Source organism: Gossypium arboreum, chromosome 1 (assembly GCF_025698485.1).
Source record: "Gossypium arboreum isolate Shixiya-1 chromosome 1, ASM2569848v2, whole genome shotgun sequence".
NCBI classification, from domain to species: Eukaryota; Viridiplantae; Streptophyta; class Magnoliopsida; order Malvales; family Malvaceae; genus Gossypium; species Gossypium arboreum.
This window is the reverse complement of record NC_069070.1, coordinates 94,174,239-94,246,327: the sequence shown is the minus strand read 5'-3', so window position 1 is coordinate 94,246,327 and position 72,089 is coordinate 94,174,239. Positions and strand designations below refer to the sequence as shown.

General features: G+C 34.2%; 2 protein-coding genes, 1 long non-coding RNA gene and 1 other non-coding gene across 5 annotated transcripts; 2 read left to right on the top strand and 2 right to left on the bottom strand.

Moving 5' to 3' along the window:
- Positions 1–39,903: 39,903 nt before the first annotated feature.
- On the bottom strand, positions 39,904–40,010 carry LOC128281730 (small nucleolar RNA R71). Its single transcript, XR_008271993.1, has one exon. It is a non-coding gene; the product is annotated as a small nucleolar RNA R71 (small nucleolar RNA).
- Positions 40,011–40,065: 55 nt separating this feature from the next.
- On the top strand, positions 40,066–41,917 carry LOC108481872 (uncharacterized). Its single transcript, XM_017784940.1, has 5 exons — positions 40,066–40,218; positions 40,569–40,634; positions 41,031–41,421; positions 41,488–41,543; positions 41,603–41,917. The coding sequence occupies exons 1-5, from the start codon at positions 40,066–40,068 to the stop codon at positions 41,915–41,917; spliced, it is 981 nt and encodes a 326-aa protein (XP_017640429.1).
- Positions 41,918–55,767: 13,850 nt separating this feature from the next.
- Positions 55,768–65,897, bottom strand: LOC108483257 (uncharacterized). The gene is made up of 7 exons (XR_001871030.2): positions 65,154–65,897; positions 64,906–65,068; positions 62,222–64,591; positions 62,027–62,125; positions 61,450–61,663; positions 56,234–56,663; positions 55,768–56,137 (listed from the first exon to the last, which is right to left on the bottom strand). It is a non-coding gene; the product is annotated as an uncharacterized LOC108483257 (long non-coding RNA).
- LOC108483256 (transcriptional activator DEMETER-like) lies at positions 60,266–71,325 on the top strand. Of its 2 annotated transcripts, none has more exons than XM_053029415.1 (20): positions 60,266–60,446; positions 60,877–61,649; positions 61,982–63,967; positions 64,086–64,436; positions 64,986–65,076; positions 65,161–66,544; positions 66,656–66,735; positions 66,900–66,984; positions 67,078–67,169; positions 67,252–67,320; positions 67,397–67,433; positions 67,543–67,625; positions 68,470–68,904; positions 69,275–69,311; positions 69,395–69,452; positions 69,709–69,848; positions 69,941–70,006; positions 70,223–70,337; positions 70,437–70,475; positions 70,870–71,325. In XM_053029415.1, the coding sequence occupies exons 2-20, from the start codon at positions 61,106–61,108 to the stop codon at positions 70,983–70,985; spliced, it is 5,808 nt and encodes a 1,935-aa protein (XP_052885375.1). In that variant the 5' UTR covers positions 60,266–60,446; positions 60,877–61,105; the 3' UTR covers positions 70,986–71,325. The 2 variants fall into 2 exon arrangements, with proteins under 2 accessions (XP_052885375.1, XP_017642034.1); XM_017786545.2 differs by lacking the exon at positions 60,266–60,446 and adding an exon at positions 60,461–60,633.
- The last annotated feature ends 764 nt before the right edge of the window (positions 71,326–72,089 follow it).

Sequence of the window (72,089 nt, the reverse complement as noted above, 5' to 3'; positions counted from 1 at the left end):
TTGGACTTTTAAATAAGCGTAGGTTTTCTTTAAATTTCCTTTAAATATTATTTATTTTGGGTTGTAATAAGGCCATTTTAACTTTCCTTTTATTTCTTTTCGGGATTACTTTAATTTTAATAACTTTAAACACTGGTTGATAATTATTCAAATGGGCTAGACTTAGGGCGTGTTTTCAAAATGATACTTGTTTTCAAAATATCTCAACACCACGATTAATCGATTTATCAAAAACGTCCACTTAAACAAATTTAAACTCGATATGACAAAGTGTGGCTATGGTTGTGGGCATGTCTAGGATTGGATCCAATTAAAAAGCTTGGTACTTAAGTAGCCTTCATGGCTCACCTCCTCTATCTCGGATATCTACCTGGTGCCCAGCTTCCATACACTTTGTTAACTCAACAAAATATATGGTTTTAAAACACTAAAAATGGAACGTGGGTTTTCAACTCCAATGTGGCACGTCAGATTCGGCCATAACGTCTGGGCCGGGTTTGGGGTGTTACATTTAGTGGTATCAGAGCTAAGTTGCAACAACTCGGTACTGTGGATCGGTCTGAAAATTTTTCAAAATTTAGGCCTAAGAAGGGTATTTTGGAAATGGTTTTGAAAAGTTCATTTTAAAGATGTTTTATGAGTATATATGTTAAAATGGTCCAAGTTTTTCTGTTTTAAATCAAGAGTTTCAAAATAAAGGGTGTTTTCAAATCAAATTTTTTTTATTGGTCAAAAACATGGTTTTCGAGTTTTAAATGGATTGAGAAAAAAGTGGCGACTTGAATCCCGGCACCAAGTCTGTAAGTATTTCATTCCTCATATTACACTATATTAAGATATTCATGTAGATAGAAATGAGACCATATCATGACATTATGACTAGGGCAACCCTAAAAACTCTAGAATCCGAGGGGTAGCTAGGCTATGATTACGTGAAAATAGAAACTTTAAAATACTATCTCGCATAAGACATATGAATAAATAGTAAAATTTTTGAGATCTTTGTAGTTAATTGATATGTGTACTGGTAATGTAGAGTATTGATATGGATTCTGAGGGTAAGCAAAGTCTACCAACTTCGGGTTGCGGTAACTCGGAACTTGGTGCTGAGGCACTAGTCGAGTTAGTAAGGAAAGTGGTAGAGGAAGTATTGGATACCAAAATTAAGGAAATTAGGGAAACGCTTCAAGTAGGGTGCTTGGAGTGTAAGAAAAGGAAGGATTCTAGTTCTTAGAAAACCAAGCCTCGTTCTGTGAAACATGTTAAGGCACGAACAAACTATCCAATCTGCAAAGACTACAACGGACGTCATCCGGGTGAATGCCATAGGAAGACAGGAGCATGTCTTAGATGTGGGTCCAAGGAGCATCGAGCTCGGGATCGCCAAGTTTATTTTATTTAAATATGTGTTATGAATTGTATGCGTGCTTGATAAATGTTTCTTTACTTTGGTAATTAGATGTTCTGGGTCGTACTAAGAATTATTTTTAATTAGAGTGCGTAGCGGAAGCATAGAGGTTTGACTTGAGTAATACGGTTAGTTGATAGTTGGAAATTTCGAGGACGAAATTTCTTTAAGGGGAGTAGAATTGTAACACCCCGAATTTGGGCCTTGAGTGGGGGTCCGTAAGGAGGTTGTATATAGGTAATTAATTGTGCAATGAAATGAAACAATTAAATGTTTGCTATTAGTGGTTAATGGCTTTGAGAAGTGTTGGAGAAATCTTGGGTTCAAACTTGGGCTTTAGCAAAAATTTTGGTATTAAGTGAAAAAAAAACGGATGCTTGGATGAGGGTTTTAAATTATTGTGTTAAATAAATGACACAAGGAAGCTTGTAGTCTAGTGGTTGTGGTGTCATTAAGGTTGTATGGGAGCTGGGTTCAAGCCTTGGCTCTTGCAATTTATTTTGGGTTTTTAAAGGGAACACGGACTTTGGCCTTTAGACCTTATAATTAATTGGGGATAAAATATGACACAAAAAGCCTTGTGGCTTAGTGGCAAGTAGCTTGTGGAGCATTTAAGGGAGGCATGTGTTGAATCCCATGGCAAGCAAGGAGTATTTATTTTGCTAACAGGTGGCAAGAGTTGGTGTTGAATTTAAACTCTAATGTTGGAGGATCCCACATCGGAAGCTAATATAAGAGTGGTTGTGAAGTCGGCTTTAAATAGAGGAACCATGAAGAGAGTAAATGTACCTTTCTTGGTGATCCCTTTCATTTGTATGGCGTGCTTTCGTTTGGGTTGGGCGTCGGCTAAGAGTGCTCGGGCGTGGATTAACTCAGGTCTCCTATCGGTGTGTATTTATCACTACTCTTGTTGTTGGATGGCTACTTGGTAGAAAGGGGCCATGTGGGCCCAATGGGACTACGGGCCCAATTGGATCGATTGTTTGATTGTGTAGTAAATATTGGACTAGGCTAGGTGAATCGCATATCTGTGGCTAGGTTTGGGCTAAAAGGGCCACACAGCGTGTGGGCCTATTTGGGCCGAGAATAGCTTTAGGCCCATTCGTATTGTTATCCATGTTTAGAATACTTTAGTTTACCAATTCTTGAAATGCCCTCGACTTGTAAAATTACCAAAGTACTCCCGATTTCTGTAATTACCGTTTTACCCTCGGGTTATAGAATTACCGTTTTACCTCGATTTGTAAAATTACCGCTTTACCCTCGATTTACTGTAATTACCGTTTTACCCTCGGTTCTAATTACTATTTTACCATCGATTTACGAGAATCACTTTGTTTTACCCCAATTTACATAATTACCGTTTTACCCCGATTTACATAATTATCGTTTTACCTCGATTTCTGAATTACTGTTTTACCTCAATTTCTGAATTGCCATTTTACCTCGATTTATAGAATTCTTGTTTCACCCTTGATTTCTGAAATTCTTGTTTTACCCTCGATTTACAAAATTCTTGAAATACCCTTGGTTTGTAGATTTACCAAAACACCCTTGTAGGATGAAATGACTAAAATACCCCTATTAGGTAAAAAGACCTAAAGCCCCTGTTGGGTAAAGTGACCGTAATACCCCTGTATGGTAAAATGACGAATATGCCTTATGTTCCGTATGGTGATGTGCTTAGGATTTACATATATTGATATTGGATTAGTTAAGTTTGAGTGACAAGTGGTGGTTATCGTAGGCGATTGATTTTGGAAACGTTTCAACTTCAACCCGTAACAGGTGTGTACTAACCCTCGTAATAGCTTAGATTAATATTTGATGAAAAGCCGAAAGCTTCATATTTTAGTGATTCGGGAATTAATATTTAGATCTATTTTTTACGCACGTTTAAGTTGGATTCTAGCGGATATGGGGTAAGAAGGTATTTGGAACGTTCTTCAACGAGTAGATCTCTTGGTAAGTATTGAACCTTCTTTCCATTTGTATCTTGTGGTTTAAGAAAAGTGAAAACCCTCGTCGACTAAGGCTAAAAGGGTTTTGGTGTTATTTGGTTTGTTGGTGCTAGTGAGGATTAAAGGCTACCGATCGAGAAGTGTGTGAAAAGCTTGGATCATCGGAGTGACTAAATCTAGTCATCAACTTGACAAAGGTATGAACCCAAGGGCCATTGTGGATGGTGGCGAATGTGTAAGTGATGATAATAGGTAGTTTTCGATTTGGTTTAATATTAACATGGTCTAATCTATAAGTGGTTGATTATAGGAGAAATCGCATAGGAGATCTCGTCAAGGAATATCGCAAATCGGTGTGTAACGAACCCTTTTCATAGCTTAAAGCGATAAAATGTCGAAAAGCGAAATGCCAAAATTCGGCATTTTGAGGACTTGTGAGCAGCGAACACTCACTAGTTAGTTAGAATCGATGAGGCGATGATCGAGAACGATGGAAGCGGTAAGAATGTGATTTTGGTGTTCTTGGTAAGTTGGACCTCGGTAGAAGTGGGGCCATTGGGCTTTCGGGCCCATTTGGGTAAAATTGGTAGAAAACGAAAATATGTTAAATTGCATGTTAAGACTGTTAATACTATTATGGATATAGGCTAAATGGGCCTAGATGACAAAATCGGTGAGTAGGGCCCATCAAGGGTTTTTGGCCCAATAACTCGTTTTAAGCTAAAAGTAGGCCGAATCACTTGTATGCACCCATGAATTGTTTGTAATCAGTTAATGAACATGGAAACCCTAATTTTGGTAAAATTACAAGATTACCCTTATAATATGAAAATGACCATTTTGCCCCTAGGTAAAAATAACCATTATACCCTAGGGTTTATATATGAACTTAATGCATGGGATTTTGATAAACATGATATGTATGATATGCACATGACATGTATGATATGCACATGATATGTATGATATGCACACGAGATGTTCATAAATGCATTGGGTTGGGTTTTTATATGAATGGAGGAAGTTATCAAAGGGCTTATACCCCGCTTATTAAAAGGGCTTATGCCCCGATTATCAAAAGGGCTTATGCCCCGATTATCAAAAGGGCTTACGCCTTGATTATCAAAGGGCTTATGCCCCGATTATAAAAAGGGCTTTTGCCTCGATTATTAAAGAGGCTAGGCCTCCGTTATATGATAAAGCAGCTAAATTTGCCGGTGGAGAGTTATGGCGGGGTGGGTCGAGTTAATCCCCACATGGTGTGTTGGTTGGTACGGTGGAGAGTAGCGGATGGTGGGTTGAGTAGTCTCCCAGATGGGTTTGCATTCTTTCATTGACATTATATGTGATATTGAAATGGGCCTATGGGCCATACTGTTTTACAGTAAAGGCTTCGGCCCAGTAATATGAAATTTGAAAAGGCTTCGGCCCAGTGTTATGAAATATGAAATATGAAAAGGGCTATGGCCCAGTACATGTTTGAGATTGGATTTGGGCTTAGACCCAACAGGCTGTTATTGTTTTGGGCTCTGAAAGGGGCTTGTTGCACACTGAGTTTCCAAACTCACCCCCTTTCCTTAACCTTGCAGGTGAGCCTTGATGTGGGGACTTGGTAGGAGGGATTCAGAGTGGCCACGGTGATTGTCTTTGGACTTTTAAATAAGCGTAGGTTTTCTTTAAATTTCCTTTAAATATTATTTATTTTTGGGTTGTAATAAGGCCATTTTAACTTTCCTTTTATTTCTTTTCGGGATTACTTTAATTTTAATAACTTTAAACCTGGTTGATAATTATTCAAATGGGCTAGACTTAGGACGTGTTTTCAAAATGATACTTGTTTTCAAAATATCTCAACACCACGATTAATCGATTTATCAAAAACGTCCACTTAAACAAATTTAAACTCGATATGACAAAGTGTGGCTATGGTTGTGGGCATGTCTAGGATTGGATCCAATTAAAGAGCTTGGTACTTAAGTAGCCTTCATGGCTCACCTCCTCTATCTCGGATATCTACCTGGTGCCCAGCTTCCATACACTTTGTTAACTCAACAAAATATATGGTTTTAAAACACTAAAAACGGAACGTGGGTTTTCAACTCCAATGTGGCACGTCAGATTCGGCCATAACGTCTGGGCCGGGTTTGGGGTGTTACAATATATCTGTTCTGGTGGCTATGCCACGATTATCTGATCTGGCGGTTCTACCACATATATCTGTTCTGGTGGCTCTGCCACAATATCTGTATCTGGTGACTTCGTCACAATATTTGGCAGCCTCACTGCGATTTCTGTGGTGTGTAGCGGTTAGGTGGGTCGAGTAGTCTCTCCACATGGTGTAAGGCTGGTACGGGGGTGTTATGGATGAATCTGGGTTGGGTTTCTGCATAAACATGTAATATCTGTTCTGTTCTGTTATGGGCTTATGGGCTTTATTCTAAATTCTGTTCTGGGCTAAGGCTAACTTATTCTATTTCTATGGTTTGGTGATATAGGCTATGGTTGGGTTAATTTACACATGAGTTTCCCAAACTCACCCTTTTATTTTCATCCACGCAGTAATCCCCAACCATAGTGGGCTTGGAGCTGTGAGGGAATTCGGAGTGGCCACCCGTTCTGAAAGTTTGATTTTCTTCTGGTGAACTGGACATCCTTTTATTTACGTTTGAAGTTTTGGGTTTTTAAATGTAATAAGGCCGCTTAATTATTTTTGATGGTTTTTATATGTTTTATTAAGATAGGTAATATTTATATTTAACTGTTGAAATTGGATAGCTTTAGGGCCCGTTTTCAAAAACAGTAATTGATTTCAAAATAACAAGAAAACAAGCAAAGCTTCCGCAATGAAGATATTTTCCAAAATTAATCACTTTTCCTAAAAAGGACTTAATCAAATCGGTTTCCTAGAAATATACATGACGTTAAGGCATGGCAATGGCGGTTTGCATGTCTAGGATTGGATCCGAAGGGAGTTTGGTACTTAAGCAGTCCGATGGAATCACCTCCTCTTTTCTAGTTTCCTACCTGGTGCACAACTTCCATTCACTTTAACCTATAATGAAATCATCTTTTAAAACACTCAGTAAGTTTTCTTTCTGGATCGGAAATGTTTTGAATGCTTCGATGTGGCATGTCGGATCCGGCCATAACGTCTGGGCCGGGTTTGTGGTGTTACAATCTCAAACTCATATTTATCAACTTTTGCAATTAAGCCTTAGTAGGCAAATTAAGCATGCTATCTATAAAATTTTCCATCAATACTCTAACACATGCATCTAATTACTCGATAAATTATAAAAATTAATCGGAATAAAATTTTCTATCTCATATTCGTGGTTTCGCAACCACTGTTCCGTTTAGGCCCTATAACATTGCCATTTTCATTTCCAGCTTCTAACCTTGATAGGTGGTCAACTACTTGATTTTCAGTCATTTTTCTATCTTGACAATCAAACTCCTTGTTTTTCCTTTGTCCCAACACCGTTCCCATGGCATAATCATTGGCGTCACACATGAGTTCAAAAGGCAGTGTCTATTCCAGAATGATTACAATTGGTGTTGTTACCAATCATCTTTTCAGCTCCTCGAAAGCAATCAAACAAGGTTCATCAAAATTGAAAGGTCTATTCTATTCCAACAAGGCACAAAAGGGTTTAGATATCTTCGAAAAATCCTTAATGAATCTTCTATAAAATCCAGCATGACCTAGAAAACTCCTAATACCCTTGACATTGGTCGGAGGTGGCAATTTGTCTATCACTTCAATTTTTGCTTTGTCAACATCAATCCCTTATTGCAATATCTTATAACTTAGCATGATACCTTCACGAACCATGAAGTGACATTTCTCCCAATTTAAAATAAGATTTGTTTCTTCACAATAGCACAGAACCAATTCCAGATTTTTCAAGCAATCCTTAAAATCATTGCCAAACATAGAGAAATCATCCACAAAGACGTCAATAAAATTTTCCACCATGTCCAGGAATATCACTATCATGCAACACTCAAATATTGATGGAGTATTACATAACCCGAATGGCATTTAACGAAATACAAAAGTACCATATGGATAAGTGAAAGTTATCTTTTCTTGGTCGGTAAGAGCTATAGCAATCTGATTATACTCTAAATAACCATCCAAGAAATTGTAAAAGGCTTTCCCAGCTAATCTATCCAACATTTGGTCAATATATGGTAAGCGGAAATGCTCCTTCTGAGTTGCCTTATTAAGCTTGCGATGATCCATGCATACACTCCATCCTATGACAGTACAACTTGGAATAAACTCATTATTATCATTGCTAACCACAGTGACACCTCTTTCTTAGGCACATATTGTACAGGACTCACCCATGAGTTGTCGGAGACTAGGTAGATAATATTAGCATCTAACCACTTGATAATCCCTTTTTTTAACAACTTCATTCATGATTGGATTCAACCTCCTCTACTGTTCAAGAGAATTGCTATGGTAATCCTCTAGTAAAATTTTATGCATACAAATAGCAGGGCTGATTCCCTTGATGTTGGCAATTTTCCATCCCAATGCCTTCTTAGGTTGTTGAAGTACTTCCAACAACCTCGCCTCTTAATCGAATGTCAACTAGGCAGAAATAACTACTGGCAAAGTGTTGTTTTCTATCAAATAAGCATATTTTAAATGTTGCGGTAAAAGCTTCAACTCCAGTGTGGGAGGTCCCTCTATAGAAGGTTTAGGAGGCTTGAAAGAGTGATATGATAAATCGAAGGACTCAAACTTCTTCCCTGGTCTATCCACAAGTTGCTTGGCTTCCACAAGTTCACCAAGGTCCTCAAAAATTATTGTGTCACTCCGCTCAAGTGATTCTTCATCACTATCAGAATTGTTGTGGAAAAATCTTGTGAACTCTTTCTCCATTGCCGCCTCTATCAAGTCAATGGCATGAAATTCTTCATTCTCATCAGTGCATTTCAGGGCATCAAATACATTGAATATAATCTACTATTCATTTACCTCATGGTCAGTTCACCTTTCTGCATATCAATTAAAGTACTACCTATAGCAAAAAAGGTCTTCTAAGAATAATTGACACATCATGGTCAGCTTCACATTCTAAAATAACAAAATTTGCTAGAAAAATAAACTTGTCTACTCTTGCCAGCATGTCTTCAATTTTACCTTCCGTATGTGCGTAGGATCGATCAGCCAGTTACAACGTAACCATAATAGGTCTTATTTTCCTAATTCCCAGCTTCCTGAAAATAAACATAGGCATTAGATTTATACTCACTCCTAAATCACATAATGTTTTTCTGACATAATGATTTCCAATTGAACAAGGGATAGTGAAACTCCCTAGGTCCTTCAACTTTGGAGGTAACTTCTTCGTCAACATCGCTGTGTACCTTCAGTGAGAGCAACAGTCTCAAATTCTACAAATTTTCACTTCTTTGACTGTATATCTAAATTTCACATAATTGGGCATCTTGTTTAAAATTGTGAAATTGTTGAGGAAATTGTAGAGGTGGTTGTCCTTCATGTTGCTGATGTTGTTTTACCATAAAATTTTCATAAGCAAGATGATCTGAATCTTCTGCAACATTTTTTTGTTTAGCCTGTCCAAACGCAGTGTGATTTTCAAACGTTTCTGAAATCTTTATATTGTTGTAATCTGATTTTCCCTCTTCTGTCATGGCATCTTTAACAATTTCATTCAGCTGAGTCCCACTTCTGAGTAATTTCCTTACAATGCTCTTTCCCTTGTGATCTCGAATTCTTAGTATCACTTGGTACAGCTCCTTATGGTCTCAAATTCAAAGCATTTGCTATCTACCCCACATGATTCTCAAGAGCTCAAAGTGATGCAGCTTGACTCTAAATTATAGCATCATTCTTGGCCATATATTCTTTCAACAACGCTTCAATAGATGATGATGATGATGATGAATTTGATTCTTGACCTTGCTAGAAATTTTACCTTGGCGTAGGTTGAGTATAACCAGGAGGTGCATTGATGGCGTTTTGTCTTGCCACATTGTTAAAATTCCCCGCACCTTGATTATTCCAACTAAAGTTTGAATGCTACTTCCACATTGGATTGTAGGTGTTGCAATAAAGGTTATTGTTCCAGTTGAAATTACCCATGTAACACAGGAATGCTAGATTTGATAGGCATTCATCAAACACATGATCTTCATCGCAATAAACACACAATAGTTCGACTGATTTTGTAACAGCCCATTTGTCTGTGATGTTGGAACAATGGTTTCGGGGCCACAAATTTGACTTGTGAGTTTGTAAATATTAAATAATAATATTTACGAGTATTATATGGTGTAAAGATAAAATTTGATTTAATGATTTTTGTTAAATGAATGAAAAATTAGGTTCAAGTGGTAAGACCCTAAAGTCAAGTGGTTTTAGAAAATGAGATATCAGGACTTTGTTTCTATAAGCTGAGCTACAAATAATTTATTAAATATTTTCGGAGTGTTATTAAGGTTGTATTAAATTTTCGTTGAGAAATTTCGATGTTTAAAAGGTTAATTAGGTGAAAAGGACTAAATTGTAAAATGTGTAAAAGTTATATGCTATTAGTTAAATGGATCTATTAGCTATGAAAAGGTAAATTCATGGACTTGGATGGTAATTATACCATATTTAATGTGAGTGGATATTCATGGATAGGTTGCATGGTAAATTTTATGAATTTTAAAGGTTATATTAGTAATTAAATATTATAAACTAAACAAACCTAACCTATTCTTCGCTCTTTAATTGTTTTCAACTAAATAGCTATGGTGAGGGGAGGAAAACCATTCGGCCAAATTGATTTTGAGTGCATGGTAAGTGTTTTGGTCCCATTCTTAATGAATTTTATGTTTTTAGGCTCAAATTAGCTTAATCTAGCTAACTCGATGATCAATTTGTTAAATTGTTAAATGTTTAGAATTTTACCATGGATGAAATTGTGATATTCTTGAAATTTTATGATAGATTATAAAGCTTGGTTGTTAAATATAAGTATTTTATAAAGTAATTTTGGTAATTTTAATTTATAAAGAAATTAGTAAAAGTACAAGGACTTGATGTAAAATAACAGAAAATATGAACTGTAATAGGGTTCCAAATATTTTGGCTAAACTTGAAATGGAATAAAAATGGTTAATTGCATGTTTTGGGCTTAAAGACTAAATTGTATAAAAGTAAAATGTTGGGACAATTTTGTGAAAATGTAAAAAAAGACTTAATTGCATAAAATGAATTTGTTTTTCTGTTAGAATTGTTGAATTGAATGAAATCATTATTTTAGATCAAGAATGAGTGGAAAATTAAGGAGAAGAGAAAATTACCAAATAGCCCATGTTCTTAGTCGTTACTGCAATTTAGTCTGGTAAGTTCGTATGAACTATAATCCTTATAATTTCATTTAAATTAAATGTTTACTATGTTGTTTTTAATGTAAATAAATCAATAAATATATGAATGTATCCATATTATGATTAAAATTGACGAATATCAAGTCCAGGTTGAACCCTAGGAATTCTTAGGATACAAATGACATGTCATGAGGGATTTCATGTTCTGGGTGCTAGTTTTGAATGTCCTACCGATGGTTGAAGTCCTGCATTTGTTACAAATACTCCACAGCTCGTGTGAGTAGCATCGTGTAGTTTACATTCCGACCCACAGCTCTTGTGAGTAGGCCCATTTCATAAATCGTGTAATGATGTAAAGGAAATGTTACGGTTATATGTAAAGACACACTTAGTGTGAGCTTTCCCATGTATCTGATGTAATTCTAGATGGTTCAACGGGTATGAAAAGGAAACGAAATGGTAAGTATCCAAATGGAATGAATCATGAACTTATGAAAAGGATTTATGATCTAAATGGTATGATTACATGTATAAATATACCTCTTTTATGGATGAATGCATTTGAATCATGTACAAGTGAACTAACTTATGAATTGATGATGTTTTTTAGGCTTATGCTAAGCATTTGGAATGGAATGGTTCATGATTTTATGAAAAGGTTGATGATTCTGGTATTGTTGATGAATTAAAGGTTATGTTTATATATGGTAAACTTCATATATTATAGATGATCTCATATGCAATATGATGTTATAAAAAGATTGATAAATTAAATTATGTGCTTATATATGGGAAATTTACTTCTACTATAGATGAATTCATTTATATCATGGATAAGTGAACTTATTAATTTGTGAGTTTAATGATGGTGTTATATAGGCTTTTATTAAGCTTATGGCATTGGTAAAGGTCTGAATTATTCTATAAATTTCATTATTGATATGCAAGTTATGTTTTAAGTTTATACGAGCTTACTAAGCATCCATTGCTTACGTAGCTACCTTCTTTGTTTTATAGGTCATCTAAAGCTCAATTTGGTTGGAAGCAAGTCGAAGACCTATCACACTATCCAGTGGACAGTTTGGTAGTTTTTAAGTAATTTGGCTAAGGTTTATAATGGCATGTATAGGGTGATTTGTAAACGTATTTTGGTGAATGTGTTAATGGTGTTTTGGCATGTATAAGCTTTGAAAACTATGTTGGTTTGGTGCACTTTGATGCCTTACCAAGTTATGTTGTTTTGGTTACCTTAATGTGCTTGTTTATAAGGTTCTCTTGGCATGTTGATGATGGCTTGAAAATGGTTACTTGTGACATGTTTTAGTTCATATTTGAACTAGGTTATTATGTTTGGAAATGATAATATTAACATGTTTAGGTATATGATGTATAGGATGTTTTATAATGGTGCTTTGATATGTTTATGACTTGAGGATCATGTTTTGTTGATGGACTTTAATGTTTACTAAATTTTATCTTCTTTTTTTTGGTTATTTTGCTAATGCTTGTATTTAAGGCTCTTTATGGTATGTTTAAAATGGTTTGATAATGATCAATTTTTGGCTTGTTTTGGTAGTAATTGAATTAGGTTATAATGCTTGAAATAAGATAACGTTGGATTACTTTAGCATGCTATGATTTGGTATATTTGTGTTGCCTTTGAATGGCATATTGGTTAGATAAATTACGATGCTTGAAATGGTATATTTCTTCAAGTTTGAATGGAGTTTAGGTCCCTTTGAATGTGTGTTTAAATGGTTTGAAAATTTATGCATGGAATGGTTTGGTTCTAGGTGAATTTTGGTTCCACACGGCCTGAGCCACGGGCGTGTGACTCAGCAATGTGAGGCACACGGCCTGGTGACACGGCCGTGTGTCATCTGAGAGTTCCTTTGTATGCAAGTGAGAGAGTTACAAGACCTGACACACGGGTTTGTGACATGGCCGTGTGACCCAACTCAGAGAGTTACATGAGTGAGGACACAGCCGTGTGTCCCTAGTTCGAAGGTTACACGGCCTGAGACTCGGGCGTGTGTGGCACATGGCCTGGCCACACAACTGTGTGACCCCTGTTTTTCAAACTTTTCATCTTTTTCCTAAACTTTTCAAATTGTTTCCAATTGGTCTCAATTTGCTTCTAAGATACTTTTATGGCCTCGAGGGCTCAATTTAGGGACAATATGAAAGTGTATGAATAGTTTATAATATGCTTAAATTATTGATGATATTATGTTTAAATGTTTTCGTTTGATGGATAATACTCTGTAACCCTAATCTAGCGACGGAGATGGATTGGGGGTGTTATAGATTTCATCTCCTAGACTGCAATGGGCCTCATCATTGTTTTGATCATATTAGTTAAATAAGATACATGGGTAGTCAATAAAGTGATTGCATCAAATTCCATGGTGTCAACAGTTCTTCTGCTAGTCCAACTCGGGTGGTAGGATATTGATAGCCATTATTGGCAATCCATTCTAAAATCTCATACGCTTCATTGTAAGATTTATCCAACAAGCTACCATTGGCAGAAGCATCAACTACCATTCTCTTATGTGTATTCAACCCATTATAAAATATCTTCATCTATGTCTAATGCTGAAATCCATGCATCGGATATTTCCAAAGTAGTTCTTTAAACCTTTCCCAAACTTCACACAACGTTTCATTTTCTAATTGCTGAATAGACATGATGTCATTTCTAAGTTTGACATTTATGTTTGGCAGATTATACCATAACAAAAACCTCTGACAAAGATCATTCCATGATGCCACTGTCCCTGACGGTAAAGCATTCAACCATGCTTTTGTTTGGTCTCTCAAGGAATATAAAAACAATTTAAGCCTTAGGGCATCTTCAGGAACACCCTACTATCTAAACAAGTCACAAACTTCTAGAAAAATTCTTAAGTATAGCCTTAGATCCTCATTTGGTGACCCATTAAATTGTCCAACAATTTGCAACATCTGAAACATTACTGGTTTCAATTCAAAATGCTGAGCTTGAATGTGTGGTCTAACTATCCCTAGATTTAGATCATCCAAAATTGGCACAACAAGTTCACAAATTGGCCTGTTTCAGTCATGTATCATGTGATGAATAGGAAGATCAATATCCTGATCATTTGGATTTAATGGATCATTTAGACCAAGATCATTCTCGTTCCTAGCCATGTTACACACTTCTTTGCTACTTCTTTGCAAAGTTCTCTCGATCTTAGGGTCAAAAACATACTCTTTGTTAACAAGAATGCATCTACTCATGCACTGATAACAAACCTATAGAAATTAAAAACAACTAAGTTAAATAAAAATAGTGGAATTAGATAAGAAAATAACAAAACCAAATTTCAACAAATTGCCGATCCCCGGCAATGGTGCCAAAAACTTCTCACATGTGAATATGCCAACCAAATTGTGCAAGTGTACACATCAAATCAAGTAATAAAGTGATAAGTGAGATCATCTCCATAGGGGTCGGTTAGGTATAAATTGGTCAAGTTATTATAAAGGAGTGTGTTTAATGCTATGACAAAAGCAATAATAAGAAGTCAGAGGTAATTAAGGAATACTAATATGTGTAAGATGTGAATTCTAACAAATTTGAAAATGCTATGGCAAGACAAGAGTAAGTATGCAATGGCAATTATGAGCATGATTACATGAATAATATGTAAACAAGTAACAACTAAGGATGTGAAAATAGAGATGCTACAGCAAAGGTTAAAGGATCTACGATGTTGAATCGTAAGGTTGGGATTACCAAGAATCTACCCTCATTAACCAATAATACCTCGACAAGTTTAGTCTTATTCTATTGTTCAGAATAGTTCTACTGTCGTCTGCTTCTTTCGAGAGCTAGGCCTTGAGTTAATCACCTAGGGCACTATATGTCTATAGGCTTTGAGTTTGGTTCCTACTACTATTCTTCTCATTTCCATACAAAACGTTGTTTTATGTCTAGATTCTACTACGAGTATTCTTTCGAGTACTCGCTCATATCATTCAATTTTGATCTAACTAACCTAACGTTGTCAGAATTAGATTAATTTTACAAACATGCCGCATATTCACCTATATCTAGAGATTACACGCATGCTATTCATAAATACCATTGAATGAAACAGTAAATTAAAACTAATCTAAGCCGTGAGCAAAAAGGGAAATAAAAGTTTCATCAAGTAATCCCAAACCTATAAGATTTAGCTCATGGGTTGATGAATAGAATCCAAATTCAAAATAGTAATTAACATCATTTCCTTAAATCAGTTTACAAAACGAAAAATAAAGAATTAAAGGTCGAACTCAGGAAGATAGCTTTTGCTTGTCTAGCGCACAACTCTGGCTACGAAATATCTTCCGATGACCAGGAGGAACTGCCTAAGTCTTCCCATTTACATCTCCATCCTTGCCGCAACCGCTACCCTCTATTTTCGTCTAAGGGATCTCTCCTTCCAAAAATTACTCTCTAACCGTCTACCCCACTTTTCAGTTTTTATTTTTGGGTTTTATATCTCCTCCTTTAGGGTAGACCTTGTAACGCCCCGTACCCGAGACCGTTGCCGGAGTCGAACACGAGGTGTTAACGGACTTAATTCATTACTTAAACAGCTCATACAATTTATTTTAAAATTTCCAGACAAGCTGTCTAACTGCATCACAGTCGCTTTAAAAATCATATCTCGAGTTCTGAAACTCAAAATCCAATTCCGTAAATTTTTCCTGAAACTATACTCATATATCCATCTAGTAATTTTTTTCTAGAATTTTTGGTCAGGCCAATTAGTACAGTTTATTAGTTAAAGTCTCCCCTGTTTCAGGGTTCGACTACTCTGACCTCTGTGTATTACGAATCAGATATCTCCCTGTACAGAGCTTCAATGACTATGACGTTTGTTTCTAATAAAACTATACTCAATAAGGAATCTGTTCATATAAAGCATGACTTATAATTACCTTTGTACAATTTATGGTGAATTTCCAAAGTCAGAACAGGGGATCCAGAAATCGCTCTGGCCCTGTTTCAAAAAAATTTAAACATCTCATAAAATATAACTCATATACCTATTTTGTTCCATTCATATGAAAATAGACTCATAATTATTTAATTCCATATTTTATTCATCATCTAATTATATCTCTACTATTTTTAATGATTTTTCAAACTTACGTCACTGCTGCTGTCTTAATCTATTTTATGGTAAATTTTACCTATTTCATGGTTTCCATGGATTAGCTAGTAATTTGACATACATAACACCAAATATGATCATGATTAGCCATTCCAATGGCTAATCATTACCAAGCATTTCCATACCACTCAATAACCATATCATAAGACCATATATACAAAATGATTATAATGCTATACATGTCATACTCAAAATATACAAGCCATTATGCCAAGATGGTATACGGATAGTGTGAGCGAGCCTCCGACCGTTCCCGATTTCCGAGCTGGCTTGTCAAAACTACAAGGAATGAAAAGGAGGGAGTAAGCATAAATGCTTAATAAGTTCACATGCAAATAGCAAGTAACATAACCATATAAGCAAACATAAAACATCATTTGCATAATCATCACCAAGACATTCATATCACATTTTCATTTATCATCTTACCATATTGTCGTTATATCGATTTTTTAACCCGAGGGTTAAGTACATACCTGTTCAAAGTACCCATTTCACAACACTTACCAATACGTCCCTTTCATCTTGAGTATTCCTCCATTTTAGTAGAACTTTACCCGTTGAACACATCGGAATATAATTCGGATGCATGGAAAGTTTGCACATAAGTGCCACATATGTAGCCAAGCTACCATGTAACCCGCCCATAAGCGAACTCGGACTCAACTCAACGAGCTCGGGCGTTCGCATCCATAAGTGAACTCGGACTCAACTCAACGAGCTCGGATGCCTAGTTACATCTCACGAACTCGGACTCAACTCAACGAGTTCGGACGCTCGCATCCATAAGTGAACTCGGACTCAACTCAACGAGTTCGGATGCCCAAATATCCCAGTGACATGTCACTTGTATCCTAATCTATTCCTAAGGTTCAAACGGGCTTTTTTCCTCGATCTCACATCTTTGCCGTCTTCCACGGAATATCGAAATCGATACTTCGGTGATAGTTCATACTCATCAAGTAATTCACATAATTACATATTATTCAACAATAACCACAAAGCATAATATTTCATGATAATAATCGGCATCATATCATATAAACAACATTAAATTGCTTAAAATGACAATTATGTTACTACATTTACACATGAACTTACCTCGTATGCGAAAATGGCTACTTTTACCATTTCATCCACAACTTGGTATTTTCCCCATTTTAGCCAATTTCGTTTTCCTTGCTAATCGAGCTTGGAAGCTTGAAAAACCCTAGCCATGGTTTCTCCTTGCTATATTCGGCCATGGGGTTGAAGATGAGCAAAATTGGCTTTTAATTTTGTATTTTAATTCATTTTACTCCTAAATGACCAAAATGCGCTTACTACTAAACTTTCCAAAAATTCCATCCATGTCCAATTTTTGTCCAAGACTTAGAGATTGGTAAAATTCTATTTAAGACCTCCTAATTAATATTTCAAAACAATTTCATACTAGAAACTTCTAGAATGCAAGTTTTGCAAATTATTCGATTTAGTCCCTAATTTCAATTTAAGCACTTTATGCATAAAATTTCTTCACAAAATTTTCACACAATCATGCAATCATATCATAGACCTTAAAATAATCATAAAATAATTATTTCTATCTTGGATTTTGTGGTCACGAAACCACTATTCCGACTAGGCCCAAAATCAGGATATTACAGACCTATCATCCCATGATCCCATTATCTCTTGGGTTTTCGTCTAAGGGATCACTTGTCTAAGGGATCTCTCCTTCCAAAAATGACACTTTAAGTGTTGACTGGGTCATTTCCTGGCATTGCCATTGTATTCATGTTGGCAAACTGTCCAACTTTTTCCCACGACAAACCTTCACTTCTTTACTTCTTTTACTCATTCTGCACCTGCCACTTAATAAACAAATCATTCTCGCAAACAATTAGAAGTAACATTTAATAACATTTAAGCATAGTCCAAGCCTTTTAATTCAATTTCCTAAAAACACTAATGGAAAATCTTAAAATGCAACTAAACTTACCAAAGTACTGGCAATTAACCAAGTCTAAAGACATAAAATATAACTCTTTTCAAGAGTTATAAATATACTATTAGGAGTATATATATATATATATATATATATATATATGTTTGTGCCTCCCCACATAAACTATGGTTTTGATAAGGGAATGAGGCGGATGAATGTGGAAGCGGATCGTAAAGTTTGTTATGTCATGGATTTGACTTAGGGCTCTAGACGTTCTAACAAAAACTTGGATTTTAAAACAACCTAAAACCCGAATGAATCCAAGTTAGATAAAAAAAATAAAGAGACTAATTATAAATAAATAATAAATATGAATAAAATAAAATAATGATATCAAATATTAGAATAAAAAAGAAGAAAATAAAGACGATAGATGAAAAAGATAAAACATGACATATAGAAGTCCTAAGAAGCCCTGGAAACAAGAAGAATCCATAATTGCCTTCAAGTGGCTCTAATTTCCCCTCTAAGAAGGAAAACTTGGAAAGAAAAAGTTTGAAGATGATCCCCACAATCTAAAAATATTGTTAAAACTCTTCTAAAAGAAAACTCGAGAGAAGTTCTTAAAAGGAAAACTCAAAAAGAATTAATTAACTCAAAGAGAAGTTGAATAATAGTCAATTTTCTGAATTTTGTACAATGCAATGGCCTATATATAGGCTAGTGAAATAAATTTAAATAATACTCTTAAGTATACTAGAACTCTAATTAATCTAAACAAGAAATAGTTTTAAACTAAACTTTCTTGTTGACATAGAACTCTAAATAACTTAAACTACTTAATAATTATAAAAATTTAAAAAATAAAATAATAAAAGCTGATAAATACAATATTGGGCTCATATATAATAAAAATTAAGCCCAAAACTCGAACCCAATATTATTTAAACTCGAATTAGAAGCTTGAAACTCGTAATTCCCATCATAATCACATCCAGAAATTTTACTTGTGTAATCTTTATTAAAACGGTCATAAATTGAGGTCCCGAACTCAAAATCAAGTTATTCAAAGTGCATTCCGAAGCTAAGAGATAAATCTTCGAACACTATGAAGATATATCAATCCAAAAATGCCTGGATCCCATCCAAAAAGTCGTCGCAAGTCTGTTGATTTCTCAAACTTGAAAATTGGCAGCTTCGATGAATGGAATTTAATAAATTTCACCCCAACCATGCATGTATCAGGTTTCATTAAAGCCTTATACTGGGAGTGGATCTCTCGTCAACCTTCCAAGGTCTTCCTTTGATGTATAGATTTTCTTTAACCGCTTCCTAGTGGTTCTTAACGACAGATCCTTACTCGCAATCCATAGAAAATCCCCTTTCGTTTGCCTCTACACAGGGTTAAATTGGCATGCCATTCCCTTAACTGGTTTTGGCTGGGTTACTACCCTATGCCTTACCATCTTCTTTTTTCACCATTTTGGTAAATTATTCCCATTTCTGTTACTATTGCCTTTTTCAATGGATTCCTCAAGCCTACTAACTAGCTTGTGCTTTCTAACTCCTGCATTTTCTTCAAATCTTTCTCCCTTGCTGCATGATTTTCCATGCTTGCCATCTTATGGCCACCCCGTGTTTAATGTCCCGGCAGACTACCCTATTTTTATTGTCCTAGCGAACTACCCCACTGTAAGAGCTCGATTTTGGGCCTAGTCAGAATATTGGTTTCGGAACCACTATTCTGAGGCTGGAGAAAATTATTTTGATGTTATTTTATGTGATATAGCATGTTTATAAAGGTGCATAAAAATTTTGGTATATTAATTTTAGAAATTTCTAGTCCAATTTCGAAAAAGGACTAAATCGCGTAAAAGGTAAAAGTTGTGTTTTGATGCCTAAAGGTGTTAAATTGCTTTGTATCTTAAATTGGGGGTCTTTAATGTGAAATTATACCATTGAAAGTGTGATGGCCGACCAAGGGAGACAAGATTGGTCAAAAAGCCTAAATTTACGGGATATTAGGTGACTTTTTGGTAATAAAATAAAATAAAGAAAAAGTAGTCTTTTTCTTTCATTTTTCTTCTTCTCTTTCACCGAAAATTGCAGAAACATGGGGGGTTTGAGAGCTGGAAAATTTCAGCAACATATTTCCCTAGTAAGTAAGTGTTTTTAATGCATTTTCTTAATAATTTTTACATTTTTGGAACCCCTAAAGCATGAGCTTTCAAAAGAGGAGACTATTTTGCAAAATGATTAAGAGTCTAGGGTTTTTCCATGAAAGCATATGTTTTTTTTTCTGAGTTTTTATGGAAGACTATGAGTCTTGGTAGTGTTATAAATAACTTTTGTGAAAGAAGTTTGCATGAAAGCACCTAAAAAGGGTTATTTTGCAAAGTTGTAAAATAAGTGTAAATGTGTGAAATAATTGAATTTGTGTGTTGTTATTGTTATGAAAATGATTTTCCTAGGCTTAATGAGTAAGAAAATGTCATAAAAATCATTTTACGAGCTTAGAGGCAATTTGGTAATTTTGGCAAAGTATAAAGGCAAAATTGTAAATTTTGCCAAAATGTGTCATTGGACTGATTTGATTAGTATATTGTTTTAATAAGTTAAATGTGATGTTATAGATGATGAAAAATGAGATTTGGGCTTAGAACGAGGAAAAACGAGAAATTGATGTTTAGGCCTCTCTTACCAATTTGGTGTGGAGGTAAGTTCGTATGGTAATAATAATGCAATATCATGCTTGAATTAAAATTCTCAATTGTTATGGCATTAAGTGTATGATTTAATAAATTGGAAGTTTGATGGAATATGATGTTTCAAAACGAGTAAGTTTGTACGAAAGTAATTTATCAATTTCATTATCATGTGCTTAATACTTGATATTGTACAAAATGTGGATATATGCCTGAATTTACTTGTGATGATTCAATGAAAATGTGATGATAGCTTTGTATCTCGAAAATCCTGGGTGACTCTGAGGAATGCTTAGGATTTCGGGTATCATGACACCATATTAAATGTATGCCAGTGTAAGACCATGTCTAGGACATGGCATCGGCGATGATATGTGTGCTATTATAAGACCATACCTGGGATATGGCAACGATATGTGGATCAATGTAAGACCATGTATGTCACATGGCTTTGGTATTCTATTTAGTGTATGATAATTTCGAACATCTTTTAGCATCCCGAGTGTTCAACGGGTAATGAAATGGATGATGTGATAAAAGCCCTAAGGAGGGCATGTTAAAGAAGGTATGATTATATACTTTATTACGAGGTGGTACAGGTATGTACACTAAACTCACGAGTAATACCCTGATATATAATGGTTCCAATGAGGTAAGTCATTGGTGAGTATGTACTTGAGTTATGTTACAAGTTGTACAAGTATGTACACTAAGCTTATGAGTAATGCCTTAATATGTGAAAATCTATGATGTATATAGTATTTGGTGAGTACTATGAAAATGGCATGATTTGGACTAAGTCTTTGATACTTGATGACATTGAGATTATGGGTCCATGCTTATGATGCATAGCTATGTGTTCTTACCATGATGGATGAAATGATGTTGTATTAATTTGGTGAACAACAATTGTGAATGAGTAAATTAGCCTTGACAGTTTTGGGCTACTGCACTGCTGTAACTTTGAAAATACACTAAAAATAGTGGAAAATGAGTTAAAGGCTGACTAAAATATGGAATTAAAACTTATTGAGCCTAATTTCTTATAAAAGAAATCGTGTAAGCAAAAGAGTTTCCTATAATGAGATAATTGAACTTGTGTGAGACAGAGTTAGAATGACTTTGAAATCCCCTATTATAATTTGATAAAATCATTATAAATTGTACAAAAATAGTTATGAATTATGATTTATATGATTAGAATCCATAATGAGTATATTTTTAAGAGAAATAGACAGGAACATTATTTTAGTCCTGTGCTATGTGATAATTAAACTTTAATGCAAAAGGGTCGAAACTGTCAGACCATGAACCAAGATTAAATTTTAGGAATAAACTGTACTAACTGGCTAAACCAAAAAGTCTAGAAATTGTATGCTAGAAAAGTAAATGAGTCTAGTTTTAAGGATAATTAACGGAACTTAATTTGGATTTTCTTAGCTCCAGATATAAATATTTTATTGACTATTGTACAAGAAGACAACTTATTATGAACTTGAGAATAGGTTGGGAACATTGGTAAAAGCATGTTAATGAGTTGCTTATTGTTTTCATATGAACTTACTAAGCGTAAAGCCTACCCCCCTTCCTTTTCCATGTTCTCTAGTGTTTCCAAGTTAGCTCGGGTTGGAGTTCGTCGGAGATATTATCACACTATCAAGCTATCGCCATTGGTGTAAGTAATTTCAAGTACTTTGAGTCTATGGCATGTATATAAGTTTAAATATTTGAGTGTGTGACATTTGTTTTAGCCAGATGTATTACCTTACATTAGCTATTGTGGTTTTAAACCTATTTATATATGCATGCATGTGCTATGGTCTTACATGATGAGTCTAAAATGATTATGGCATGAATGTGGTAAGGATGTTAGTAAAATCTATGATATCTATTGCATGAGAAATTGACATGATCATAACATGTTTATGGACGTTTAGGTGCCCATGTATGCCTTATTGTATGCTATTGTATAAATATGCATGCATGTGTTGTGAGGGTGATAAAATGGCTTGGAAAATAGCCTTGTATTTGTCCACACGGGTAGACACACGGGAGTGTGTCTAGGCCGTGTGTGACACACAGTCTGCCCCCATCGGCGTGTTGTCAAGCCGTGTGTCCCCTGCACCTAAGTTTTTTCAAGTCAGTGTGCATGGTAGTATGCACACGGGCAAGAGACACGACTATGTGTCTCATCCGTGTGAAGGACACGGTCATAGGACACGGGCGTGTGCCTTAGCCGTGTGGCCTCAATTTGTTCATGACAAAATTGGCAGAATGTTCAGGTCTCTAGACACGGGTTTGGGACACAAGTGTGTCCCTAGCACACGGGTGTGTGCTCTATACTCACACGGGCGTGTGGAGACTTAAAGCATGAAATTTTCCAAGTTTTTTTTTAGTTCTCGGTTTAGTCCCGAACCGTCTCTAATGCATGTTTTGGGCCTCGTAAGCTCGTTTAAGGGACAAAATGCATGTGAACGAGAACTTTTAAGTTAAAAGAAATTTTATGGCTCAATTTTATATGCGTATGCTTGAGTTAAGTCCGGTAGCACCTCGAACCCTGTCCCGGAGCCGAATGCTTGTGAGGGGTTTTACACTCGCTTTTAATATCTCAACGGATTCTCAATGTTGCCATGGTCGAACTATGGTTTTACAAATGATTGTCCCATGTTTAATGTCCTGGTGACCTCTCTATGTTGCCATAGTCGAGCTATGGTCTTACACGATGTACCCATTGTTTAACGTCCTAGTAGACTTCCCCATGTTTACCGTCCCGACAGACTCCATTGTAATAGCCCGATTTTGGGTCTAGTCAGAACAGTGGTTTTGGGACCACAAATCCGACATAGAAAAATGTGTTTTTATTATATTTTTATGGTCTACATTTTTACGGAATTATTTTTTAAAATTTCGTTCGAAAATTTTGACATTTGGGCACTCAATTTAGTCAAAAGGACTAAATTGTAAAAAGTGCAAAAGTTGAGTTCTATATGCTAGAGGTGCCCAATTGTTATGAATTTTTAAATTGAAGGTCCTTAAATGGTAATTAAACCATTGGATAATTTTTTGGACAAAAATGGACATGAAATAGGTGAAGTAAAACATTTTTAAGTTAGGGGCATTTTGGTCATTTAGTAATTAAAATGAACTAAAAACAAAATTAAAAGCCAATTTTTGTCCATCTTCAACCCCATGGCCAAATTTCACAAGGGGAAACCATGGCTAGGGCTTTTCAAGCTTCCAAGCTCGATTGTAAGTCAGTTCTAGCCCCATTTTTAGTGATTTTTCATGTTTTTGAAATCCTTGTAACAAGATCTATCTATTTCTACCACTAATTTGAGATATGGTTAAAGTCTAGGGTTTTGACCCATGATGAATATGTGTTTATTTTTGTGTTTAATGGTAGAAAATACATGTTTATGGTTAGAGAAACGACTTTTACTAAGTGATTTTCGGTAAAAATGCCTAAAAGGACTTGTGACAGCCCTAATTTGACCCTCGTCGGAAAGTGGTTTTGGGACCACAAAACCGAGTCATAAAATATAATTAACCGTTATATTCTATGCTTATTATATGTGTAAATGCATGTGTGAAAATTTCATGCTTTGATTTTGTCATTTGCATGTGAAATTTATTAAATAAGACTTATGTGAGACATTTTTGAAATGTGATAGGTTAATTTTAAAAATGGTCTATTAATGCATGATATAAAAAGAATGGACTTGCATGTCAAATTATCCATTTTTAATGTAGTGGCCGTGTAACGCCCCGTACCCGAGACCGTTGCCGGAGTCGAACACGAGGTGTTAACGGACTTAATTCATTTACTTACACAGTTCATTTCGAAATTTCCAGGCAAGTTGGCTAACTGCATCATAGCCACTTTAAAAATCATATCTCGAGTTCCAAAACCCGGAAACTGATTCTGTAAATTTTTCCTGAATCTAGACTCATATATCCATCTACAAATTTTTTTCTAGAATTTTTGGTTGGGCCAATTAGTACAGTTTATTAGTTAAAGTCTCCCCTGTTTTAGGGTTCGACTACTCTGACCTTCATGCATTACAACTTAGATATCTCCTTGTACAGAGCTTCAATACTTATGTCGTTTGTTTCTAATGAAACTAGACTCAAAAAGGAATCTGTACATATAAAGCATTACTTCTAATTATCTCTGGTTAATTTATGGTGAATTTCCAAAATCATAACAGGGGATCCAGAAAATGCTCTGGCCCTGTTTCACGAAAACTTAAACATCTCATAAAATACGGCTCATATGGTCGTTTCATTTCTTTCATATGAAAATAGGCTCATCAAGATTTGATTACATAATTTATTCACTATTTAATTCCATTCTAGTGATTTTCAAATTCACATCTTCTTCTTTGTCAAGATCTATTCTAAGGTAAATTTTACCTATTTCATAATTTTCATGAATCAATTAGTAAATTAACATACATCATTTTCAAGTATAATCACGATTAGCCATGACGACGTAGCACCAATAGTACCATGATTGGCCATTCCAATGGCTAATCATTACCAACATTTCCACACCACTTAATAACCATATCATAAGACCATATATACAAAATGACCATAATGTTATACTCAAAATATACAAGCCATTTTCGCATGGCTATACGAATATACATTACCAAAAGATACTTAATTAACAACAAGGGTTAGCTCTATACATGCCATTATCAAAATTCAACTAAAAGAGTACCAAAGGGGCTTAGATAGTGTGGACGACTTCGACTTTGACACTCCTGAGTCCGATAGCTGACGAACAAAATCTATAAAACAGAGAATTGAAGCAACAGAATAAGCATTTTGATGCTTAGTAAGTTTTAAGTAATGAAATTATTTACAACTAAGGTATAGCGTTCATATGACTAAATGAACAATTGCATATACGCATATTCCCAAAATCATGTTTACTTCACGCTTCAACCATTATATTCATACACTCAGGATCAAACCTGACTAAAGGCCGGAAGCTTGTTAATCAAACCATTATAGTCATGACTTAATCAAATCATAAACTAAGTTCCATTACTCAAAGCCTTACCTCGGATGTTGTCAAACGACTTCAACGGCTATTCGATTACTTTTTCCTTTCCCTTATCAGATCTAGATCCTCTTTGCTCTTGAGCTTAATTTAAAACAATTGAATTCATTTAATTTCAAATCAAATAGGCGATTTAATATAATACATGTATATTATAAGGTTGAGGTACATATGACTTAATGGTTCACTATCAAACACTATACGCATATATATGTATATATATATATTCGCTAGTCATGCACAACCCAACATCTTACTTAGGCATTAACAACTTTATAGATATATGCATATCTATGTTAAGGCCGAATATATATAATTTAACACATTCTACAAATATGGTTATTTATAATGACTAAATACCATTTTATCTCAAGTTATACTTATAAGCACATCCATCCAAATACATTCGTACTTAAACATCATTCCGACCTAACACTCATATTACATCTATAAAACTACAAGCCGAATATACCTATACTTACATCACTTAAACATCAACCCTCAATTTCTTTGACAAAGCACATTTTTGAAAATGATAAGGCAATATAACAGCCTTTAATCCAACTTATAATTCACACATATCACATTCCAAGCATTCACTCTATTCTATCACTTAAAGTACAAACATTACTCAATAACTTCCTAGTTCAAATTAAGCAATTACACCAATTCACTAGATGATTTATTATTATTATTGTTCATTTATTCAAACTACTTAAAATTACCTTAAACTATCACAATTAACAACCATTTGTAACTTATTCATTAAACATGAAAACAACCATATATCTCTTCCATTTTCTACCATGGCGAATGCTCAAGACACCACACCATTCCAAATTGGTCATGGGTTGAGCAAAGAACTTAATGACTAACTCAAAATGTTAAAAATCCAAGAATCATCATTGAACTTACCTTAATTTAGCTAACCACCATAGCTGAATTTCTCAAAGCTTTTCTCTTCTAGTTACGGCAATGAGGAGCAAAGATGGAGAAACTTTGGTTTCTCCTCCCACAAATCAACATTTTTTATTATCCATATTTTTATTTTTAACATAAAATATTAACATAAAATAATTATAATATGTTTTAGTCCATAACATGGCCGCCACCATCTAGAATTTGGCTAATTTGACATGCAAGTACAAGCATTTTCTAACATGCATTAATAGGCCACTTTAACATTTGCCTAGCACATTTCTAAATTTTCTCACACAAGTCCTATTTAATAAATTTCGCACCATATACACATAATTTAAGCATTAATTTTTCACACATGCATATTCATATATAATGAGCATCAAACATGACTGTAAATTATTTTTATGACTTGGTTTCGTGGTCCCGAAACCACTTTCCGACTAGGGTCAATTTAGGGCTGTCACAGGCCGGCCATGTTGATGTTTAATATAAAATATATGTATTATTTATTAGTTTAATGGAAACTAAATGGCTTTGTATTTTATAATATTGATGAATATAATAAAAAAAAGGGTGAAGAAAACAAAGTTTCATCTTTGTTCTTCTTAGCCGAATTTGAAAGAAAAAAATGGGCAAGACATTCAGTCATTTTAAGCTTGAGGAAGGTTAGTAAATTATGTTAGATTTTTGAAATTTTAGCTTGTTTTAAGTTAATTATCAAGTTTCTTACTTAGCCCATGTCAAAACTTTGAATTTTGGATGATGAATTGAGCATTCGGTTATGGTAGATAAGGAAGGGATTGGATTATTGCCTTTATGTTTTGATGAAGAATTGTTGATGAAAGAAGTTTGAGCTAGTTAAAATTTTAAATTGCTAGTACTTATATGTGTAATAGTCGAACTTGGACTTGCTTAATGACTTGAACAAGTGTTTTGTATTTAAATGCTAAAATATGAGCAAATACCATTTGGGTGATTTGAAATGAATAAATTAGATGGTTGAATATCTAAGGGTTCGGCATTGTACCTGATTTTTAAGGGTATGATTTTGAATAATGTAAGTAATGGAATGTGAGTAATGTTATGCATAGGTGAAATTATTATGTTCGGCTTTGATAGTATATATATATAAGTATAATTAATCCATTTTGATAATATTATATAAGGTGATAAATAATAAGATTATGGTGACTTGAGTTTAGTAACATTCAGCCAAGGACTATATGTGCTAGCTAATTCGGTATAAGTGTATAGGTGCTAATTACCATGTATTTGAGGTTTTGAAGAATAGGTAGTGATTAATTAAAATGATGAAGGTTAAATTTTGAGTTTGGTTAAGTTTGGGCATTCGGCATTATTTATAACATTGGATATCAATGTATGAAAGGTTAGAATTTCTTTTAAGTGAATTATGACCTTGATTTGAGTAAGATAGAATTGGCCATAAGCATGATTAGATGGTTCAGTCATTGTTTGGCATAGGTGAAACCAATATGAATTTTGCTACATTCGGTCATAAAATGGAATTGAATATGAAAGTTAAGTTGAGTAGTTAGGGTTGAATGGGTTATATATTAATCATAAATGGATTTTATGCATATAAGTATGTATGTACTTGTGTGTGCGGCATTGATGATAAATGGCAATTGGTAATGTGGTAAATGTGTAATAAGTTGACATTCGGAGTTAGTTATATGTCTTGGAGCTATGATGTAAATTTGAAAAATAAATAAAAGTATATGATTTTAAAGCATGCATTATATATATGCATGTGTATACGCGGTTGTGCATAAATATGAGTAAATGATTAAATTGTGATAGTCATATATAGGTATATATATATATATGCCTTATGTATGTACCTTGTGCTTATAGAGACATTCGGGAATATGGTTAAATTCATGTATAAGGAAGCATGATAAGTTATGTGAATCTTTGCTTGTATGTGCGAACTAGATATAGATTAAATAAGCATGAAATCGAGTCATGGCATATTTTATAAAATATAATACATATTGAAGTTATACATGATTGTCAAATGTGACTATTAAGAAATAAAGTTGAGTAAGTAATTAAACAAATTTATTTTTTTTATTAAGCTCAAGAGCAAAGAGGGTCAAAGTTGGATAGGGGAAAGGAGAAAGTAATTGAGTAGCCTTTCCGCAACCGTTCAAGTATATCCGAGGTAAGTTTTAAGTAGTCACCTTTAGTATATAATTGATGATGCCTTGATATGTATACATTAGATGAATTGTGACCTTTTGGTTCTACTTGAATTAAGTTGTGTGATAAATAATTTATGTATATGACATATAGTTGAATGGTCACTATGGGTTAAGCTTGAATGGTGAAATGGATATGTGATATTTATGTATGACTTTTGAACCGAAATGTAAATGATGATGTTCATATGGAGCTTGTATCCGAATGTAGCAAATGACTACTAATGTGATATGTTGAATGAGATGTGTTAATATATGATTAAATATGCATGATATTTGATGTATATCCGAGTTAAATCCCGCAGGCTTCGTACTGGTATTATATCCGGGTTAAATCCCGCAGGCTTAGTGCCGGTATTATATCAGGGTTAAATCCCGCAGGCTTAGTGCTGGTATTATATTCGAGCTTAAAGTCCCGCAAGTTTTGTGCTGGTGACCAAATTCGGGTTTTAAACCTAGCAGGCTTAACGCCGGTGATTCAAGTAAGATTATGAATTCGAAAGTTCGAGGTAAACTACTATTGATTATGTATGATACATTATGATAGTCAGGTACGTATTATGTACTCACATGTGAATTGATTTTTAAGGTGAATTATTAGTATCAAAGAACGATATATGTGTGTGAATGATTACTATATCTACGAATAAGAGCATGACCTATTCGGTCGATGTCTGTCATTATATGAAAGTATGTGACTTAAATTAATTGTATGAGCTATAAAGTAAAGGAAAGTATGTGCTGAAATTTCTTTGCGTATTCATATATTTATATACATATATATTCGGCCAATAGGTTTTTTTTTAATTGGTGTACTTGTGTATATTCGGGTTAGGGGTGTTACAGGACTAATTTGTAAAAGTTACAAAATATGTCATAAAAGTGTTATTTAATGAAAATGTGGGCTGCTATAAGTATAAAATAGGTTCGGCTATGCATGGGTAGTAAAGAAATTGAACACATTTCATTTTACGAGCCTAGGGGCAAAAGTGTAAATATGACTTAAGGGTAAAAATGTAATTTTCTATAATATGATTTTTGGGTCACAATGAATAATGTGACTAATAAGTGAGCTAAATGTGTTGTTATAGATCAAGAAAAGCAAGATTCGGGCCTAGAACGAGGGAAAAACGGATTTTGGACGGTTAGGTCTTTTTTACCATTTTTGGTATTTAGGTAAGTTCGTGTGTAAATAATTCAACATTATATTGTTATGTATCTAATGCTTTAATATTGTATGAAATGTATATTTGTTTCTATGGATTTGATTAATGATGACTCGATAACGAATCGACGAAGAATTGATACTTCGAAATCCTAGTTGAATCTTAGGAATAGCTAGGATACAAATGTGACACCCCTAAATTGACCCTAGTCGGAAAGCGGTTTCGGGACCGCTAAATCGAGTCACCGAAGTATTTGAATATGATATTTATTGTCTAAAGTATGTGAATAAGAATGTGTGAAAGTTTTAGGCGTCGATTTAGTCAATTGCATGTGAATTTAGTTAATAGGACTTATGTGTGACACTTTTGAAAGGTGACAGGTTAATCTATAAGGACCTATTAAAGCATGTAGTGAAAACAATGGTTTTGCATGTCAAATACTCCTTTTTATACATGGTGGCCGGCCATGATGGAGCATATACTAGAATATGTGGTAAATCTCCATGAAATGGCCATTATTTTATGCAAAAGAAAGGAAATAAAATAAAAGAAATACTAAGTATAATAAAAGAAAAAGAAGAATGAAAAAAAAAAGGGGAAATCGGTTCTCCTTGGCCGAATTGAAAAGAGAAGAAGGAGGATGGTGTTCATCTTCTTCTCATGCCACTCTCTAACCGAAACAAAGATGAAAAGGAAGGGAAAACTTACCTAGAGCAATTCGGCCTTCATCTTTAGCTATTAGGAGGTAAGCTTTGAATTTGTTGTTTTGGCTTTATAATATGCTAAGTTAAATTGTGGATGCACTCTTGGTAATGTCAAGAAAGTTGAGATTTCTTATGGTGATTTGAGCATAATGCCAATGTTTGTGTTTATTGTTTGTGTTTTCAACTATTTTGGAGATATGTTTTATGGTAAATATGCTTGTGGTGTTTGGTTTTGTGATTTGCTAATGAGAAATGCTAGGTATAATATACAATCGGTATTGTGGTTAGTTCATTTTGGAGAAAAAAAATTAGATAATGGGATGGATTAAGAGTGAGTGATTCTATTATTCGGCTTGACTAAATTGGTGAGGTAATGAGTTTGACATATTGATATGTTTTGTATTTGTGATAGTTATTAGTCGCTTTGGTAAAGGAGTAATGTTCATTAAATGTATATTTGGCTATGATGGTGAGTTGTTTTAAAAATGTTTTATGGCATGATTTATGTGATGGAAATAATAGATAATATGTACGTGAGCATTCGGCTATTGTTTTAGGTTCAAGTTGACGAGTATGAAAAATTAGTCTTATATGCATAAGTAGTTAGCAAAGTGGTTAAGCTACCGAATTTAATTATTAAATGAGTTCTAAGCTTGCTGAATTTTGAGATGTGATTGGGAGTAAATTTGACATGAGCATATTTTGTTAATGATATATTGATAAATGTTGAGTTATGATACCATGAAATGAACTTAATTATCAAATTCTTGAATGCGTTTATAATTAAGTAAGGTTAATAATAGAGCAATGAGTGGCTAGTAGAATCTAGTAGTCTTCTTGTTATATTCGCCATGAGTTTGTATAATTGGTTGGTAATAGATTAAATTTGTTTATGCAAGCTCAAGAGCTTAGGAGTCTAATTAGGAAAAGAGAACAAGCTACCTAACCGAATAGTCGATCTGTAACCGTTCGGCAATTTCCGAGGTAAGTTATTAAGTATATGAGTTTGATTCCTTTGTAAGTTTTAAGCGATTAAAACGTTGAGTAAATTCAACCATAATAGGGCATAATGGGTCGATTTAATAGGATATGATGTGGCCATGATATGTCTTAAACTCAAATGGTAAGTTCATAAGTGTTTGGACTTGGAAATTTAAGAGCAAATTGTGATAATTTGCTTGGACAGCAGCAGTAATGTGAATTTAGAAAATCACTATAAATTGTTGGTATGGAATTATAGGCTGAATAAAATATGAAATCAAAGCTTAGTTGGTCTAGTTTCTTATAAAAGAGACCGCGGAAGTAAAGAAATTTCCCATAAAGAGATATTTAAAGTTGTGCGGGACAGTGTCGGAATGACTCCGAAATCCCCTGTTCTGTTTTTGGAAATTCATTATAATTTGTACAAAAATGGTTATAAGATAATAGTTATATGCTTAGACTCCTTAATGAGTCTAGTTTCAATTGGAATCAAATAGAACACATTATGAATTCTGTACAATGAAAAATTTGATTCGTAGTGAAGAGTGGTCAGATTAGTCAAACAGTGAAACAGGGGAAACTTTAAGAAAAATATGGTATTGATTGGCCAAACCTAAAATTCTGAAAATTTTATGGATGGAAGATATATGAGTCTATATTTAGAGAAAATTAACGGCAAGTGATTTGGAGTCTGGTAGCTCCGGTTATAAATAATTTAGTGACCATTGCTCAGGAAAACAGCTCGTAGCGAATATGTGATTTTGTTGTAAACATGGATAAAAACTTGTTTTGGTTGCTCATAAGCTATTGATGGAACCCATACTTGAATTCTAAATCGTGATATTGTAAAATGATATATGAGGGCTAGATGGATCTTTGATATTAAAATTTGTGAAAATGTATATATATGTGATAAGGCCTAATGGCCGATGTGATGAATGTGAAGGTGTATGTATATGTGATAAGGCCTAATGGCCGATGTGATGAATGTGATGGTGTACGTATATGTGATAAGGCCTAATGGCCGATGTGATGAATGCGAAAGTGTATATATATGTGATAAGGCCTAATGGCCGATGTGGTGAATGTGAAAGTGTATGTATATGTGGTAAAGCCGAATGGCAAATGTGAATGTTGTAACATGTGATTAAATGTACATGAAACTTGGAAATATGTTCCGGGTGAGATCTGATGACTACGTGCGGAGATTTTGACCGGGTAAGACCCGATGACTACGTGTGGAGATTATGACCGGGTAAGACCCGATGACTACGTGTGGAGATTATGTCCGGGTAAGACTTCGTAATAAGAATTGCTTATAAATATAAGCAATGCGAAAGGTTAAACAGGTATGTACTCTAAGTTTATATATGATGCATACGAGAGTAATCTATGGGACTATTCCTATGTTTATGTGACATCAGATTAGTGTGAGAGGTTATGTGAAATCATACGATATATCTATGTCACATGAGCTCACTTTTATGTGAGAGTTTATTTGCCTATTGTAAATGATAAGATGTGCATATTCGGTAAAGGGATGGTATGCCTGAAGGAAGAGTGAAATAAAAATATGAACAACTATGTTATAATTTGGTTGTTATCTGTTGACACTGCTTAAAACTTACTAAGCATTGTAATGCTTACTCCGTTTACTCTGTTTCCTCGCCTATAGGTCTCATTCTTGAAGCTACTGAGCTCGGGGATCGTCGACAACTAGTCACACTATCACTATCCATTGTTTGGTACTGCTATGTTTTGGAATATCTTATGGCATGTATAGAATAGACTAGTAGTGAGAGGATATTTTGATTAATGTATAGGACTACTCTCTCGTTTGTTGGTCATAGACCCTTTGATTTTGTATAAATTTTGGATAGCCATGCGAAAATGGCTTGTATACACTTTGGCATGGTATCATAATCATTTTGTATGTTGTTCATTAAGAGATGTGGAAATGTTTGGAATCGATTAGCCCTTGGAAGGGTTAATCGTGATCATCTTTTGTACCATGTATGCTAAAAGGGCTAGTTGAATCAAGGAAATTATGAAGTAGGTAAAATCTACCTTAAGGACAGAGGTAGATAGCTGCAGTGATGTGGATGTGAAAAATCACTAAAAATAGTAGGAATGGAATTAAATAGTGAATAAATTATGTAAATAAACCTTGATGAATCTACTTTCATATGGAAGAAACGGAACGGTCATATGAGTTGTATGTTAAGAGATATTTAGGTTTTCGTGAAACAGGGCCAGAACGGTTTCTGGATTCCGTGTTCTGACTTTGGAAATTCATTGTAAATTAACCAGAGATAATTAGGAGTCATGCCATATATGTATAGATTCCTCTTTGAGTCTAGTTTCTATAGAAATAAACTACATCAGTATTGAAGCCCTGTACAGGGAGATAGCCAGGTCGTAACACATGAAGGTCAGTGTAGTCTCACCCTGTAACAGGGGAGACTTTAACTAATAAACTGTACTAATTGGCCCGACCAAAAATTCTAGAAAAAAATTTGTAGATGCATATATGAGTCTAGTTTCATGGAAAAGTTACGAAACTAGTTTTTGAGTTTTGGAACTCAAGATATGATTTTTAAAGTGATAGTGACGCAGTTAGCTAACTGCCTAGAAATTTTTAAAATGGACTGTGAAAGTGAATGGTTTAAGCCGTTAACCCCTCGTGTCCGATTCCGGCAGCGGACTCGGGTACGGGGTGTTACAAAAAATGTCATGACATTAGGGTTATATGATATCCCATGTAAGACCATGTCTGGGACATGGCATTGGCATCGATATGAGATCCCATGTAAGACCATATCTAGGATATGGCATTGGCATCGATATGTGATTTCGTGTAAGACCATGTCTGGGACATGGCATTGATATGAGACATCGTGTAAGACCATAGTTGGGCTATCGGCATCAATATGTGTGATCCCATGTAAGACCATATCTGGGATATGGCATTGGCATCTTACTATGTGTACAAGTTTCCCCGAGTATCCTTTAGTATTCCAAGTGGTTCACCGGATAATTCAAGGATTATGTCAAAGATGTGAAAAGGTATAATCATGTTGAAAGGGTACAAGTATGTACGAAAAATTCATGAGTAATGAACTCAATGTATATTGGACATTTGGTAAGAATGTAAATGAGTAATTCATACATATGAGAATGATTTTGTGATGACCATGTGATTATAGGTCTATACTTTTAATGTATAAATATGTGGCAAATTTGACTGATGATCATGTGTGAGGCTTTTAGGCCAAATTAAATTGAGACATGTTATGTTTATCCCTTTACCTTATGGCATAATGAATATGAAAGGAGAAATGGATTGGCATAAATTCCTATTTAAAAATGATTATGAAAGAGTAAATTTAGCATTAAAATAGTTTTGGACTGCAGCAGTAGTATCACTTTGAAAAATCACCAAAAATTATATAAAAATACTTTGGGGTTTAAATTTATATGTTTAAATTATAAATTAGTTTATTTTCAAGAGAAACAAAAGGGAACATCATCTGAATCTCGTACTAAGAGATAATTAATTTTTATTGAAGAAAGTTTGAAACTATCGAATAGCAGAACAGGGATGAATTTGAAGAATTAACTGTACTTATTAACTAAACCATAAATTCTAAAAATTTTATGGAAGGAATATATTTGAGTCTAGTTTTGGAAAAATCAAGCGGATCTTAATTTATAATTCTGTAGCTCAAGATATAAATAATTTAGTGACTATGACTCAAGTGGACAGTTTTGTTATTAACAGTAAATAATTGATTTGATATGTTTAAGCCTTGATTATGGTTGTGTTGGTAACTTAATTGTGCCATGTTAAGTGCCATTGAAAGTGTGTATGTGAGTGTGCAAATGAGGGTGGCCAATGGCTTGGTAAATAGCCATTTTCTTGGCTATATGGGCAGAGACACGGCCGTGTGTCTCAGTCGTGTGAAGGACACGAAACCGAGACACGGGCGTGTGACTTGGCCGTGTGATCCCAAATTGTGCATTACGTCATAAACAGAGAGTTACACGGGCTGAGGAAATGGGCGTGTGTGACCACACGGCCTACCCACACGGGCGTGTGACCTCTGTTTTGATGAAAAATTTTCTAAGTTTTCCAAAATTTCTGGTTTACTCCAGAACCACTTCCAATGCATGTTTTGGGCCCTGTGGACCCGTATAAGGGACAATATGCATGTGTATGAATGGTTTTAACATAATGAAATTTTATGGCCCGTTTTTGTATGATTGGTTATGTTTAAGTTCGATAATGTCTCGTACTCTGTCCCGAAGTCAGACACGGGTAAGGGATGTTACATCTATTGGTCGCCATAGTCAAGCTATGTTCTTACACCCTAAACTTCTTCGAGGTGTCTCCCTAAAAGACCTTACCATCGTTGTGATGTTGCTCTATGGAACCTATAAACCTTTGTCACGATGTCGTGTGAGACAGTTGATATTCTTTAGGTTCACATTTAACCTTCAGGCTCGAACATCGAAGAGTCCCCTCTACAAGGCTCGAAGCTTCGTACATCATGGTTTGCACCCAGAAATATCGAATTGTGAAATCTAACTGAAATTTAATTTCCTTATCTATCCACCTATTCCTCCATTTCGTCATTTCTAACATTGATGCTAGAACACCATAGTGTCCCTTTGTAAGGTTAGGAGCTTCACACATCAAAGTTTGCACCCAGCCACTTTAGATGGCGGTACACGGAATCTCTTTTTCCCCAAACCATTCATCCCTTCAATAATTTCCCTCCATACTCCACAATTCATAAACACACAGGCACATGCATTTTATCACATGAAATGGTAACATGGTGTATGCAAATTTTATATATTGTACCACAATTAATTCATGCATATCGACATACTTGTGAATACTCATATACCTACTCATCCTTATGAAGACATATCATTCAAAGCACATCTATATATGGAGAATAAAAGCTCACCTAATTTTTCTTTGCCTCATCAGTTTATCCTTTCTAAAGCCGGAGCCTCCATTCTCTCAGCAGCTAAGCATGACAACCAAAGTCATAAATTAAACTTAGCAATTTCAGCTTAAAAACTCATTTTCCAGAAACATGCATAACCTCTTAAAAGTTCTACAAATTCTTAGCTTCATTTCTTAAATTTACAAACATCGAAGGACTTAGAACCTTATCAGCTTATTGGATTCTCTACATTTCAGACTCAAACCCCACGATCACTGATCCATGTAGAGCTTCTCGTATTTATCTCTTCTTCAGATCAACCAAGAAGAAAATGGAGAAAAATAAAATAAAATTAAGAAGAACCCTCCCCCCGAGCATTCCCTTCTCAGCTATTTATAGCCCTTCACATAAGGTTTTCAATCTTATAAAAATCATTCATTAATAATCATTTTGTCTCCCACTAAGGAGCCAGTTGGTTCTAGTCCAACCGAACCAAAATTGAAACTCAACTATGTCTAAATTAGACTCTAAATTTTACTGATTTTTTAGTATAAGCTGTCAACTTACGATTTCCTTCAATTTCATCCCTAATTATTACAAATTTTTAGACATAAAGAAAATCGAGTGTGACAGTAGAGTGAGTTTTTTCTTTATTACCTCAAAAGCATCAATACACTCTATGTTAAACATGAAGGGTACATCTTTCTACAATAGTTAATTTAGTGGTTTTGTAATTTGTACAAAATCTTTTATGAATCTTCTATAAAAACCAGCATGTCCTAAAAAATTTCTTACCCTAAGAATTGTAGAGGAATTGGTAGATTTTTTATGACTTCGATCTTAGTTTTGTGCACCTTTAAGCCTCTCTTAAAGATTTGATGCCCTAAAACCATTCCTTCCTTAACCATGAAGTGACACTTTTCTCAATTAAGGATCAAGTTGGTTTCTTCATATCTCCTTAATACCTTTTCCAAATTATCTAAACATTCCCTGAACGAGTCTTCATATACCAAGAAATCATCCATGAACACATCGAGGTCATCTTCTAGCATGTCTGCAAAGATAGCAGTCATGCATCTCATAAAAGTTTTCGGAGCGTTGCATAACCTGAATGACATGTGTTTGAAGCCATATGTACCAAAGGGACATATAAATGTAGTTTTCTCCTAATCATTAAGGTGTATGGAGATCTAGTGGTATCCGGAATATCCACTAAGAAAAGAATATTATTCTCTTGGCTAACTGATAACTTTTGAAAAGAGTTATATTTCATGCATTTAGATCTAGCTAATTATCTGTACTTAGGTACATTTAGTTGCATTTTAGGACATTCCATTAGTATTTTTTTTTTTTAGCATTACATCAGGAGCTTGGATTGTACTTAAATGTTAGTTATTTTTAATTACTTGTGAAAGGTTGTATGCCATGGTAGATTGGTAGGTGCAGGATGAGGAATAAGAAGCAAAGGAGTAAAGGTTTGTCGAGGAAAAATGTTGGACAGTTTGTCAACACAAATGTCGTGGAAATGCCGAGAAGATGTCCAATCAGCACTCCAGTTGAATTTGTACCAAATATATCTACCTGAAAAAGAGGGAAGAAAATCATGGGCTATTGGATTTACCCTAGGGAAAACGATTATAAAAGCCAAAAGAGGAAACCCTAAAAGGGGTGAAAAAACAAACGAGAAAAAATAGAGGGTAGTGGCTGAGTAGAAACAAGAAAAGGAAGACGAATACAGTCTCTCTCAACCACTACAAGATATTGCATCGCTGGAATGTGGGCTGGATAAGCAGAAGCTATCTTCCTAAAGTTATTTCGTTATTTCTTGATTACTTTTATAAATTGATTTGATGGAAACGATGTTGAATTACTTTGGATTTGAATGTTACTTGCCAACCCATGAGCTAAATCTCATAGGGTTGGGATTACTTGATGAAACTCTTATTTTCTTTAATGACCGAAGTGTAGATAAGCTTTAATACAATTTTTTCATTTAATTGTTTTTTTTTACAAAATTGCATGTTTAATGAAATTGAAATTGAATTATATGAGCAAGTGTTCAACCAAATACTTGTAGCAGCCTCTAGACATAGAGCAGTGTTCATACAAAAATAAAATAAAATAATACAGCGTACCGTGCTAAAGGCCTATAGACATATATCGCTTAAGGCAAGGTAACTTAAGGTCTTGTTCTCGAAAGAAACAGGCCATTTTAAGACTCTTCTAAGCATTAGGCTAAGTATGGTTTTGCTGAGACATTACTGTTAGTAAAGGCAGATTTAGTAATCCCGACCTTCCAAATCAATATCGTAAACCTTCTATCATTTGCTGTAGTATCTTCACCATAGCATTTTTTATTGTTCACTTGTTCGTTTGCATATTATTCACGTAATTATTCTCAAATTTTCCATTGCATTCTTACTCTTATCTTGTCACAGCATTTTCCATTATTTATCAGTTACACATATTACACACATCATTATTCCTTCAAATTACCACTACATTCTTAGCATTATTTTTTTCATAACATTAATCATACTTCATTATAATAACTTGACCAATTTATACCGCTCTAATCCCTATGAAGACAATCTCATTTATCATTTTATTATTTGATTTGACATGTATACTTGCACAATTCGCTTATCATTTCACACACGACAAGTTTTTGGCACCGTTGTCGGGGATTGGAAATTGGTGAAATTTGGTTTCATTATTTTCTTTTGTTTTCTTAGTTTTAGCTAACTTGATTATATATAATTACTGTAGGGTTGCCATCAATGCATGAGTAGAAGCATCCTTGTTAACGAAGAGTATTCTTTGAGGAGGAGAAGGGAATTACGTAATATGGCTAGGAAAGGGAATGATCCTGATTTAAATGATCCTGATCTGAATGATCCACTGAATCCAAATGGTCAGGATTTTCATCTTCCTAATCATCGTGTGATAGATGATTAAGATAGACCAATTCGGGAACAGTCTGTTCCAATTTTGGATGATTTGAATCTGGGGATAGTTAGCCATACATATAAGCTCAGCAATTTGAGCTGAAACCGATAGTGTTTCAGATGTTGCAAATAGTAGGAAAGTTTGTTGGATTACCCACTGAAGATCCAAGACTACATTTAAGACTTTTCTAGAAGTCTGTGACTCATTGAGACAACAGAGTGTTCCTAAATACAATTTGCGGCTTAAACTATTTCCATATTCTTTAAGAGATTATACAAGAGCGTGGCTTAATGCTTTATCGTTGGGAATAGTGGCATCATGGAATGAACTTTGCTAGAGATTTTAGTTACGGTATAATCCACCAAATATGAATGCCAAACTTAGAAATGACATCATATTTTTTCTGTAATCGAAGGATAAAACGCTATATGAAGCTTAGGAACAATTTAAAGAATTACTTCAAAAATGTTCGATGCATGGATTCCAACACTGGACGCAGATAGAGATATTTTATATTGGGTTGAATACACATATGAAGATGGTAGTTAATGCTACTGCAAATGGTACCTTGTTGGATAAATCTTGTAATGAAGCATATGATATTTTGGAAAAAATTGCCAACAATTATTATCAATATCCTACCACAGGAGCTGGGATAGGTAAGAAAGCTGTTGGTACCATAGAGCTTGATGTAATCACTTCACAGATAGCCTAAGTATATTCTTTAGCTAATATGATCAAAAAATGAAGAGGCCCGCTACAGTCTAGGAGATGAAATTAGATGAACTATCGTATGTTTATTGCGGTGAAGACCATGTATTTGATAAATGCCCATCAAACCCATCATCTGTATATTACACGGGTAATTTTAACCAGAATAATAACCCTTATTCCAAAACCTATAATCTAAGGTAGAAACAGCATCCGAACTTTAGTTATAATAATCAAGGTGTGGGGAATTTAAACAATGTTGCGAGACAGAATGCTACTGGTGCACCACCTAGTTATAATCATCTTATGCCAATGCAAAATGTTTAATAGGGTCAAACATCATCTTCTACCTCTATTGAAGCCTTGTTGAAGGAATACACAGCTAAGAATGATGTTGTAATTTAGGGCTAGGCTGAGTCCCTTAGAGCTTTTGAGAATCAAGTGGGACAGATAGCAAATGTTTTAAATTCAATGCCACAAAAAGCATTGCCAAGCAAACTGAGAATTTGAGAACACAAGGGAAGGAATGTTACAATGCCATCACTCTCAAATGTGGGATACAGTTGGATAATGTTGTTCAAGATACCATTGTAGAAGAGGACAACTTCAGACTCAATCATGGAAAGAATCAGAACAATCTAAATGCATAATGCACCTGAAAAAGGTAAACAGAAGAACGTTGCAACAGAATAAGATCATGTTGCCAACAAAAATGCCACAACAAAACAATATCAGCAACCTGAAGGATGACCACCTCTACCTTTTCCTCAGTGATTCCATAATTCTAAACAGGATGTTCAGTTCAAAAGATTTTTGGATGTTTTGAAGCAACTCCATATCAACACACCGCTAGTAAATGCTTTGGAGAAAATGCCTAGTTATGTGAAATTCATGAAAGATATATTGTCAAAGAAGTGCAGATTGGGAGAATTTGAGATTGTTGCTCTCATTAAAAGGTGCACAACAATGTTGATAAATAAATTACCTCTAAAGTTGAAGGACCGGAAGAGTTTCACTATCCCATGTTCAATTGGAAATCATTATGTTGGTAAAGCATTATGTGACTTAGGAGCGAGCATTAATCTAATGTTTATGTCTATTTTGAGGAAGCTAGGAATTGGGAAAGCAAGACCTACTACAATTATGTTGCAACCAGCTGATCGATCCTACTCACATCTAAAAGGTAAAATTGAAGACGTGCTAGTAAGAGTAGATAAATTTATTTTTCATGCAAATTTCCTTATTTTAGAATGTGAAGCTGACCAAGATGTGCCAATTATTCTTGGAAGACTTTTCTTGCTACTGGTAGGTCCTTAATTGATGTGCAGAAAGGCGAACTGACCATGAGGGTAAATGATCAATAGATTACTTCCAATATATTTAATGCCTTAAAATATGCTACCGAGAATGAAGAATGCCACGCCATTAGGTTTACAGAAACAACATTAGAGGAACAGTTTGCAAAATTTTTCCACAACAATTCTGATAGTGATGAAGACTTATTTCAATGGAGTGACACAGCAATTTTTGAGGACATTGGTGAACTTATGAAAGCCAACCAGTTTGTGGATAGACCAGAGAAGAAGTTTGAATCCTTAAATTTATCAGATTGCTCTTTTAATCCTCCTAAACCTTCTATAGAGGAACCTCTCACACTGGAGTTAAAGCCTTTATCGTAGCATTTAAAATTTGCATATTTGAGAGATAACAACACTTTACCAGTAGTAATTTCTATCGAAGTTGACACCCGAACAAGAGGTCAAGTTGTTAGAAGTCCTTCAGCAATCTAAGAAGGCATAAGGATGGACACTTGCTAATGTAAAGGGAATTAACCCTGCTCTCTACATGCATAAAATTTTGTTGGAGGATTGCAATAGTAATCCTATTGAACAGGAAAGAATATTGAATCCGATCATGAAAGAAGTTGTCAAGAAAAATTACATCAAGTGACTTGATGCTGGCATTATTTAACCGATTTCAGACAACTCATTGGTGAGTCTTGTATAATGTGTACCCAATAAACTAGGTGTCTCAGTAGTGAGTAATGATAACAATGAGCTCATTCTTACTCGTACTGTCACAGGATGGAGAGTACGTATGGAGTATCGCAAGCTTAACAAGGCAACTAGAAAGAATCATTTTCCCTACTATTTATTGATCAGATGCTAGACAGATTAGCTGGGAAAGCATTCTACTATTTTTGGGATGGTTATTCAGGGTATAATAAGATTTCCATAGCTCATAATGACCAAGAAAGTACCACCTTCACGTGCCCACATAGAACTTTTGCCTTTAGACGGATGCCATTCAGATTATGTAATTCCCTGGCAACTTTTCAGCGTTGTATGATGGCCATATTCTCAGACATGGTGGAGAACTTCCTTGAAGTCTTCATGGATGATTTCTCTGTATTTGGAAATGATTTTAAAGATTGTTTAAAAAAATCTGGAATTGGTTATGTGCTATTGTGAAGAAACAAATTTTGTTTTGTTCTGGGGCATAGGATATCACAACGAGGGATTGAAGTGGACAGAGTAAAAATTAAAATAATATAAAATTTGTCACCTCCCACTAGTGTTAAGGGTATTAGAACGTTTTTAGGTCATACGAGATTTTATAGAAGACTCATTAAGGATTTCTCAAAGATATCTAAACCCTTGTACACCTTGCTGTAGCAGAATAGACCTTTCAATTTTGATGAACATTGCTTGGTAGCTTTCGAGGAATTGAAGAAATAGCTGGTAGCAGCACCAATTGTAATAGCTCCGAAATGGACACTTCCTTTTGAACTCATGTATGACACCAGTGATTATGTTGTGGGAGCAGTGTTGGGGCAAAGGAAAGACAAAGTACTATGTGCACTATATTATGCGAGTAGAACCCTGACGAATGTGCAGCTTAACTATACCACCACGGAAATAAAGTTATTGGTTGTGGTGTTTGCATTCAATAAATTCCACTTTTATCTAGTTGGTTCCAAGGTTACAGTCTACTTGGATCACTCTACTATTAAGTATTTTGTGTAACACCCCAAACCCGTGACCGTCACCGGATTTGAAAACGTGGTGTTATCGGGCTTGCTTCCCTTATTTCTCTCTTTGTAATATCTGATTGCTGTTCCAGGTAGGCTAGCTAACTGCATCACTGTCGTCTTAAAAATCATATCTCGAGTTTCAAAACTCAGAAACTGATTCCGTAAATTTTTCCTGAATTTAGACTCATATATCTATCCATGGATTTATTTCTAGAATTTTTGGTCAGGCCAATTGGTACAGTTTATTAGTTAAAGTCACCCATGTTACAGGAGTTGACTACATTGACCTTCGCGCGTTACAACTTGAATATCTCTCTGTACAGGGCTTTAATACTGGTGCCGTTTGTTTCTAATGAAACTATACTCAAAATGAAATCTGCACATATAAAGCATGACTTCTAATTCTTTCTGGATAATTTATAGTAAATTTTCAAAGTCGCGACAGGGGACCCAGAAACCGTTCTGGCCCTGTCTCACGAGAACTTTAATATCTCTCAGTATACTGCTCATATGGTCGTTTCATTTCGTCCATATAAAATTAGATTCATCAAGGTTCAACTTCATAATTTATTCACTATTTAATTCTACTTCTACTATTTTTAGTGATTTTTCAATCTCATCTCACTGCTGCTGTCCGCAACAGTTACTGCAGTAGGCTATGCCAATTTCATGAATCTTTCCTTGGCCTTACTAATCATCCATCATACATGACACAAATTATGGCCACCTTATCAAAATAAAAGTTTCTAAGACTCGTGGCTATAGGTTCTAGCATCCCACTCGACGACCACATAGGCCATTTTCACATGGCTTAAAGTTTACAACCCACAATTCAACAAAACATAATAGCCTATACATGCCAAATGTTCTCCTAGTTCAACTACGAAGACAATACCAAAAGGTTTCCAGCGGTGTGATGACTTCAACGACGGTTCCGAGCACGCAACAATACGAGTCCAAGAGACCTAAAATGGGTGACAAAAAAAAACACCGAGTGAGTTTATAACTCAGTAAGTCATAAGCATTCATCAACCATCCATTAGTAAAATTTTCACAACATGAAACGAGAACGAGGCTAGGTACTTCATCCATATTGGAACTATACCATAATTCCTCGGACCTTTCGGTTCAATCTCATTCCAAGTCATACATCCACATTTCATATTCTATACAATAAGATAATTGAGGCATTTTTACACACCAACTCATTCACACCACAATCATACAATTGCAATCATCACATAGATTTAAAGCTTACCACGCTCAACCCCGAGCAAGAACGTATTGCCTATTCGTCATGAGCTCAAGGTACTTACCCGATCCACTGTCCATACTCAACTCGATGGAGACACACCTCCATATAATTGTTCGATCGGAGATATATATATATATATAAATGCGCACACAGTGCTTAATACTCGATTTCGCACACTTAGTGCCATGCGATTTAAGCCCGCACACACAGTGCCATACCCTTCGAGCTCGCACACTTAGTGCCATATATTTCCAGCATGCACACTCAGTGCCATATTTTTCCAGCATGCACACTTAGTGCCATATATTTCCAGCATGCACACTTAGTGCCAATCTAAATCACCGTACACTCGTATTGTTCGCACACTTAGTGCCGAAAGCAACTTTCTACACATTTCACTATTTCTTTTACATTCAACAAATGTCATCATTCCATACACATACATTTTCATTTGTAAATATATATAGCATCCCATTAAACACAATTGCATAAATTTTACAATCATTTAAGCAATATCAAATACGTGCTTAATGACTTACCTTGTTTGGGGTAGAACGGTTCCAAATCGGCTACTCGTTTGCTTTCTCCTTTCCTTTGTCCAATTTAGTTCCCCTTTGCTCTTGAGCTAAATCAAACAATTTACCTCTCCATCAAACACAAACATACGGCATTCACATGCATTATTATGGTTATTGCCGAATACTTAACACAACTAAGCTGAAAATTTACTCAATCTCATCTTAATTTATTGCTACTTATTTATCAAAATTTCCAATACAAGGTATTTAACACCTATGCCCATTTATACCCCATATGGCCGAATGCTTCATTCATTACCCAATTAACCATCCAACAATTTTCAACCTCATTACCACCCTTTTTATGTCTAATTGTTTAAATACCCTCAAGCTCATTCACAAGTACTATTATACATCTCATTAAGCATTAGTCATTTTGCAACATAAATTCTATAGCATGGCCGAATACTCATGCACACACACACATAACAACAAGAACTCAATGGCACAAAATTTCCTTTTTGTTAAACATTCGAACTCACTCATCTCCATGCTTTCGTCACAACAACATCAAAACACTCACCAAGGAAGACAACATTCATGGCCGAAATTTAACTCACCTAATAACCTAGTTTCGATTCAAGATTCAAGGAAAATTTTGAACCAATCCTCCAAATCATGCATGCATTTTCAAGAGTGGCATAAAACATACCTTCTTGTATCAAAACACCTTAGTCTAGTAAGCTCCAATGGCTGATTTTCTCAAGCTTTTTCCCCCCTTTCTTCTTAGTATATTCGGCCAAGCAAGAAAAAGATGAGAGGATGGACACTTTTGTTTTTCTCTTTTGTTTTCATCATATCCCTTTTTTTTTTCAATTTCATTTCTTTATTCTTTCAAGCATAATCCATTAACTAAACATGTTTGAAACATGTTTTCCCTTGCCCATCACTCTTGACATGGCCGGCCACTAACCTTAGGAATGGGCTATTTGACATGCAAGTCTATTTATTTTACTTCATCCTTTTATTAATCTCTTAAAATTAGCCACATATATTTAAATCATTTCACATGAGTCCTTTTTCTTTCAATTCACAATCAAATTAACTAAATCAAAGAATTCAAAATTCACACATGCATTTTCACATATTCTAGACAATAAATATTACGTTCGAACATGTCGGTGACTCGGTTTAGCGGTCCCGAAACCACTTCCCGACTATGGTCAATTTTTGGATGTCACATTTTGTGAGCAGGAAATATGCCAAGCCAAGATTGTTTAGGTGGATACTCTTGTTGCAGGAGTTTGACTTGGGAATTAGAGATTAAAAGGGGACTGAAAATCAATTGGTTTATCACTTGTCAATGTTAGAATCTAGAAATGAAGATGGCAATAGAATCTAGAAATGAAGATGGCAATGACAAAATTATTAAAGAAGACTTTCCAGATGAGCAACTGTTAGTTGCCATGGCATTACCTTGGTATGCCAATATAATGAACTTTTTAGTAAGTAGGTTAATGCCACTATATCTCAATAGCCAAAGATGACAGAAATTCCTTCATGATGCCAAAAAGTATTATTGGGATGAACCCTTCTTATTTAAGCATTATGCTGATCAGATAATTAGGAAGTGTGTCCCTAATGACGAAAAACATAGCATTCGACAGTATTGTCATTTAGCTCCTTACGGATAACATTTTAGAGGAATGAGAACTACTGCCAAAGTACTTCAGCTAGGATTTTATTGGCGGAGTCTATTTCTATTCAAGGATGATCATGAATTTTATCAGTCGTGTGACTGTTGTTAGAGGAAAGGAAACCTATCTAGGAGACACGAAATGCTGATGCAAAATGTTTTGGAGATTGAGTTATTTGATGTATGGGGAATAGACTTTATGGGTTTATTTCCACCGTCAATAGGCAACCTGTACATACTATTGGAAGTGGACTATGTCTTTAAGTGCGTCAAAGCTGTTGCACTTCCTACTAATGATGCAAATTTAGTAATGAAGTTGTCGCACAAGAACATTTTCAAAAGATTCGGTATGCCTAGAGCCATTATTAGTGATAAAGGATCTCATTTTGATTGCAAGCTAGTGGATAGTGCCCAGTATCAATATAGGGTGAAACATAAGATTGCCACAGCAAATTATCCCAAAACAAATAGACAAACTGATATTGCTAACAAAGAACTTAAAAAGATTCTAGAAAAAGTGGTGAACCAACTTGTAATAATTGGTCCTCCAGACTAGATGAAGCTTTGTGGGCCTATCATACTACATTTAAAACACCGTTGGGGATGTCACATTTTAAGCTTGTTTATGGAAAGCCATTTCACCTACCTGTTGAACTCGAGCACAAAGCATTTTGGGCTATTAAAAAGTTAAACATGGATTGGGTCACTGTTGAGCATAAAAGGTTGTTAGAACTGAATGAAATGGAAGAATTCAGGGCACAAGCATATAAAAATTCTAAACTATACAAGGAGAAGACCAAACGTTGGCATGATAACAGAATTATGCCATGGCAATTTGAACCAAGGCAACAAGTATTGTTATTCAACTCTAGGCTCAAATTGTTCCTTGGTAAATTAAAATCTCGCTAGTTAAGCCCCTTTGAAGTAGCTCAAGTTTACCCGCATGGAGTTGTTAGTATCAAAAACCTAAAAACGGGAGTCACTTTAAAAGTTAATGGACAATGCTTGAAGCACTTCTAGGGTGCTCATGTAGATCGTGATAAGTAATCCATTGACCTCCAAGTTAGCAGTTTTATTTTTATTTTTCCTTTCTTTAATTGTTTTACTTTCATTTCGTTTTTATTATTTGTTATCATTAATTATTTAATGTTGTTTGATTTCTATTTTTATCTTTGATTAATGAGCAATTTTCTAGATTTTGGAGACAGAATAAAAGTATGGGATTATCAACTGTGATAATAAGAGGAGTTTGTCGCGACATCTCAGAAGGAAATTATACTACGATAAACTGTGTGAATGAATGTCGAGGTATAAGGTAACATGGGTTGACCAAACAGAAAAGTTTAAGGGAGAGATTTTTGGATAGCTGGGTCTATTCTGTTACTAGGGTAGCTTAAGGAGGAGAAGCCAAAACTTTTATTTTAGGGTTAGGTCACCCCATGTTTTCCCCCTAAAATCCCCTTATTTTTCCCTCCTCCACCCCACTAGCTTCCACGACTACACAAGACTGTGACATCTATCATCTTATTGATGAGCTTATGAAAAATGATAAGAAGGAGGACAAAATGAACCCCATGAAGAGGAAGTTGTGCTATAAAGTCAGTGCCCATAAATCCACTCGTAGGGCCGAATGAAGTAACAACACTCCAGTCCAAGCCAGGAAAGTTTATTTTCTCTACGTCATGCATTTTATTTCTTTTGCCATGACATTCTATACATATCTATATTTTTATTTTTCTGTTAAATATCTGTACGTGCATTGAGGATAATACATCCCTTAGGTTTGGGGGTGTATTGTGCATTTAGGCTACATAATATATCTAGTATGCATGTTCATTCTAGTCTCATTAAATTTGTTTTTTCCACTGCCACGTAACTATTAAGTACTATTTTGTCTATGCAGAGTACAATCTTTACTTATAATGTTCGATGATGAGCTTAAATTCTTCAATACACTTAGAAAATGTGACGGGGAATTAGGTAAATTTAACTTAGCTTAGGTTGCTTGAAGATTACCTCCTAAAAATGAGATGTCTTAATGTAACACCCCTAACCCGTATTCAACGTCAGAATAGGGTTACGGAGCATTACCAAACTTATTACACAATTACACATACCATTCTCATACACTTTTCCATTTCAAATATAAACATCATTCATAAACAATCACATTGTCCCTAATACGAGCCTACGAGGCCCAAAACATGCATTAGGAATGGTTCGGGACTAAACCAATAACTCAGAAAAATATTTTTTGGAAAACTTAAAAAATTTTGCAAAATACAGGGGACACATGCTCGTGTGGCCTGGCCATGTGGACATTCGAAATGGGATCACATGGCCATGTCCTAACCCATGTCCTACCTTGTGTAACTCCCTGACTTGGGTCACACGACCAACCACATGGCCATATGACCAGCCAGTATGACCAGCCCGTGTGCCCTTTCACTAGACTGTATGCTAGGCCGTCCCAATCCTGTAGGGTATACTGACTTATGCCACATGGCCAAGTCACACGCCCGTGTGTTAGACCGTGTAATGCATACTGACTTGATTTCTAATTACACACTAGGGGACACAGGGCCGTCTCACTAGACTGTGTGTCACACACAGTTGAGACACACGTCCATGTCTCTGCCCGTGTAGACAAAAATAGGCTATTTACCAAAGCCATTTTGCTCAATCAAATAGCACACACCTACACCAAACCAATTGACACATAACACAACATAAATAGATAATCAAACCAATCTCAATCAAGCCTATGTCATACCATTTCAACACCAACAACAACAAGGCACATATGTACCACAAAATACCATTCAATTCATGCCAATTTTACATTCTTAAATCACCTAAATGATAACTTCCATTTAAGCATCATTTTACCTAAAACCACAAGCATGCCAATTCTCAAATATCAACTATATGATACTCAAATTACCAATTCACAAACAACCATACACCACAAGTATTTACATAACCATTACCAAATGCTTAACAAAGCCATTTGCATATATATATATATATATATATATATATATATATATATTATACGCAACCAAATCAACCAAAATAAGCCAAATCATATGGCCAAAAACATAACAAACCATTCATCAATTACAAGCCAACTCAAATGGCTAAATCCATTACCAAACTATACTAAAATGACCAAAACTCCTATACATGCCAGCTCGAACCACTACGTTATCCATGTTCCAGCTCATTCGTATGCTCATCCTATTCATGCCACCGAACACTGTAATAAACCATCATTTAAAACCATCCTGTTAAAGGGAATCTTTGGATATCGAAGAAGGAATTGGCGCATATATTCATTCTGCGCATCCGACTCTTCTTTGTCTTGACTTCTTGATAACTATGTATTCAAATACCAATATCACACATACCCTAGAGACTGTTCCCACTCTTCTATACCAGCCTAAGCCTAGGTCAAGAGGGAAAGCTAGCCTCACTATACCGATCATGGCTTCTGCACCTAAGTACATCCCATCGACGTTTCCGTGGTAGAAAGTATAATAATAGCGGAGGTTTGTTTTTAAACACTGGTGGGACAAGAAGAAAGGCAATTTCGAGTGCTCATGTGCCAATTTCGGGTAAGGGAATGCTGCAACTAAATATATGAAATAAGGCGATGTCCACAAGTATACGAGTTAGGTTGTAATATAATTTGTACGACGAAGTACAAAAAGTACTCCAATGATCATACCCAAAGAAGGCTTGATTACACTAATATTAATTTCTATGCGAACAAGTCTAACTAGTACTCTAACCAAATTATATTACGATAATTCACAAAATGATGATAAAAAGGAAATTTAGAGAAAGAATAAAATATAGACACAAACAAATTGTAAATATTATCAGATCTAAAGGCAGAAGACTAACTCGTTTCAGTGTTCATAGTTAACTCATATTGCGGGTTCTATCTAATCAGCTAGTCATTAACCTAGCAAGGTCTCTCGGCCTTCCACTAACCTAATGAGTCGACAAATACTATTTATCTCTCGATGTCACAGGTCAGACCAGGTCAGGGTAAGGTTTTCATGGTAGACCATATCGATTTGGGATTCATATCTACCTACATGACTTCCTGGGGTTGTCGATCCTAGGGTTTAAGTTCTTCATTTGCCAACCAATTAATCCACTAAGAAATCCTACATAGTCATCAACTATTCCCACATCCACACATTAATATTCCTAAGGGATTAGCTACTCATTGATCTAACGAACATTATAGATTTGAATTGGAACCGAAACATTTGCAAAATCAAATAAAGAGATTAGAAAGATTTTGAATATATATTGAAACTTGCAGCGTAATTCTTGACAAAGTCTAATGAATCCACAATTCGGATCTCTCAAAGAACAAAACAAGAATAGAAATAAAAACTAAAAGTAAAGACATAAAAACTAAGAATGAAAATGAAATTAAAAGGGAGGCAAAAGCCCACTAAATAGTTCTGAACAATAGTATTTATAGGCCTAGGTTAACAGCCTCTTGTTGACTTAAAATGATTGGCTAATCTTCATTAAAGTATGTTGTACAAATGAAAACACACTTGCTTCATTAAGTGGCCACATCGCATAGGTGTCGCGACACCCTCAAGCTTGTGTCACGACACTGATGCTAGATTGCTTCTTTGGGCGTGTCTTTAGGGTTGTGTCACGACATCCTATGGTTTGTGTCGGAACATCCTCGACAAATTGCTCCTTATGTATTCTACTTGTTTTGTTGCGACATCCCAACTCCGTGTTGCGACATCCCAACTCCGTGTTGCAACATCGGGAGTAGTCCACTGTATTTTTTCCCTAAAGCGATGTCCTGCACACTCACTTGTCATATTAGTCTACCTTTAGGCCTACTTTAGCCCACAATGTCATATAAAATGCCTAAATTGCTCATTTTATTATCTAAGTGCTAATGATGAAAATTAAGTAAAAACATAACTAAATTGCTTTCTTATGAGCTCATTAAGTACAAAAAGGGATTTAATTTGCTACAACGAATTTCGGCAAATCAGTAGGTCTCATTGAATTGGGTGTAATTGAAGCACCCCAATTACACTTTCCAATTCTTATGGGGTTGAAAATTGGAGCAATTATGTGGGTAATTACACCCCAATCCAATTACCCTGTGACTTTCCAAACACTCATACATGATTTAGCTTTTAGAAAGATTTTTATACAATTTAAGTTATATTTTATACAATTTAAGTTATAAAATTTATATTATAAACTTTTAAAGTTATATTATAAATCCTAAAAATAAATTATAAAAATAATTTATGTGTATTTAATAAAGTTATAACAAAAATTATATTATTTCATTTTTAAACAAATTCTAAAATTATGGTCAAAAACTATATTATAAAAAATGATTTATGTATTATAAAAGTGTTATAATATACTCATTTATAAAAAATTATTGTCAAAAAATATGAACATAACTTATTTTTGTGCAAATGCTATGTATTATAAAAAAATAATATCATTATTTATAAAAATATTATATATTTTTCCATAACTTATTTATAAAAGAATAACTTTCTAAATTTATGAAAATATATATTATTTATAAGGAGTGTAATGAAAGTTATTAGACACTTCAAAAATTATTAGACACTTTATAAAACCTCTTTTATGAAGGTTATATATTACAAAATTTTATATTATTTTAAACCTAATTTATGTATTATAAAAGGGTTATAACTTAGCATAAGTCTTTTTTTCTAAAATGAGTTTATATGAGTTTTTATAATCAAGGCTATAGACTTTTTGAACCGTGAACCCAAATATTATGTAGTAGATGCTAATTATTCAAATGCAAAAAGTTTCTTGCACCATAACATGTGGTATTATACCATTTAAGAAAATGAAGCCAAATACAATCACCAGAGATAGCTCGCAAGCTTTTTAATTTGAGACATTCAATGTTTTGAAACATGATTAAGAGAACATTTTTTGTTTTAAAAAAAAAAGATTTATCATATTAACAATATCACCTTAGTATAATAATAATAATAATAATAGATTGTACTAGCATGTTGCTTACTTTATAACTTTACTCGTTAGTAGGATTGAATGATTCATACTTTGTGAAAGAAGGAGATTTTGATAATCTTTACGATACAAATTCAAATGATGAACTTGGTCAAAAACCAATAAATAACGGTAAAGAGTATATGTTAAATGTTAAAGAGGAAATAACCTAACAAATATGAAATGCTAGAGCACTTAGATAAATTGGAATATGATGTAATCATATTATCTATTACTTTCTTAGACTAATATATTGCATATGATGGTTTGATTTTAATTTTTGTTACTCATTTAGAAATTCTTTTATCATATTAATAATTTTTATAATAATCAATATTTTTAATATATAAATTATGTAATTGTGTAGTACAGTTTATACTACTAAATATGACATAAGAAATTAATATATAATTACATTTTATCAACCAAATATATTAAGGAATTACAATTCTTTGTAATTATAAGAGTGTAATTACTACTTGAGAATTACATTTTCATCCAATTACTTTGTACTATCCAAACAAACCTTCATAACTTACTCTATTAAACGATAAATGATTTTTTAAACAAAAAATGTTAACTCCGCTAAAATTAACCTTATTTGATTCTTTTTTATTAATACAAGAATTAAATTGACAAACATAATATTAGAAAGACTAATTTAATCTAATCTATACAATAAAACAACATTTTAACTATATTCACCCTTAAATTATATAAAAAATTAATCTCCTTAAATTTCAAGAAATAAAGGTGATGAAAAAAATGTGTTTAGTTAAAAATGATTTTAAAAATAAAATTAAAAATCAATAAAAAACCTTCTGCTGAAAATATTTTTGTAAAACTATAAAGGTAATTTTTTAAAAAATAATTTTTAAATATCAAATTTATTACCCTAATTAAAAATATATAAATATAAGACTTTTTTAAAACTTTATTTTAATTTTAACTAAACAAAAAGCAATCATGTATTGCAATAAAAATACAGTTTAATCACAGCAAAAGTTGAAAACATATGTTTAGTAGAGTTCGAAGAGTTGAAAACATATGAATGATTTGAACCTGACAAACGAGCTGATTTATGACAGGTGACAATTGATTCAGTGTTTACCATACTCAGCTCCAAGAAATGTCGAGTCGTATTCAAGAACGATACACTGTTAACGACTGAAACTCATGCCATTAGACACCAAACAACTAGGCTTATTTTTCAAAATGACCCAAAATGTTTTATTAATTACGAAAATAACTTATTTACAAAATCTTGTATAAAAATGATTTATTTTGAACAATGAACTTTAGCGTCGTCGTTGTCATTGACGGCACCACCCTTTATAATTGACTAATCATTGGTTAGTTTAATAAAAACTAATTTTTTTAGGTGCTGATGTTGCCATTTGCGACATCAATATGTATATTTGTACAATCACTTTAAAATAGTGATATTTTGTAAGAAAAAAATAATATTTTAGTAGGTTTCGCTGTTGTCATTGGCGGCACCAATTTTTTATTTTTTATAAATTTGTGTCAAAAAATATGACGAGATAAGTAAAAAAAATTTGGTCTCGTCGTTACCTTTGCCGACACCTCTCTAATTTTTATTTTAAATAAAAAGGTGAGGTTGAAATGAAAAAAAAAAAAAAAGAACCTGAGCCTCAAAAGATAGGCTTTGCACTAGATGCAACAACGACAAAGTGAATCATTGATCGAGTGAAACAAAGAAAAGAAACTAAGAAGCAATTAATTAATATAAAAATTAAAAGTTGATATCATTTGACAATTAATTAATGCATTTACTTCTCCATTTTCTTTCATTCCCAAGGTGCATCCTTTTTCCTTCCATTTGCTTTAACTTCTTTCCTCTTTACCTTTCCATTTTACTCTTCTTTCTTTATTGCATTCATCCCCTCTTTCTTCTCCCTGGTTCCAACAGTTTTCCCTTCTTCTTTTTTGTTCCAAGCTTTTTTTTTTCACTTTTTTAATTGTTTTATGGAAGATCAAATTTGTTCAAGTTTCAGAAAAGTTACAGCATTCAACATGCCTTTCACTCGGAACCTCCATTCTTCATTCATTATTTCTGCTTCCCTTCTACTCTTCTCTTCAACTTTGCTCTTTTCTTTTTAATTGAAGCTATATTGAATTTTTAAGGTTTTAAACAACCATAAACGGTGTAGTTTTAAGTTTTAGGTTTGAATTTTTTTATTAAATTAACTGGTACCGCCAATGACAACAATAGCAAAAAAAAATTGTCATTGGCAGCACCTACTAAAATAATTTTTTTTTTAAGGAATAAGATATTTTAAACGGGTGGATACATGTATTTATATTTGTGCCGCCAATGTCAGTAGTGGCCCTAGATTTACTATTCAAAATGAGTCATTTATGTACATGATTTTCAAGGTAGGTTATTTTTTTAAAATAATTAAAAATTTTAGATCATTTTTATATTAAAAAATGGTCAAAGAACTAACATATGGAATCAACAAACTCAACAGGACATACAACAAATAATCATATTTTCTTTGAATTAAAAATTATTTTTAATTTCTTGTATTATTTATTTTATTATTTTCCATATATATTTTATTGAGTTAATTAAATAATAATTTACATTTCATTAAAAATATTCCACAATTTCACATCATCCATCAATTATTTTAACGATACTTTCATCAAATTTATTAAAAAATAGTTTAGAAAAAAAAGTGTTGACCGTCAAGAAAAACTCAAAATACAATTAAAACTATCGACAAAAGCGCAAACCTTAATGGCTAAATTTGTCATTAAACCTTAATTATTTTTAAAAATTATTTAAAAACTTACAAATAATGTTAAAGCCATACAATAAAAAAATTCTCAAAATAAATCTAAAAATTCAAAACCCAAAATTATTATTAAAAAAAACAAAAATCCAATTAGTTGAAAAAAATCCTAAAAGACTAACCGAACCCATATTACTAAAAAGGAAAAAAAAAAAACTATTTTGCTTTTTGTATCAAAACCACAACCATACACAAGTTCAAAAGACAAAGTCAAATAAGTTCCAAGACAGATTCTACAACAGTAGACTATGACCATGATGCGATAAAATCTTTTATTTTATAGTTATAATAATTAATTTTACTTTCACTGTTATTTTTAACTTTACTGAAAGTAAACGCACTTTAATCCAAAGAAACCATCTTGTTTAACTGTTTTTCAGCTATATTTTTAATCCTTGGTTCTTTGTCCCCAGTCAAGTAACTTGAATTTTCAGCTCTCAATTCCTCCACCACATTCCAACTGTTACCTCTTGATGCTTTCTTTCAAAGACATTGGAACCGCACACCCATTCTACAACCAAAATAATCAAATAAAGAATTTCAATTTCAGCACTCATAAAAAGAAAAAAAAAAGTTAAATTCAATAAATAAATTTACAATCACGTACCTCTTTGTGAAATTAGTTTATCACTGAGGTTCAAAAATATTTTTGAAAAATTTGATAGTTTTAACCATTGCTGTCAAAAAGTACTTTTGAGAAAATAAAATATCAACTTTAGACATGATGTCGTAAAGTAAAATTTAATAGAGAGATAAAAAAATAACTTCATTGAAAAATGCTTCTCCAAAAGTTTCAAAAGCCAAAATTTTTAACTTTTGGCTTGGGTTAAAACCCTAGTTTAAAATCAAAGTTTGGTTTGAAAAACTGCTTGTTTACCACTTTTTTTTGTTTGAAATCAAGGTTTAAGCCTCAATGGTAAACACAACTGTATGATCACCGATAATTTTTTTCCGCTGCTTGAATAAGTATCGGAAATGTAAATTTGTACCCCCAATCCACAATAACCATGGATAACTCAAAGTATCGAGTGAATAACCTGAAAGTAAGAAGAAAACAAAATTTAACAATTAGGTTAACGTTGAATGAGTAAGAACAAGAAGATTATAACATAATGCTATCTTAGATGAATTGGGAATCAACAGAGCACTCGATGAATTGTTCATGTAGAGTTTGGTTTTTGTTTGTTTATTAAACTAAATAAATGAACATGAACAAGATTTTAAATAAACAAATCGAACACAAACAAAGCTTGTTTAGTTCATTTATGTTCATGAACAAACTCGTTTAATAAATCATTTAAAAGTTATTTATTGTTCCATTAGAATATATTAATAAAATTATTAATATTTATATTTGATTATTTTATATCTAAAAATAATATATATATATATATATGTTGTTTATTTGTTAGTTATTAATGAACATGGTTCAGTAAACATATTTGTTTAAATTAAACAAATAAATTTAAACATATATAATTTTAAATAAATAAAATAAACTTAAAAATAAATAAACGAACATGAACAAGGTTGATTCTTTCAAACTAAATTGATTTACAACCCTATAAATCATTAAAATACCACATAGGTTCTGACATGAAAAAAAAATGCCATGTGTTAAGAGTCATAATTTGCCCCTGCTGCCATGTTAGTTTTTTTTGTTTTTACCTAAACTGCTTTAGCTTTTGGAATCAAGTGTTTGAGGGAGCAAAAGGAAAAGTAATTCTTTTAATATATATATATATATATAAGTGGGAAAAAAATACTACAGGACTAATCTTATATAAAAGTCATATTTTATTATTATTAAAATAGTAATTTGGGTAAACCCAAATTATTTAAGACAAACTTTAGGTGGAATTTTAAATAGGTGTATTAAGAACATATTATTTTGAGAAATCTTTTCTATGATTTCAATGGAAGAAAGACCCCCAAAATTCACTCAACTATAGGAATTACTTCAGTAGCTATTGCACCTTAGATTTGTGCTAATATCTTGATTATACTTGAATCCAAATATCCCAAGGGATAAAGTCAATTTGGTCAGTACCATTAATTTCATAATTCATCTTCTATCATCTTAGCACACACTTAGCCAAAGGTCAAACTATCCCTCCATTTGAGTTGGAACTCAGACAAAGTTCTGAAATTTTTCGCAGCTCTCCCGGCCCCAATTTCTATCTTATTATAATTTTTTTTATTTACTTATAAAATAATTTTGTAAATAAATAATACTTGAAAAGGAGAACAAAAAAACCAAATCAGGTAAGAAATTTAAGAAGGCCCAACTCAGCCAGACAGCAAAATCTGCCTTGATTCATATTTTCCATTTTATTTTATTTACTCATTAATATATGTTGTGAAGAATAATACAAATTATATATTTTATTTACTGATGAAACATTAATATACTGAGAATGTATCAAATAATGAAATATGAATAAAAATGCAAGTAATTATTATTAGATTTTTGACTGAAATAAATGATAAGTTTTACGGTGTTCAACAATAATATATGTTTTTAAATTATATATTAATAGTTGCTTTTTCCATGTTATGTTAATCTATTTAATGAGATTTATAGATATGTAAGTTTCAATTAGCTATGGTTTAATTTCCCATTTGTCAATAATTAAAACAATATTGAGTAGATTGTTAGGTGTTTCTCTTCAAAATAGCATCTAACTTTATATAATATTTTAAAAATTAAAAAAAAACTGAATATTGGATATTTCCAATGCATTTTACATAGTTAATTTCTCTTACACATTTTTCCTATTTTTATATTTTACTATCTCTTGAATCTATTTCAAATGCCCATATTTAAGTTAGCACAATAATTGAGAAAATTTTAAAATATATTAAATTTTATAAAAAATGCAAGTAAATTATAGATTTATGGTTAAAACATGTTTGCCCAAATATTTGAAAAATGACTACTCAAATTTAAAAAATAAATAAAATTATGAGATGAATTAACTAGATCTATAGTAAAATAACTTTTATTGATAAAATAGTACAAAATTAAATAATTGTGTTAATTAATTTTGACTATATTGGTGGGACCTTTTCTTTAAAAGAGAACAATTTTTATTTTATTTTTAATTTAAATTAAATCCTCATTAAATGAAAATTAAAATAATCAAAATAATCTTTTAATTAAACATAAAATGTGTTAGATCAATTATTAATTTTATTAATTTTTTAAAAATATAATTTAATCTAGACTATATGTGTAAAATAAAAATTATTTAATATTATCTTTTATTTATAAATTAAAAAAGACTATACAAAATTTTAAATATCTTATAAAAAATAAATATAAACAAAACCTATAAAGAGATTATTTTACATTACGGCAACATGAAATGAGAGAATATAGTACGTAACATCATGCAGGCAAGCATTTAAAATAACTTTTATTATTATTATGGTTTTTATTTTAATGTGGGCACCCCTTCTCTTTTTGGTTGTGGCAGTCCAGACTCCAGTAAGTAAAAAAAAGACCGGCCGGTTCAGTTCAAAGCTAAATCACGTGTTTAGGTCATGTGGACCAAAACCACCACGTGTTCCTCTTAAAACTGTTGTCTTTTTGGCAAGTGACATATAAAGTAACTAAAACAACAATTTTTTTAAAATAGAATATTATTATTATTATAACTATCAAGAAATATAAATTTATTAAGTCAGGCCTAAAATCCATGAAATTTCACCACCTGCCGTTTTCATATAGATTTGCTTCTAAAATCTATAATTCTAATTTAAACGTTTATAACCAATTTCTTTATTTTAACACACACACACACAAAATATATATATATATATATATATATATATATTTGAATGAAAATTGTACAGGACCATAAAACTACTGTTTTAAACCTGTCCAATTTACATAGATTATTATTATTTCCACAAGTAACATGTGTTTTATTTATTTATAACAGTAACTTCTTTTACCTCCATTAAAATGGGTTAAATAATTTCCCAATTTTAACATTCAAAACAATTTTATTACAAAAACATGAAGACAGATCCATCATTTCCAATGGTATTTGTCTCATTCTAACTACATTCAAATAAAACATATTTTTCTTTTTCCTTATGGTAACACAAAAAAGAAAAAAACTCAACAGGGACCAGAGTTGCCTTGGATCAAGGAAAGAAAAGGTTTAGAATTTCATTAAAGTAAAAATAAAATAAAATAAAATAAAAATCACCACAAAATTTTAGAAATCATTTACTTCATCAATAATTATTATTTTTTTGAAAATGCAAAATTAAAAATTCACCACTTAATTTTCAAGAAAAAAAAGTTAAAAGAACAACTAATATTCCTTGCTTCATTGCCAATATTTTTTTAAAAAGTAAGAAAAGCAAGAATACATGCTTTCAAAATATATTAAAATCATAAAAAAAAAAGAAACACATGAAAACATGAGGTTGTTTAAATCCAACATCATATCAATTGAATCGAAGTTAAATTGGTTGTCCTATGAACCACTTAGAACCAATTGAATCGTAAAAAAAAAGCAACCTAAATTTTCTTTATTTTATGAACTTTAAATAATTTATTTAACTAAACCGGACCAACGGAAATAAAGTAAGCATTAATACACTAATAAATAATTTAGGGGTGCCCAGTTTTGTAAAACACTAAGTGGAGTGCCCAAAGTGGTAGTTTTAAATTTGATGAATTAAAGTTTTTCATTTTTTTCTCTCTCTTATTTTTTTCTCCTGGTTTTACCATAGAAACTGACTGGTTTTTTTCCGGCATTGACTATGCTCTGAAACCAAAGCTGACCCAGAACAACATAACGGTGAGATTACGCTAAGCATTAATATGTATTTTTTTTATATAAAATTTTGGACATTGATTTATGGTTTTAGCTTGGTTCATGTACATTGGCATAAACTCAATTCAGATGTTATTGCTTTAATATCATCAACAAGAATCTTCGAAGATATTAGCTAATTCTTTTAGTTAACAAATCCTGATTTAATTATGTGAGTAATACAATTTATTTTTGTTCACAGAAATTGAATTACATGACTTTTTTGCTTTTATCTAGTTTCCCATTTCGTTCATGCTTTCCATATTTTTCCAGGACAGAAATGGTATGTTAACTTTTTATTAGTTGTTGGGAATTTATTTGGAAATGGCTTTCTAAATCATTTATTTATATCTTAGATGCTGATTTGTTATGCTAGTTTTCTACCTGAGACATTTCTTTTATAAATTATTTTCAGGTGTTTCTGGGTTTTTTTTATGTTGAGGATGTTAGGTGGAGATTGGGTGATTTGGGAGGAAAGGATAAAGCAATGGGGTGGGAATTTTTTCTTGAGAATATTGGAATTTTGGTGATTTTCCTGGAAATTTTTCAGGAATTGGACCTTCTTTAGAATTTAAAGTATTTTTTTCCAAGAATAAAAAGTGGAAGAAAGAGCTGGTTCAAGGATTTTTGCGTTACAATCCAAGATGAATTTTGGTGAAGATTTTTCAATTCCACAGGGAAAAGAATTCGAGTTTACGGGTTCTTGGATACCGGTAACCCCACAAAAGCCTATCCCAACAGGATCGAATCCGATCCAGGTGAACGGGCAAGGGAACCAGTTTGGAAAAGAAAATTGGCAGGAACTTGCTGAATTTCCTACGGGATATGTTCAAGATATCCTAAATAACAATGGAGTTGCTCACAGTTTCAACCAGGATCAATATTTTGGCAGCATAAATTTAGCAAAGAATAACAGGATGATCAATAACATTGCAGGTTCTTATAGACTTGTTCTTCAAAATGAAAGCTCGAGTTGGAATGATCATACCTGGGCAAATCTTCTGGCAACCAGAAATGCCGCAGATGGTTTTGCCTCTGCAAACAGAATCGCCAGCTTAGGCAGCGGTAATACACTGCCAATTCCGAATTTGCATCCTCAAGAAGAAAACTGGAGACGTTCCAGCTCACACCAATCCTCAAGTTCGCACTTCATGAGAAATACCGACGGCTTCCTCCAGATGCCGCAATGTAAGTGGTTAAACCTGTTTAAAACAGAAAATTGTGCAAATTTTCATTTTACTTCCAAACACAAGTATATGGCAATTGATTTTACTGTTTCTTTTACTATAGTAGTTCAGAGTTCATATGTAACAGACGGTTTGCGCTTATCCTGCAGAACTTTGTAATTTTTCATTATTGCAGATTCTCTTTATTAAGCTAATAGAATTCAATAAACTTTATATGAAATTGTGCAAGTCCGTTACAATGCCATGGAAAACGCGTCACGACAACATTGGTTCAACCAAATGTGCTTGATTCTCGTCATTAGTAAATCTGTTTATTGAATGTTACTTTTACAGATGGATTTCCGATACCTTCTATGCCAATCTGCAATTTAAACTCACCAGCGAGGACAGAAGTCGGTGCACCCTCTCATTTCAACACCTCATTTCAATCCTTGCTAGCAACACCAGATCAAACAGAGAAGACAAGGAAGCAGAATCCTGCAGCAGACGAAAACTCAGTTTCTGAAAAGGAGCAGGAAAGTATAATTGTATGCAATAAAAAGGAATTTTCTCAACAGAACCGTGATCTCTTACAGAATATTGTCGATTCATCATCTGTGATCATTTCAGCACCAATGGAGGAAAAGGACTCTGAAAGGGGAAGTGTCCAAGGTATAGATCTGAATAAGACTCCCCAGCAAAAACCACCTAAACGAAGAAAACACAGGCCCAAGGTTATTGTGGAAGGCAAACCCAAAAGAACTCCAAAGCCGACCACTACAGCAAACGTCAACTCCAAGGACAACCCAAGTGGGAAGAGGAAGTATGTACGCAGGAAAGGTCTGACAGAACTAGCAACTCAACATGCAGATCCAACAAAGGCGTCTGACTCAACTGCTGGAACTCCAGCGAAGAGGAAGTATGTACGCAAGAAAAGGCCAAAAGAACCAGCTGATGAACTGATAGATTCTGCAAACAAATCTGCTTGTGATGCTGGGATAACTATTAGGGGGAAATGCATGCACGAGACCAACCAGAAAGAATCAGCAAGTCCGCAAGGAGATTGCATAAGGGACTCTGATCCTAGTCCCGTGTGTGCTCCAAGATCCTGCAGAAGAGCATTGAATTTTGACTTGGAAAACACTGGAAATGGAAGTCTGGCTGGTATACTTAATCACCAAGAGATGCTCAGTAGTAAGTCCTCTGAATCTCGCTCCATGGGATTTTCCAGTGTAGGGAATAGTGGGTTTAAAACAAGATTCACTACACAGTCTAATCAACAGAGTGGATTGGCTGTGGAAAACCCACAACTACAAGCTGAATGTAGTCACTCCCCCTTCATGAAGAAAATGATGCCAATTGATTACATGTCCCTGCCAGGTATCACAGCAGCTACAGCCTCCCGACTTCAAGCAAAGGAGCTGATGGAAAATGTAAATGTCATGGCAAGGAATGCAAACATGTATGACATTGATTTGAACCAAAATAGCTACAGAAATGGGTACACTTCCGCACAGCAAGCTATCCAATTTGTTTCACAAAGAAGAAACTGGGAAAATATTGATGGGACCAAGGAATTCATGTTTGAAGGACACCCTCAGTCAGTAGCAACAGTTTTGTCCAACTTTAATGAAGGTAGGGGATCCAAGAGAGATCACTATCATGCCATTGAGCAGGGACAATTCAGCACAGCAGGTACTGTGAGTTCCTTGCTATCCCAAGCGATATTCCAAGCGGATGAAGGTTATAGAAATGGCTGCAGTAATGAGGCAGCCTTTCCCCAGGCTTCGAAAAGAAGGATAATTGAGGATGAATTCCATGCATATAAGTACGGAATGAAGTGTTCAGTGTCGCATGCTGCAGGACTACTTCAAACAGAAGGCACAAATGATGTTAATGCAGGAAAATTTACATCACTGAGAGATTGTGGAACATCTGATCCCCATTTTCGAAGTGATAGCATAGACAGGAGAAAAGGTAGCGTGTTTAGCCAACTCACAGGGAACAGGTATGTAAACTCTACAGCTGGTGATCTGACTTCTTCAAAGCAAAATATTTTGTCCCAACTGCATTCAGGCATCGAAAAAGTAGGAAACATAAATGGGTTAGCTCTAGTCCATAACTTAGCCACAATTGAGAACCGCAATCTTCTTCTACCAACTACCCCTGAGAAGGTCCCTACACCTCGAACTGGATTGGTTGGCCAAACATTCCATACCAATGTTTCAGAAAACAAGAAAAGAGAACCTGGTCTGCCCAGAAATGTTCCATTCACAGTTGGAAAGATGGTGCAAGAAAAGAAACAAGTGTCTGAGAACCAGCAGTCCACCAAAGCAAGAGGTACTAACAAACTTTTATCTTTCATCAACTGTAGTACCTTGAAACTCTTGTCTAGAAATTTTTCCCAAAATGTTCTACTGACCACCACTTCATCAACTGTTCTTGGTAAAATATGCAGGGCCATCAGCAAAACATGTATCTCTCAATCCAGTCGAGGAGATAATTAATAGATTCAAGGGTCTCACTCTTGAAGAAAAGAACAACAAACCCAAGGCAGAACTGCAGAATGCACTTGTTCTATACAATGGAGCTGGAACAGTTGTCCCTTTTGAGGGGTTTGAGTCTATCAAGAAAAAAGTACGACCTAGAGTGGACCTTGATCCAGAGACAAATAGGGTATGGAATTTGTTGATGGGAAAGGAGGGAGAAGACACTGAAGGAACAGATAAGGAAAAATGGTGGGAAGAAGAAAGGAGAGTTTTTCATGGCAGAGTTGATTCATTTATAGCAAGAATGCATCTTGTACAAGGTACAGCCTTTTACATGTTTGGTCCCAATATTCTGTAGTACAAAGAGTTCTGCTTCTGCTCCCCAGATTAATGTCGTCCTGGACCTTTTGATACATGATAAAAACCATTAGGAGTGTGTTTTTTGTGCATTGGGGTATAAGAAACACTGGTTTGCCTGCATAAACAACAAGATATTACAGCATGATAAAGAAATATTTCCAGCCATATTCATCACAAAATTGCCAAGCTAGCATAATATTCACTGCTCTAAAACTACTGGAACTTTTTTTTGGTAAAATAGCTTTATGGCATCTGAAAATTGAAGTTCACTCAAACAAGATAAGAACTTCAAATAATTGAACTACCATAATAGAAACTATATATTTATACTACAGCTCCGACTAAATCTAAGTTCCTTCATGAGAGAATTTGGAATTTTAGTGCCTTTTGTGTAGCCCACATGCAACAAATTGTATCGATCAAAATTACCTTAATATTCAGCATAAACACTTCACTTGGGTCTTGTAGATTGTAGCATGTATGCTGACCAGTGTCATAAAACCTTGCAGGAGATAGGCGCTTCTCAAAATGGAAGGGATCTGTGGTGGATTCTGTAATAGGAGTCTTCCTAACCCAAAATGTTTCCGACCACCTGTCAAGGTAAGTTATTGTTCATACTGGAAGTACATATAAACATGAAAAATTGCAAGCAAAAAAACATTTTCCCACTTTCCTACCATGCAGCTCTGCCTTCATGTCTCTAGCAGCAAAGTTTCCTTTGAAGTCATCATGCAAAGGAGACTGCAATGCGGAGAGAACAACAATACTAATTGAAGAACCAGAAGTGTGTGAACTGAATTCAGAAGAAACCATCAAATGGCATGAAAAGCCATTCAGGCATCAACTTGACAGCCAAAGCTCCATGACTCCCAACAGGTCAACAGATTACCAGAGGAACAGTGAGTATTCAGGTATAGAGAGAACAAGCTTTATGGGAACATATAGTCAAAGCTTGGAGGAAGAAGTGCTATCATCGCAAGGTTCTTTTGATTCCTCAGTTATTCAAGCAAATGGAGGAATTAGAACCTACTCAGGCTCCTACTCAGAAACAGAAGATCCTACTATGAGCTGCAAATTCCTCAGCATTCATGGTTCAACCCTTGACCAGATAGAGAACAGTGCCTCAGTTGAGGAATTTTACCATTGTGCAAGTGGGAGCTCACAACTTCAAGAAGGAATAAAATATAAACAGTCAGAAGTTACAGAAGAGGGGCAGACATCAAGGCTGGAAAGAACAGAGAATCTCAAATGGTCTTCCTCATTCAATCAAGATAACAACTTTAGAAATCAACAATTTCGGGTACAAGCGTTTGGAGCGAGCAGCCATCCCCTACACATGACTTTGGAGTCTGAACCATGGGAAGGAGAAGGCCTTGAACCTTTCAGAGAAGAGTGCATGTCTTCCTGGGCTTCAACTGCTTCTGGACTCAACAAGCCAAAACAACCAGGTCAAAATGGAGGTAAAATCATGGTCCAACACAATGGACAACCAATAAGTCAAGATATGGCCATGACAACCTTGAATACCTTATCAGGTGAGCACGTAATGCACCAAAAAGAAGTCCATACTAGAAGTAATCAACTTTGCAACAATCATCAAGAAAAGAGGAAGGACTTCCAATCAGAAAGCACATCAGTCACAATGCCTCCAACCACTGATGCAGTAGCTAAGATGCAGAAAAGTACCTCATTATCTGCTGCAAATACCCACAAGCTCACAGAAAGACCTTCTGATATTGAAAGGATGACGGCATCAGATAAGGGCAAAGCTACAGAAAACAGAGAGGTTCAATCCAATGCAAAGGAACCAATGCATTCTTCTGAAAACCAGCTTGGAGAAAGTAGCAGCTTAAAGCCCAAAAGAAGAAAGGCTCAGGAAGGGAAAAATAATGCAACTGACTGGGACCAGTTGAGGAAACAGGTGCAGGCCAATGGTTTAAAAAAGGAAAGAAGCAAAGATACCATGGATTCCCTGGATTATGAAGCAATGAGAAACGCTAATGTTAATGAGATTTCTAACACCATCAAAGAAAGAGGGATGAACAACATGTTAGCAGAACGAATCAAGGCATGTGAAATGAATTCAATTTCTAAGTAACTAATATTAGCTAGGAGTAGCTCGAAGTATTTATTAAGCAGCATTTACAACATATTTAAAAGTACTTGAAAGTTTTTGCAGGATTTCTTGAACCGACTGGTTAGAGACCATGAAAGCATTGATCTGGAATGGTTAAGAGATGTCCCCCCTGATAAAGCAAAGTAAGCCATCTCAAGTTTCACAGTTAATTCTTCATTGTTACAGTTATTACCTTCATAAATAACAAAAGCCTTCATGGCTTCAACTAAATCAGAGTGAATAACAACTGATCTCCTGCATCTATGAAGTTTATGTTAATGGCATCATAAAATTGTTTATGTTGTAGGGATTATCTTTTAAGCATACGGGGATTGGGGCTGAAAAGCGTGGAGTGTGTACGGCTTTTAACTCTTCACCATCTTGCTTTTCCAGTAAGACTCAGAATAAAAATTTACTTACAATTCTAGTTTTGACAAGATCAACAACACTGCTCATCCAATTTGTAACATTTACATTTTTTGAAGGTTGACACAAATGTTGGACGAATAGCAGTTAGGCTGGGATGGGTTCCTCTCCAACCACTGCCTGAGTCACTACAGTTGCACCTCCTAGAATTGTAAGTAATAGACATTTAACCACTTAACATCATTTTTTTCTCATTGTCTCATTGCTCACAGATGTTAATAAGTTCCTCTTAGGTACCCAATACTGGAGTCAATTCAAAAATATCTCTGGCCAAGATTATGCAAACTTGATCAAAATACATTGTAACCTCGTAACCCCTCTTTTAGATATATGTGAAATCATAAAAGACTTTTACTTATCTATGCACTACTGGTACAGGTATGAACTACATTATCAAATGATTACATTCGGAAAGGTATTTCACTAGGTTCACTTTTACATCAATGCTTCATAAATTAGAATCATGTTTTGAAGTCAGGCCTTTAAAGAGCAGCAATAAGCTCATGCACTAACATGTTATGTAGGTGTTCTGCACAAAGAGTAAACCAAATTGCAATGCATGTCCAATGAGAGGGGAATGCAGGCACTTTGCAAGTGCTTTTGCAAGGTTAGTGTCCAGCCTATTTCCAGCTTGCCTTTATAATGTCACAATAACTCAGGCAGATAGAAATAAGCATTGCTCATCAGCATATATCTAAATTTCAGGCAAGAGAATCAATATCAGAATCTAAGTCTTTAAAGTGTTCTTTGCTGAGTTACTGATTAGTAATCATTTATTGATGTTTTACTTTTGTTATCTGCGTAATCATAACTAAGAAACATATATGAGAAACTCAACAACCTTAAACCATGCCAAGCCACTAGCTTCAACTTCTATTGGCGTCCAACATTGGTCTTTGTTCCCTAAGGCAGTAAAGGTCTTGAAGCATCCAAGAATAACTAGTATTCAATTTGGTATTCAGTCATTTCAATTGACAACTACCTGGATCTAAAATCACATAGATACTTAACATAGCCATGAATTAGTTGTGTGGTAGGCATCCCATTGATGTGGAAACATTAATTGTGTCGTGTACATAAAGGGGAGTCCAAGGTATCCCACTATAAAACAAAAAGGACCTGTCTTAAACCTTTCAAATTCCCAATAGTGTAGATGCTTCTTTCCTCTATGTGAAGTTGGCACACACATCAGCCAAGGAATCCAAGTCTCCAAAAAGCAAAAACAAACTAATATCCCAACAAACTTTAAAGTAATAAGATAAAAAAATAAATGCATATAGTGATAAAAATGAAATACATCCACCTTCAAGACCCAAAGAAGACAACTTAGGAGGATTAAATCAATGGTAAAAATAAAAACAGAAAGGTCAGGAACTCTTAAAACCACCTACCTTGGCTTCCAAAAGTCTGAACTTTATGTTTCACATTTGTGCCAACTTTCCTTCATGCAGTGCAAGGTTCGCACTACCGGGACCTGAAGAGAGAAGTATAACAAGTTCAACTGCTCCAATGATCTCTGAGACAAACCCTACCAGAGCTGGGAATCAAATTCCATTACCTCCGCCAGTGCATAACTTGCTTAAAGTAGGGCCTAATGTTGGCAACAATGAACCTATCATTGAGGAGCCTGCAACACCTGAACCAGAGCATGCAGAAGGATCAGAGAGTGATATTGAAGATGCAAGCTATGATGATCCAGATGAAATTCCCACAATAAAACTCAACATTGAAGAGTTCACAGCAAACCTACAGCATTACATGCAGGGCAATATGGAACTCCAAGAAGGGGACTTGTCAAAGGCTTTAGTAGCTTTGAATCCTGATGCTGCTTCTATCCCTACTCCAAAATTGAAGAATGTAAGCAGGCTACGAACAGAGCACTATGTGTAAGTGGATATTTTCCCCATCGTGTGACCAAAGTACCAAACACCAACCTATGATCATGGAAAACCCTGTTAATATAGTGGTCAGAAGGGGCTAAATTATTGAATGAAAATGGCTCATGAAAGTTCTATTAGCCCAGAAAATGTATCAGTAGAATACACTCTAGATAAAAATGTGCTCAACATACTTACTTCCTGCTCCCAAATTTGGCCTACAGTTATACTTGGAAATTGCTTTAAAAAGTAGACTTGCTGGTATAGAGGGAAAAGAAGTCTAGATCAGAGAACTTTGATGTCAACTAATTAGTAGTTTATAATTGTGACTGTGTGCAATAAACTACATTATATTCTGATACTAGCTGCAATGATGCAGATATGAGCTTCCAGATAAACATCCTCTCTTGAAACAGGTAAGTTATTCTTGAGTTCTCAAAAATTCTGCAATTTCAATGCATAACATACTATTCTAACTTCCATCTTTCAATATTTATAGATGGAAAAGCGGGAACCTGATGATCCTAGCCCCTATCTTCTTGCAATATGGACACCAGGTAAAAAGAATACCTTTGAATGTCAAGCTATATAAAGCAGGCTAAGAGATAGGCACAACACAGCTCATGCCGTTTATGATATACTTCTGTAAATAGGATACAATGTTAAGATCACACCATAGATTGTCGTTGTGTTAATAGGATATGTCATCATAGTTAGAATTCAAACTACACATTGACAAGTGCTACTCAAAAAGATGTTGTCTGCTTTACTACAAATTAATTAGATGAGCTTCTGTAAACATGTATTCAATAGGTGAAACTGCAAACTCAATTCAACCACCAGAACAAAGTTGTGGGTCCCAGGAACCAGGAAGACTGTGCAATGAGAAGACCTGCTTTGCTTGCAACAGTGTAAGAGAAGCTAACACTGAGACAGTCCGAGGAACCATCTTGGTGAGCAAGATTTACACATATATAAATGTTATGGAAGCACAATTCGCAAATACCTCCAAGATTCACTGACATTGGCATCACAATGTGTACAGATACCTTGTAGAACTGCAATGAGAGGAAGCTTTCCCCTAAATGGGACTTATTTTCAAGTTAATGAGGTACTCTTGTTCAGGCTATTGCCAACTCTAATTCTTAGAAGCCTCAGAAGTCAGAAGAAAGGGGTCAAGTGGGATCTGGGAAACCAGAAGGCAAAACCTTACAAATTATCTTTCAGTATTCAAGAACTAACATTTTGTTGATTCCTACACTCCCTAGCACGTATAATTTATTTCAGTATTAGATGTTTATAAAATTAATTTGCTATTACCACGCAGGTCTTTGCAGATCATGATTCAAGCCTCAATCCAATCGACGTTCCAAGGGAATGGATTTGGAATTTACCAAGACGAACTGTATACTTTGGAACATCTGTATCATCAATATTTAAAGGTAAGAAATTACCCACCAAGCTTTTGAACATTAAAATTGTTGTACTGGTTCAGTAGTAAAGGAGAAAGGTTACTTACAAAACTAATCTTTGTCTACTAGGACTTTCGACCGAGGGAATTCAGTACTGCTTTTGGAAAGGTATGAAATTATACTTCTAAGTATTTGAATATCATATCTGCATGCAACAAACACAAGCTTCTCATTAGGCACACAAAGGAATGGTTATTTAATACAATAAGTTCATACACTTACAAATAATTTCCTACTAGAAAACCAGGTTTTATCATTTTTTTCTTCTCTAACATTTTGAACACTCTAAAAAGGTTTTAAAAAGCGACCATGCATTTATTGAAGAATAACAGCTATTATAAGACATCCCTAGTTCAAAATCCTTCCAGAAGTATTGCAATTACTATGGAATGAAGTTCAGTCAAGCCATATTTCACTCTTTTGAGAACTAGCGATGAATGATGATCTTGCAATTTAGCATGCTTTCACCCATGCACCTTTAACTGACTCAAATTATTTGCAGGATTTGTTTGCGTAAGGGGATTTGACCAAAAAACTCGAGCACCCCGGCCACTAATGGCCAGATTGCACTTTCCTGCCAGTAAGCTGGCCAAGATGAAGACTGAAAACAACAAATGAACCAGCCATAAAACAAAGATGATTGTTACCGCAAGGTACCAACTAGTGTTGATCCGTAAAGGTAACTAAAATAGCCAACCAGTATCTGCCCTTACAGAGAACAAAAATTTGCAGCCGTAGCAGAGAAGAAATTTTTTAACTGACATTGTTGTACACAATTGTTCTTTGTCTAACATGAGATGTAACATGAGATGCATTTACCCATGTTAGCACATCAGAACGAACTGTTTGTTAGTGAAATTTTGAACCCCATGGTAAGTGGACCAATGTAGTCTGTCAATTTAACAAAACTGTGATGTTATTTAAATTCATGCTCTAAAGAGAGCCATTTTTTCAATAATAGCCAGAAATATTTTTCCCTACTCATGCTCCAATCTGTAATACAGTCTAGACTTGGCAATTCGTTTATCTATGTCTTGTGTTGTGTTGGTATTATTTTTCATGTCATATCATGCTTAAGGTGTTACATGCTTTCAAAAGAGTTGACATGTTAGAATTATATAATTACATACATTTTGACAATCGTGTATTCATATCATGTTACTTTTTCATGTCATGTTTGCGCCAATACATACGCATTATATGTGCAGATAGAAATAAAACAGTCACGATAATTGTTACACCCTGCAGTGGACTTCATATCTGCAATGATCACAACTAAGGCGTAGTTGAGTTCCATTACCATCTGTACTCACACCTTTTAGTGCTTCAACAACTATTTAACTTCAACATCTCATTGCTAATTTCAGTTTCATTTAGAGGACAGAGAGACATTTCTCACAAACCTTATTTACCAAACTCTTTCTACTAAAATAGAGAATGCTTTAACCTTTCAAATGGTAAAATATTTCAACAAGCTGTGAAATGCCTTATGCTTATAACATGATAAAAATAACATGAGGTGTAAAAAGCTTTCTTACCACTTAATTGCTTCATTGACAAGAAGTCACCCTTCATTATATTAGACTAGGACCTGGTCCATTACTTTGTAACAAGCCCATGGTTAACATTCATAAGTGTACGACTGACATACTTCTAAACAACTTCTGACATCAATGTTTATTAGAAGGAAAAGATAAGTACCTTCTGCAAATACTTCTCCAT

What these genes read in the sequence shown, in the direction of transcription:
- LOC108481872 (XM_017784940.1), top strand. Translation starts at nt 40,066, where the DNA reads ATGGTAGTTAATGCTACTGCAAATGGTACCTTGTTGGATAAATCTTGT. An exon ending in ACACAGCTAAGAATGATGTT is followed by an intron (nt 40,635 to 41,030) that starts GTAATTTAGGGC and finishes AATTCTAAACAG; the next exon opens with GATGTTCAGTTCAAAAGATT. An exon ending in GAAGACTTTTCTTGCTACTG is followed by an intron (nt 41,544 to 41,602) that starts GTAGGTCCTTAA and finishes AATGATCAATAG; the next exon opens with ATTACTTCCAATATATTTAA.
- LOC108483256 (XM_053029415.1), top strand. Translation starts at nt 61,106, where the DNA reads ATGAATTTTGGTGAAGATTTTTCAATTCCACAGGGAAAAGAATTCGAG. An exon ending in TTTGCAAGTGCTTTTGCAAG is followed by an intron (nt 67,626 to 68,469) that starts GTTAGTGTCCAG and finishes TCCTTCATGCAG; the next exon opens with TGCAAGGTTCGCACTACCGG. An exon ending in CTTATTTTCAAGTTAATGAG is followed by an intron (nt 70,007 to 70,222) that starts GTACTCTTGTTC and finishes ATTACCACGCAG; the next exon opens with GTCTTTGCAGATCATGATTC.